Genomic DNA, 72,089 nt, shown 5'->3' with positions numbered 1-72,089 from the left:
TGTCAATAGTACGCTTTAAAAAAATCACAATCAAATATTAACAGACACAAATGTTAATCAGGTAAAGCAAGGACAAATAACAAAAATTAAGAAAAATGAAAGAAAAGAAATCAAGGTGGGACAAGGGGATGAAAATAAAAAAAATAAGATATACGCAAAGAAAAGCAAAATGTGATATCAGTGTAAATAGAGAAAAGTAATTGCAATTTAAAAGGTATGAGTACAAAAAGCAAAAAAGGCCATTTAAAAGGTTACATGCGCGAAGCAAGAAAAGAATATGGACAATTAAGGGGATATAATCTGTGCTAAAGAAAACAGAGCAGTTGAAAGGAAAAATGATTTTTAAAAAAAGCTATAGGATTATATAGATTTTCAATAGAAAACATTAAAAATACTAATAAATGATAACAGAAAACAACCTTTACTATTGATTGGATTTTAGCGTTCAAAAATGGTAGATAATTGCCAGATTTAGATTTGAATTCACTGCGCTTACTTTTATTCGGCGTTTACATAAAGAATGATTTAAAGAGAAATCGGCCAATGTAAGGCGTGAGGCTACATGAAGCAGGGATATACAATACGATTTTAAATTAATATATATACATACATATATACATATACATATATATATATAATTTATGCACACACACATGTATATATATATATATCTCTGTGTGTGTAGTAAGTTATATATACGAAATATTCTGTCTAGCTTAATTGCCATATATATTTTATAACTTACTACCTAGCTCTACCTACGTATTGAGCACTGTTGAAGAAAATACTTAAAGTTTACGCATAAATTTATACTTTCGTATATTAACTATTGTGATTAAATGAAGTAGTCATATATATATATATATATATATATATATATATATACATACATATGTATGTATATATATACATATGTATGTATATATATGTATATATATATATATATATATATTAAGGTCAGAAATAATGTCGTTTTTTGACGTTCAACTTCATATCAAAGAACTACATTATTTTTTGCAGAAACCTAATATCTATACGAGGTGCATTCAATAAGTTTCGAGACTTTTATTGATCGTACACACATAAAACTCTAGTCATGTTCGAAGTAATCTCTTTCGGCTGCAATGTACTCTCCAACATATACAAATATATGCTTATCAAAACGTATAGACACTCTTTCGAAAGAAAAACACAACTGAATTCAAAGACGTTATTTCATGGCACCATATTTGATTTTTCAGATTTTAGCAAAGTTTAAATTTTGTTAATTTAAATTAACACTAAATAGAAGAAAATATTAACTAAATTAATTAAATAGGATATACTATTCTCAAAATAATGATACTTAAAACAACGGTAAATGTATATTCCTTGTTTTGATGGGATTATTGTTTGCATCTTGATAGTTATTTGTGCAATGTTTCAGTCGGTTTGGCCTTCGACCGTCCTCAGCCATGTTTGTTGTTGTATTTGACAAGAAAAGAGAAAAGTTACCGACTTTAGATATTTTCGTATTGTTGGTATTGGGCTTGGTTATATGACTGCAGGTTCGTATGAGTGACACAAAATTGGTGAGAAAAGGAGCGGAAACTCTAATCAAAGTCGACAGGGGATTACCGTCCTTCCATCGTCAAAAACTTTTAAGGATGTACACTTTTGTTTTTTCTTTAATTAGAGGCTCCCAAATGCTATCAATTTCTAAGCTTAATTTTTCTTTTTTTAGCATATGTGCTGCTTTTGTTTTACTTTTCATCTTTCATCCCAGTCAAATAACACTCAAGATGAGAGCAACAGTCTGGTCTAAACAAGTAATATAAGCAATGAGTACCCATCTAAAAACTTCAAAACGGTATTACCTTAAATTTTATTAGAATATTAATAAATTCAAAGTTTTTAACTTAATTTACGAAACTAATTTACCCATAAAATATACCCAACTGACAAAAAATACAGTATTATTCAGCTCATAAATAAATGTTCCCATTTTATTGATGTACTCTTATAAATTACTGTCCTTTTAATATTATTAAAGTACTAATTATTCAATTGCTTACCACAAAAGAAAAGTACTGTTAATTTACTATTTACTAGCAGGGCGCTCGATATTGCCCAGTTGTAAAATACGCTTTAATATGATATTTTGATTAATGCGGATTTAGTGTATATTATTATACTAGTGGGGCCTATGGAAATTCCACAGACATTCATACGTAAGATATTTATGTTGGCATTCTGTATATGTTCAGCGTAAATCGAGACGTTCTGATATTATTGTAGCTCTTTTGTTAAAACTGAAAAGCCTGTTGTAAAGTACGCTTAAATATGCTATTATAATTCTTGCGGATTTCGTATCTCTCTCTCTCTCATCTACTTCATATATTCCGGTGTTTGGTTGCACAACTAAAAACAGCCTAACCACCAACTTATATTATCTATTAAATCTTAAAACCTAATATTGAAATTCCGCCCGTTCTCTGCTTACCCCTCCCTTTATCTCCCTCACTTTACCTCCTCCCTATATACCTATATTTCTATCTGCGCCTAGCTGAATTTCCTCTCCCGCCCCGCACACACAACAATCTAATGTTCTTTAAACCTCAAAACTTAACTCCGCCCCATTATTATATTTCCCCCTTTTTCTCCTCGTACTTCCTCTAAAGGCGTTCTTCCAAATAATAATGAACATTTCTGTAAGGTCTGACAAGGTTGCTAGATCGTAGATATGGTTCGGCAACCGAAACATGTATAACTAAACAGATAAAACGGCAATAAAAATACAATATATATATATATATATATATATATATATATATATATATATATATATATATATATATATATAGAGAGAGAGAGAGAGAGAGAGATGTCTCGTACATTCAACCATCAATTTTGCATGAATACTAATTCTACGTTTGCCCGTTTTTAACGGGTTAAACATCTAGTGTATATATACATTTATATAGTCAATTGAAAAGCTGTTATACAGGGAATGTGTTTATCCCCGTATATATATATATATATATATATATATATATATATATATATATATATATATATATATATATATATATATATATGGTGTCTTCTTAAAAATTCTATTTTTTATTGTGAGCACATCGCGTTGAAATAAAATAATTCGGTCACTTGAGCTCAGGTGCGTAAATCGTGATATTAAAACAATATAATCACTCTGACCTCCTTGAATGAATTTTACGATTTACAAATGTTAATTTCAACTGTATTTGCGCCACTGTTAATATTTGCCAGTATCTCCCTTGCTAATGTAGTCAGAGATTGATACGTGACCGGATTCGAATCTCCATACCTGCAATCATCTTCACTCACTCCACTAAGTAAGCCGCCCGGCATTGACCGGTCGTAAAATACACTTAAATATGATATTTTGATTAATGCATACTTTGTATCTATTATTATATTATATGGGGCCCAACCACATCTGGGAAGAAGCTTCTAGAAGCCGCTTATCCTGCCTTGAAAGAGTTCAAAATAGACTTCGTAGCTTAGTGGGGATGCCTTTCTCTCTTCCCTGCAACCTCTTTCCCACAAAAGATACCTTGCAAACCTGTCTCTTCTTTATAGTTATTTTTATGGCAAGTGGTCATGTAAGCTTCAATCTATGGTCCCCACTCGACAAACTTTCACGAAAAACACTCGTCTAGCCCAAACCACTATCAATAATTTCCCACACTCTTTATATGTGCCTTAACCTTAATGTAGATTCCATGAACAAAGCTTCTTTCTTATAACTGCACGCATGTGGAAATCTCTTCCGTTTGCCTGCTTTCCAGCTGACTACACTATGATTTTCTTCAAGTCCAATGTAAACAAGTTCTTGATGAACCGTCCCGCTAAGTAATACAATTAAAAAAAACACTACTTATGCTTACTATGCTATACTCACATTGACAAACGTATACCCATTAACCTTTATCCTCGAGTGGTGATTCCGTTGTAAAAAAAATATATATGTACTAATGATTTAAAAAGTTTTAAAAAAAAAATATTATTCATGTGCCACCACAAAGATTCGAAACCATTTAATTTTTCCTTTGACGTTATTAAGTAGAAATCATGCAGAATACATACATGAATATAATTCCACGTAATTGTAAACTAAAGATGGTCATTCCATGAGAAACCCGAGAAAAACTTTTCGGGAATTAAGTAAAATGAATGTTTTAAAACAATATGTAAATTAGCTTCATATTTTACTAGTGAACGTAATTCCACGCCCCAAATATAACAAAGTTGTATCTTCTTTTGAAATAAATAGAAAAAGGGGGTTTTATATGATGATTAATGCACAATAATGTCAAATTCATAGGAGCATGTATATATATATATATATATATATATATATATATATATATATATATATATATATATATATATATATATATATATATATATATATACTAGACTAGACTACACGTCACCCTTTGGGTCAGTACACCAATTAGCTATGGAATTAATGTATGAGCGTGACACTTGTGACGTAAAGGAAATAGTTTTTTGTGACATAACAGAACCATTTCTATGAAAGTATATTAAAATCAAAAAAAGAATATAGATTTCTATGAGTCGTTCTGTTTATAATTGTTTAAAACTAACAGCCCTTGAATTGTAAGAGATTTACCATACTTATAGGAAAATGTGCACTGAACAGATACCATAATACTTAAAGTTTAATTCACAATTTGATATATCTTTTAATCTAAACGCGAAAAAAGCAACAATTGGGACGCTGAAAACGTACACAGTAAAGCAATACGTTTTATTGTCGCGTTGATTATTTATTTGTAACGCTAATAAAAAAACATATTTTCGGGGTCATTTATTTATGTTGGTAGTGTAGACGAAAATGTATGAATGTTTTTTTTTAAATAAAGGTGGTGGGTAAATGTGTTAAAGTAGATTTATTTGTAAGAAAATTGCGTGAAAATAACTTAAACGTAATACGGAAATTAACGATTGAAAAAAAATGCAAAAAGTTGTAACAATTGTTTATTTTGATAATTTAAACGGAGGAAAAAGAATTGGGACGCTGAAAACGTACGCAGTAAAATAATACGCTTTATTGTTTATGTATGTATTCGCAACCGGAAGTCGTAAACCGGTACAAGGTATGTATGTATGTATGTATGTATGTATTCGCAACCGGAAGTCGTACACCCGGTCGAATTTTATAATTATTTATATGTATATATATATATATATATATATATATATATATATATATATATATATATATATATATATAGGGTTACTTTAAAAACGGGTCCCAACTTTAATTAGGCCCGTTTCTTAGTGTTTTGTCCGAATTAAATGAAACTTTCGTCATAACTAGTTTATTATAGTCGAAACATCACATGAAATCACTAGTGTCTTTGGCCTTTGTAAAATGCTCAGAAAAACAATTGAATGTCCTCTGTGTTTTTTTTTGGGGGGGGGCACCCTGTATATATATATATATATATATATATATATATATATATATATATATATATATATATATATATATATATATATTGTTAGTTTTCTATTTCGGCATCAAAACCACGCTCATATTATTTTATTCATATGATAATATTGCACGTTTTGACGTGTTTAGTTGATTAGAGCAACACATTAATTTTTTTTGTTTTTACTTTTCAGATCTCTATAATATAGTTGGTAGAATATCACAATCAAAAAAGAGTATTGGCTCTGTAACAATAATTACGAAATATGTCTGAATTAAACTACCATATTTCAGCATACTTTATGACCGGACTCGCCAGAGGTGCAAAACGGTATATATTTTGGGCACAATATAATAATTAAAAGAGAAGTAGCTTCACAACAATAATAAATGCGAAATCTGCAAATTTAATATATTTATTTTTAAATGTATTTTACGACCGGGCAACGCTGGCACACTGCTAGTATATATATATATATATATATATATATATATATATATATATATATTATATGCGTGTGTGTGAAAATAACATTCAGTACACAGACGCGCCCAAACACAAATTATTGACCAGCAAATAAAAACATAAATAAAGCTAGAAAAATGTCTTAACGAGTAAGTCTTCTAAGCTAAAGCCCTATATTTTTCTTCCCTTACTTACTTCTTTTTAATACAAAATGACCCTTAATAAGAATGATGTGCGCAAGCCTGAAGCCGTTTAACTCCAACTGCAAAACAGCTCTACAGTCAAAGGACTCTACAGAATCCAGTGCTTATGCGAAAAGATTGCCCTGAAACCAGAGTTTAAAACAAAGAAAAAAAACGTAGGAACATTCCATCTTTTAGGTATTTTCGTTTTCCGTTTTGTCCTCCGTATTTTTGCGCCCTTGAATTGTATCTGAATCACATGCATTTATCGCCAATACAGACATTTTTTTTTTATTTCTAGAGGTGTTGTACTTCATGGTGTTGTAAGGTAGCAGTTTAAATTCCTTTGAATTATTAATAAAGCTATAAAATGTATATACATACGTACATATATGCACATTTGTATAAATACAATTATATACATGCGCATATGTATTAATATAAAAGGTGTACTATACGCAAACGTATACCCCCCTCACATTATATATATATATATATATATATATATATATATATATATATATATATATATATATATATACGTATTTGTTTACTGTTTTTTGGGGGAAATAATACCAACAAAATGCTCGATTACAAATAAAAAACTTTTTCCATATAAGAGCTTAATATTTATTTATTTATATATTTATTTATTTTATTTAAAATTGTACAGAGAATCAGAAAAGCAGTCATACCGTCGGTTTCAAGCCTAATATTCGGGGGGCCAGTTAATGGTAAATCGTAAATAATGTTAGGCTCTCGTCAGCATTAACTGGCCCTCCTTTTGATAGGGTTGAAACCGAAGGTACCAATTTTTCTGACCTTCTGTATAACTTATATATATATATATATATATATATATATATATATATATATATATATATATATATATATATATATATATATATATATAAGAGAATCAAAAATGTAATTGACTAGTTTAGATGCTTGAAAATACCATAAGGTTGAAATAAATTATTGCATCGACAATTATGTAATTTCCGTGTTATATTTTTATGTTATAGCTCTGTTTACCACATTTAGCTCTCATACCCGAATTTTCCCCTGGAATTATTCCATTATAACACTAAATATATATATATATATATATATATATATATATATATATATATATATATATATATATATATATAGGTGTAGCATAATCACGATGGCACACCGGTTCTCATAAAAGAAGTTAAGCAACGTTAAGCCTGTTCTACCATATATATATATATATATATATATATACATTGAATATATATATATATATATATATACATTGAATATATATATATATATATATATATATATATATACATTGAATATATATATATATATATATATACATTGAATAAAAGGACACAACTCCCCTCTTCGAAAAATCCTCGTTGGCAACACTAAAATTATACAACAAACAATCTTACCATATTAAAAATTTTTGAAGCGTCATACATTATAACTCATCACCCTACTATAAATAATGCTGCATTCGAGAAAAGCAGCAATGTGTTAAAATGTCATGCATAGCGCGTAATGGACGGGCTTTGCCAATAGTGCCCACGAACTTGCTGATTTTAATACTCGAATTTTTTAATCGACCTATATTTTTATTGACTTCTCATCAACTTTATATATTTTAACTTACCATCACCTAACGCGGTTTAATGTATATTTTATTTTTCACTTTTTAGTTTATATTTTCGATCCTTCTCACTTTTACTTCCTCAGCACCTGAAGATGATTCGTAAACGGATCAAAAACTCGTGACAGTAACAATTATGGAATCTTCATTAATATTTTCGATTTCGATATGAATAATAAAAAAAGAATCATCCGTTTTATTTAATAATGTTTGCTTGAATATATATATATATATATATATATATATATATATATATATATATATATATATAACCAGATGTTTAGTATAAGTAAAACCTCAATGATAAACATCGGCATTTCTATGAAAGTATATTAAAATGAAAAAAGAATATAGATAGATTTCTATGAGTCGTTCTGTTTATAATTGTTTATTTTTGAAAAAGAAACTTACAGTCATTGAATTATAAGTGGTTTGTCATATTATAGGTAATGTGCACTGAACAGATATTATAATACTTAAAGTTAAATTCAAATTTTTGTATATCTTTTAATTTTAACGCGAAAAAAAAAAACAATTGGGACGCTGAAAACGTACACAGTAAAACAATACGTTTAGTTAAGATGTTTAGTGTAAGTGAAATCTCACTTAGCAAAGATCAAGATTAAAAAAGACAAAACTGGTTTCATTCAATAATTACAAGTAACCTTCTCTACCACCTATAGCAATGCCCAACGACTCTTTATCTGAGAGTACGTCTCTCAAGCTCCTTGGCCTAACGTTCACAGGAAACATGAGTTGGAACAATTACATCGAGGGCATTGCCAGGGCCGCTGCAAGGAAGGTGGGCTCTCTCTACAGTGCTAGAAAACTTTTAACACCCGAAAGTATCCTGTACCTCTATTAGGCCACTATTCGCCCATGTATGGAGTATTGCTGTCATATTTGGGCCGGTGCATCGGCTACTAGTCTCTCGCTCCTTGACAGGGTTCAAAAGAGAGTCGCAAATCTGATAGGCCCTAAACTGGCATCTAAACTTCAGCCCCTGTCCCATCGTCGAAACGTTGCATCCCTCTGCCTGTTCTACAAGTATTATAATGGGGAATGCTCTGAGGAACTGCAATCACTTGTGCCCCCACGACGTGAACACCCTCGACAGACCCGACAAGCTGCAAAATCCCACCCCCACACTGTACAGATCCCTAGATGTAAAAGATCTTTCTACTCCAGTAGTTTCTTCCCCAGAACTGCTAGACTTTGGAATTCCATTCCGGGTCACTGCTTCCCCAACTGTACTGACATGCATAAGTGCAAGTGCAACGTGAACCAACATCTCGCTGCCCTAATCCCTACATAGTACCCCAGTAGATGTTTCCCCTAATAGTAGCCCCCTACACCAAAGTGGCAATGTGCCTTGTTTGGGGTGAAAATGTAATTTAAAAAAAAAATGCATTATGATGTTGTTGCAGTTGGAAGTTTCATTCACCAGAGTACTCAACAAACTAAGCGGCCATAGTTTAGTCATTCATATACGATCGTTGATTATTTCGTTGCATCATATGTCTTCGGTTTGTCCAGAAAATCCAATACTATTTTCTAATAGAGATCTTGCGTGGAAGTATTTAACATTTGACAGTTTCTAAAATCTTATATGTTGTAACCCGCAGTAATACGTATTGATATTTTGAGATTAATTGTAATACGAGATGACTTCAATAAGTTTGAATAATATTTTCTCTGCGCACTTTTATCGTTTGTTCACCCATGAAAATTAGTTCCATTGGGACTAATCTCCTCCGGTTGCAATGAACTTGTTGTACCGTTCCACCAACTTATGGAAGGCCATATACAAGTCCTCTTGTGTTAGCGTGTTACTCACCCTCGTCGCAGCCTTTTACATCTCCCCAATTGTCTCATAATGACTAACGTTTTCGTTGAGCTTGTAAAATAACCAAAACTTACTGAGAGCTAGGCCTGATCACGAGGAAAACTCGCGAACTGTCTTAATGCCTATTTTACTTTGATGACAACGTATTACTTTCTGATTTTATCTGAGCATCTTGAGGCAAACTTTGCGCAAATCTTCAGCATCTTTAGTTCCTCGGAAATAACATTGTGTACAGTTTTCACACTAACATCCAACTATGCACGTATTGTCCTTATAGATACAATTGCTCCTTTCCATGGAATTGCTTAGTTGGTCAATCAACTCTGGTTTTCTGACTTTCTTATTCTACTTACACCTTCTCATACCTCATAGACTCCATGTCGTCCTTGACTCTGTTATGCCACTCACAATCAGATGCTCGATTCATGAACGAAACTCGAAAAGCCGTTTTAAGCATTCCATTCGTTTCTGTGATATTTTATTCAAGTGTAAAACATAATTTTATTGTATATCGTACTTCTAAAGTGTCCTTACGTCCAGATTGCATTGATAAAATTCACCATCTGTAACAATCAGGATTTAGTACGGTGAATTCCAAAATGGTTGCAGCCGTTCCTATTTACAATGCCTTCCCACGGGACAGAGTTTGACACCGGGGTAATTTTTTAACGTGGTCGTGAAGGAGTTCTCATCCACTAACAGAGAACAAGAAATTGAAGTGCAGCATCTGAAGAACATATACTACACTTTAAGGTATGTATTTGCTCCCCCACTGAGCAAATTAGGCACAAGGCCGATTTTTAAAGTGAGGAGTTAAGGGGAAATGGGGACAAACTCCCCTGGGAGTAGGGGAGCTGGATAGTGACAATTGGTATGAAGGGTTGCCCCTAGATTGACCAAGGTCTTATATGTGAGATTGCTCCCACATATGGTCTTTGCTTGCAGTATCTGCCGGAAAAGATACTACACTTTGAAGTATTTATTTGCTTCCCCACTGAGCAAATTAGGCACAAGGCCGTTTTTTAATGTAGAGAGAGAGAGAGGGAGGGGGAGGAAAAAAGGGACCAGCTCCCGAAGGGTGGGAAATAGGAGCTGGATAGTAACAATTGGCATGAAGGATTGCCCCTACATTGACCAAGGTCCTATATGTGGGGTCGCCCCCACATATGGTCTTTGCTTGCAGTATCTGCTGGAACAGATGTTACACTTTGAGGTATTTATTTGCTCCCCCACTGAGCAAATTGGGCACAAGGCCGATTTTTAAAGTGAGGAGTGAAGGGAAATGGAGGACCAACTCCCCGGGGAGTAGGGGAGCTGGATAATGACAATTGATATGAAGGGTTGCCCCTACATTGATCAAGGTCTTATATGTGGGGTTTCCGCCACGTATGGTCTTTGCTTGTAGTATCTGCCTGAACAAATACTACACTTTGATCTTGTCCCGGGACAGGCCAAGTCAGCTGTTTATTTGAATGTGAAATTATGAAAATTGATAAGTCATCTCATAAAATGTATAGCAATTAGTCTACGCCAATATTAAATGCCTGTACAAAAAGAAATCTGGAAACTTATTTAAAACACTTTGGTTTGTATGTCATGGGTTTTGATCAATATTTGAATTATGGGTTTTTATAATTATCTCTTGATTTTGATTTTGGTAAGTGAATATACAATTTATGCAAAACTATTTTGTTCGTATAATTATTTTTTCTTATCCATGCGACGGATATTCTACTAGTATTGTAGAGTACACCTAATTACCAATGGAATTCCTTACTTTTTATTTTCTTATTGCTTCTCTTTTTTCTTTTCTTTTCCTTCTCTTACTTCTTCGTACTTGATTTGCCTGGCTTTATCTATATTTTTCGTATTAAATAATTTTTTCAGAAGTTTTATTGTTAATTTTAAGAATGTTTTTGATGTTGTGGAAATTTTTCTAGTTTTTTTTTGCAGAATGTTTGTAAACATTTTTATGTTTTTTAAATTCTTAAATATTTTTATAAATTAAAATATGTTATTGCCAATATTTCATTTTCATATACATTGTTTTGTATATTATTTTTTGCATTTTCCTTTTCTGTAAATTTTTCTCATTTATACACATCATACCGTCTCCTTCCTCCATAATATTTGTTGCCATTTCCACTCTCATTTTCTTTACCATTTCTAATCTGAATGTTTTCGGAGCGGGTATTGTGATCTTACCTTCACTTTTGTATAATGTCTACCTTTTCGTTTATTTTCGAAATGTAATTTCCTAAAGAGATTTCCCCCCCCCATTCCTTTTTCTGTAATCTTTATTGATTTGATAATGCAATAAAGTTACTATGTAACTTTACTCTTTATCTTGTTAAATTATTCTCTCTCTCCTTATATATATATATATATATATATATATATATAGGATCTCTCTCGCTATATATACTCTCCCTCTCTCTCCCTGTATATATTGATATATATATATATACATATATATATATGCATATATATCTCTTTATAGGTGTATATATCTCTCTCACTATATATATATATATATATATATATGTATATATATATATATATATATATCGATATGAGCTCGATAGACATGAATATAATAGATTATAGTGCAATTTATACCACCTTTCGAACTGCAATAACTTCGGTCTCTCTGGCGCCAAAGTGTCTGTATTCATCGACATTACCGCAAAGCATTTCATGCACTTAATTACTAGATTTCATATTGGATCAACGCCTAACTTCATTTTCACAACCAACTCAGCATTGGATTTTTTTTTATTCTTTCATCCACTCTGCGTCTTATTTCCAATGGTCACTGATGGAACGCTGCTAAAGGCTAGCGGCCACGTTATAATTAAAGATTAGACGATTAAAATGAAAGAGTCGAACATGATAGCTTGTCGTCGGTGATTGGTCATCGGGTCAGATTGTAATCTGTACGCGTCTTCATCCAGACAGTTTATTACGTCAAGTTGTGTATTAAATACAATATAACTTTTTTTTTCTAGTTCATGTTTTACCATCGGTATTGGATGGCTTTTCTTTCTACTATTATAAATATATATCCGTATTAATAACACCCAGACTGGAAGAGAACAAAATTAGACACAACGTAGCAGACTAAATTATTGTATTTCTAATAGTGTAACATTAAAAGCGAACCAACACGTCGAAATATCAGTCGCAAAGGAGACAAATCATAGCAAAGAAATTTAACTCGCTTTTTTCTTTGCGACAACATTACTTTTCTCATTCCTTCTGAACCGCTGTGGCGTCTCTCATGTGATCGTCTTCTCGAACGTCATTCACACCTCTCACGGGATCTCGTAGTTCTCCTTGTCTCTTACGTGATCTCTTTTTTTAAGTTTTAATTTTTCCCCATCGGAGACGTCATTTCGCCTACAATTAGTATGACACTATCGAAAAAAAAATTGATTATTAAAAAAAAAATTAACATAGGTATCACCACTTATCAAGGCCTTGAGGCCACTCGAATATAACGGTTATTGAGTGTACAGTAGTCAACGGAATAATATCGTAGTAATCGTTAGTAATGGAAGTTTGGTAAAGTGGATTCTTAAGGGGGCGGTAAATCAAGAATTTGTTAACGTTGGACTTGAAGACTACCAAATTGTAGTCAGCTGAAAAACAGGCAAACAGAAGAGAGTTCCACGTGCGTGCAGTTCTAAGAAATAAGCTTTGTTCATGGGATCTATGCTTAGGTTAAGGCACAGACACAGACTAGTGTTTATTACTGGCAGTGGTTTCAGACAGTCGAGTATTTTCCGTAAAAGTTGGCGATGGGGACAATAGATTGGATCTCAGACGAGCACTTGCCATGAAAATAACAATAAAGCAGAGACAGACTCGCAACATCTCTTCTGTGGGAAAGTGGCTCCAGGGAAGAGTAAATGGCATCCTCCATTAGACTAGGAAGTCTATTTTGCACTCTGTCAAGGCAGGATAAAATCTTTCTAGCAGTTCATTGCAAGATGTGCCAACAGTACTCTATCCACAACTTTATATATATATATATATATATATATATATATATATATATATACTTGGTTATTTAAAATGAAAGTTTGATTAACCACCTAATATGCTATTTATACTTGACCTTTACAATCCATCTGACTTCAATTTACATATTACCAGTAAGCTGCCTGGCGTTGCTTGTCGTAATATACGATTAAATATGAAAGTTTCACTTATGCACATTTCGTATTCTCTATTGATTATTATATTGTACCCAATATATAACGATCTGCTAAGATTTTTTAAAATATGATGTATGTGACATCAGCTAGAATCGAAACCAAAACTCTCCAGCAGTATTAGCAAACATCTGACCTACATATGTATATTAAAACTTCATAAATTAACGCAATTAAAAGTAAAGTGTATATTATTGCGTGCGTAGATGATAGAGATTGAGTCGACTTATACGTTCCAATTTCCAATTTTTATTTGCCCTCTTAACAGCTATTTGTATCGGCTATAAACCAAATCGAATTTGTTTTAATAATCCGAGTTCCAAATTTAAAAGTCTGTAAACCTTAAATTGGCAGAATTGTTTGACAGAATATGTTCCCCATACACAGAAACAATGTAAATTTATATTTGTGCTAACATGCTCTCCGGCGTTGCCCGGTCGTAAATTACGCATAAATATTATATTTTAATTAATATTGAAACTAAAGCATAATCATGCCTGTTTAGTGTTGTCACAGTTTGAGGCGAGTAATATATCGTCAACCCAAAAAAACAAAATCAAAAATTTATTACCTACATTTTTGGTATACATGCACGCGACTACGGGACCTTGCTTGAATTCATGTTCTAATAAATACTTTTGGAGTGTTAGATTCAATTGTGAACACTTTGTCTCAGTCCATATAACGATTTATTCAGTTTCCACACAAACATTTTATTTTTCATTTTAAATCCCTCTAGAGGGTAAATATAGATTTTACAGTAAATCGGAGCATTTAAATAAGCATTTTTAACATCCATTTGATGTATTTTTAAATTTTATTGAACGGCAAGTTGTAATAAAATTCTAATTGTCGTTAAATTTGTCGTTGGTGTAAATTTTGCAAAATATTCCGCTCCAGAAATTAGTGAAAAACCTTTTGCAACAAATTTTGTTGTAAAAGCTTCACTGCCAGAAGCTAGGATTCTTTGGAAAAAAAAAACAAAAAAACGCGTGAATAATTTATATTTTTATTTGTTGATTTTGCCACTATTTTGTATTATTATTTTCAGATAAAGCTTTCAATTCGGTTATCAAAGCTTGTTTCCATTCTTGGTGATTTTCTGAATTAATCGCCTCATTATAACTTTCCGGTGCGCTTTTCACCGAGTAACAGCGTAGTATTATATCTTTTCAATTTTTAAGAAGTCTGCCCTTTTTCGGTCCCTTATCGGGTATCGACCTGTTTGGTTAATATTTTCGTCAGTAGTTCTACTGTAATTGTCGTCGTTATTAATATTTTCATTGCGGTCGATTAAGATGCTAGGTAATATTTCTTCACGTTTTTTTATCCACTGGATCGCCATTTTTTAAAAATTTAATGTATCATTAGATTTTACACATTTAAATATGCTGGACTATTTTCGTCGTAACCTACGAAAATACCTTTTTCGCTTTTAGTATTTAGTTTACTGGTATTTTTTATAAACGCAAAACAATGTAAGCCAAATATATTCGCTAATTTCGATTCGATAAGTAGACATCTTGTCATCTCAAAAAGGGTTCGCCATCCCCTTTCAGCGGTGCCATTTTGGAAGGGGAATACGGCGCAAATTTCTCGTGTTTAATTCGGTGATCAATTAATAGAATTTCAAAGTCTTTACTAGTGCATTCACTCCCATTGTCTGAGTGAATACAATTTACCGAGCCGTACGGGGCAATATCAGTTAAATATTTGTTAGTGGCGAGGATAGCGTCGGATTTGTTTTTTAGAAAATAAACTATAAGTTAACCGGAAAAATCATCAATAAAGTTCAAAAAGAACCTTAGATCATTTCTCCCCATCGTGCTGATCGAACCTACTAAATCACAGTGCATAAGTTAGAGAATTTTCGTTTCCTTTTGTCTGGTGTTCTGCTTATATATTTTGTCATTTTCCCGTGTGCACACACATCGCAATTTGGGAGATCGTCTGAAGGTTTTATTTTCATGCCTTCGACTACATTTGATAATTTTTTTAATACCAACAGTATTGCAGTGTCCTAGAATTTTATGCCAGGTTTCCAAGTCGTGACAGGTAGTTTTTGAGGGGACCATATTTTTAAATAATATAGTCGGCTACTTTATTTAATGTCAAATAGAGCTCCATTGGGGTATATCAATTTAGACTTTTTGTTGGGCTATATCAATATTGTTTTTTGTTGTTCTAAACGGTTCATTTCTAGTTAGTAAAAAAAAAAGAAATACTACGGTTGAGATCGAAACTAAAACCTAATGACAATGAGTCGAGAACGATAAATATTAGGTCAGCTTAACACGATCTTTACAAAGTGTTTTCAAACCTACTTTTTTGGATATAATGAATCTGTAATATGAAGTATTCACGCATGCGCATTCGTGGAACAGTTAGAAAAACAGATAAAATAGTACGACACCACGTACGAATGTTCAATGTTGACTCCTTAACACACCGTTCACCCTGTTGAAAACCGATTAAAAAGTTGTCCACGTATTTGAATTCGCTAGATATCAAATTTCAAGTCTGTAGATTGTAAATTCGTTGAGTATATAGATTGAGAAGTGTATTCACACACATATTCTAATTTTTATAGATATGTAGATATAGATATTATTTTTTACTCACTAGTAGTCACGCAAGTAATTATCAAAGATTGCTACTGTGCTGTTCCAGTACTCTCTACCTATTTCGATAACGTTTGCAAAAGAATTGGTGTTATCGCAACAGCCGTTTACCATTGATTTCTCGTGGAAAGCGACCGATGGTCTTCACTGGAATTTAAATGGCAATAATCCTCTCCAAGGTCCCAGTACGCTTGGCACTCAGCCAGCGGAGGTCTAGTTACCGCTTTCTCTCCTAGGTCTTTCCATCCATCTTTCTTTTGTGTGGTGCCAGTTTATAGTGATACACACACAAAATGGAGGGAGGTATCTTTCAGTCGTCCGTTTGATTCTGTGTCGTTTACTACTGTACCCGTTTCTGTGTGTCCAGTTGGTGTCTGTACTTCACGTGTAGTGTAAATTTCCACATTCAAGGGTTTTTCTTAATATTTCCGTAGTTATCATTATTGTTATTTTTGTATCTTCTCTGCCATCCGTCTGATTGCTATCCTTCCCATTGCTTTTTCAAAGTTTTTCAGTATTGTTCCTAGTGTTCCTATTAGTAATGGTTCTATCTTACCTTTCTTTTCCAAACTCCTTTGGGCGAACTCTCCGATCAGTTGCGTGTATTTGCTACGCTTCTCCGTGTCCTTAATCTACACTGTGGTCTGCTGATACAGCAAAATCTACAATCTGACAGAACTTTTCCTTCTTGTTATCTATTATCATATCAGGTCTTCTTGCTTGGATGTGTTATCCGTTGGTAGATTCATGTTCCATAGTATCTTGTGAATCGATTTTCCAGTACTGCTGCCGGTTTGTGTTTGTGCCATTTGTCTGGGTGTTACAGATGCTATCATCTGCATAATTGCTAGTCTACTGCCTCTTCCACTTGATCGTGTCTATTTTTATATTGCGGGGGGTAGCTTGCTGCATTCAGTTATTATGTTGTTTATTTCTTCGTCTCTTTGTCCGGAGAGTCTGCATTTGTTCGTGCCTTGGATCCTGTCGATACTTGCTTTGGTATGGTTGGTTCAATCGCGTTATATTGTTCAACTGTTATTAGGGTTTCAGTTTCCCTGTTTAAGTTTCCTCGGTTGTAATCATTCTTAAGTGTTTTTGTTAGTCTGATAATTGTTTCTCTTCCCATTTGTCTTTCCTCGTTTTATTCCTCGTCTCTTTGTCTATTTTGTTTGTTTCTTTTCGGTCGCTTGCTGCATTAATTATGCTTTCGGTATTCTGAATAAAGTATTTTCCTATTCGTTTTTTTTTGTTATTTATACAGTCTTATATACAAACCAGCAGTCTTACGACTTTCCTTACCGCATATAGCAAACATAAATCACTTCGTATTAAACCGTTTAATATTTTATATGCAGCTGGCAGTGAAAAGGTGCATACAATAAGAATGAAATTTATTCTGAAGGTGATGTCTCATAATTTTTAAATTCTACCTAGATGGATCAGAAGTAATTGCAAATTTCATTTTCTGCCAACTGAATGTGTCATTTCCCCGTTAAAGATATTGACGGTGTCAGATTCTAAGAAAGAAGGACCTGCTATGGGCGTGCGTCAGAAGCAGTGATGCGACATTGAAATCCTGTTAAAAGTGCATTGTGAATTATAATGGCTACGTAGAAAAAAAAATATGAGACAAAAAATCGCTCGTTTGTATTATATTATTCCCCTCTTCGTAGATATTTTGAGTTTAAGAAGGAAGCATTTATTTGGGAACGCCTCTCCTATGAAAAAGAGCTTTCCAGGCGCCCATGCACAGCCATGATTCATCGCTGGTAAAATTTTATTGAAAAAGTTGGTGACTATGTAAAAAAAAAAAAATCTAGATTATGAAATGTCGCTCGTTTTAATGATATCGTTTGTCTTCTTTCCTCTTCAATTTACTGAATTAAAAAAATAGGGTGTTTAATTTATGAAACTGTCCCCGTATCAAAAATTTCGGAAATTAATTTGCAACATAAAACCCTCGTCGCTGTGTTGAGACCAATTTGTGTTTCTTATATGCAGTCTAGCATACAACTTATAAAAACATTCTATTTTGTAATATCAATTTGCTTTGTGAAAATGTAACGAGTTTTTTTTTACATAGGCATCACCACTTATCAAGGCCAATAGGTCACTCAAGGATAAGGGTTAAAGAGTGTACAGTAGACATTGGACAATATAGTAATCATTAGTAATGAAAATTTGGTAAATTTGATAACTTATATAGAACGGCTCCTCAAGAACTTATTTACGTTAGACTTGAACACAACCATATTGTGGTCAGCCGGAAAGCAGGAAAACGGAAGATAATTCCACAGGCGTGCAGTTCTAAGAAAGAAGCTTTGTTCATGGAACCTACGTTTAGGTTTAGGCACAGATAAAGAGAGGGGGGAATTATTGATAGTGTTTACAGCTAGACGAGTGTTTCTTGTGAAAGTTTGGCGAGGGGGGACCATAGATTGAAGCTCAGTCGAACACTTTCCATGAAAATAACGATACATCAGAGACAAACTCGCAACATCTCTTCTGTGAGATAGATGTTGCAATGAAGAGAAAAGGATATCTCCTACGAGGCTACGAAGTCTATTTTGAACTCTATCAAGGCAGGGCAAGTCCTTTCTAGCAGCTCCTGCCCAGATGTGGCAAGAATATTCCATCCTTAGACGTACCTGGCTCTTATATAGATAGAGAATAGCATCAGCAGTGAGATATTTACCGGAAAGAGTTACAATATGACTTATACTATTATAATTTACAAATAACTTTACCATATTTAAGTTTATTAAATACTGACAGGACGACCCAACGTTTCGCTGGATTTAATAAGAATAAGTGAACGTTTCAAACTTCAAATACTTTCATTATCATCGAAATCTGTTAAATTGAATGTTTTCCTGTGATATCGATGGAGTGCCTACTCTAACCAGGAACCCACTGCGATGTACCGAGAGAAAGCTTCACATGATTGCCTGCAATAATTTAGTTCACAATATATTGTAGTCTACATTGCACTGTAAAGAAACATACTAGTGATTTTATAAAAATTAAAAAGAATAGATAATTGTTTGAATTAATATTTACAAGACAAAAGACAAGCGTCATTTTTCAATTGTTCTCTAAGCGAAAACATTTAATTCGAATGACTCTTATTAAAGAAACTACTGTTTATTATATACGCCGAACCCTTCTAGCTGTATGGTGATATACTTCTCAAATACACTTATATTATGAGGGTGTATAAGAGTGCAAAATTTAGTAAAAATCAGACTGCGCTTTAATTGATATTTTTGATTATCGATTATTATCGAAAGCATTATGATAGAAAAACAATCTAAAAACACTCCCAGACAGATAAAGTGTGATTTCGAAATTAAAAGAACGCAATTAGATTCCAGCCGCTTTGGAGCCCATAGGGAACGATCTCAAATACACAAATACAGAGAGACAGAGACACACACAAAGTGATTTTATATATAAGTAAAAATTTCCTTTTTTCTAATGTATCTTGTTAGATGTTGTCAGAAAATCGAAAAAAAAAATCAGAAAAATGACATATAAATAAAGCAGTAAACAAAACATAAGACTTCTGTTTTATTTTTCCTGTTTTGGAATTATTTTATAACTAGCAGGCTGAGCGGCGTTGCCCGGACGTAAAATACGCATCAATATTATATTTTAATTTATGCAGGATTTTTTTTTTTATTATAAGCAGATATACCGTAGGCATTAAATGTAACATTAAATTCTTTTTAAAATAATGAAGTAAGAACACGGAAAAATCTTAGACATGTGCATGTGAGTATTTTTTTTTTCGAAACAGCTCACTTGTGAGTAAAAATTTAAATACTCCAGCTGAGATCGAAACCAACACCTAACAGTCGTGAGTTAAGTGCAATTACCATTACACCATCTTGACGCAAGTGTTTAGGGGTGTTCTATAACTAAGTCATGCTTAACAAAAGGAAGCCGTCATGCTTCACGACCGCGCCTGCGCAGTCGTGAAAGAGTTGAAACAGATAAAACTCCGGTGATCTCTCACGTAACAATGTTTCAATTTTGATCTCAGCAGCCCTTTTGTTCCGGATGTAAAGAGATTGAACATTTTCTAGACATCTGGATACTATATATACAAAATTTCAACTTTCAAATGCACACATTCTCACATTTATAGATATATAGATTATTTTTTAGTTATTAATAACGCTATTATTGGTTGAAAAAATCCGTGTAGTAGTATCTTTTTGATTAATATACTGATACTATTAGAAATTATCTACGCAATTTATACATTATTTTGCGAAACGGTTTCATTAGTAATGTTTATTCTTTGCTTGAATGAGGCATCGTATGTATTCATAGACTTTGTTCTCTTTACAGCCTTTTCGATCGATCGCTACCTCCGTTCAATCTCAGGAGACAACGGGCACGGTTTTAAGGGCGTTGTGCAAGCCTTAACTAAATCAAACTGAATCGGCGCTTCTTAGTCGCAGTGGCAAGGAGAGGTCTAAGACTTACTGGAAACAATGCCGAGATTATCGGAAAGCAGAGGCCTTTAATTTCCAAACGGTTATCTGTTTTGTACTGAGGAGGTCCAACTCCGCTGACTAATCTTTTAAACAACAATTTAAAACACAATAAAATAACTTATTAATACTGTCATTTTAGCAACATCTCTCAGAGTTCGTGGTGCTATTGATTTATTTTTCTTTGTAGATTGACAAAAATATCTTCAGGCCTGCGTTGGCGGGATGTTAACCGACTAAAAGGGGGAGGGGGCGTTTCTGCAACTCAACTGGTTAAACCAGAGCTCGACGTAGAAGGAAAAAAACAAATGAAACCCTTACCTTACGTGGTGAACCCTTCACACCTTTTCTTGATCAACAGGAGTTGCAACTTTCTAGGGCAATTGCTCTTGACATATCTAAGGCCTTTGATAGGGTATGGCATAAAGTTTACTTCATAAGATCTCTAGCTATGGTATTGCTGGAAATATCTTCTCAATTATTAAATCATTTCTTTCTGATAGGTTCATCAGAGTAGTAGTTGAGGGGCAAAAATCAAAAACTCACAGTATTAATGCCGGTGTCCCTCAGTGATCCATCCTGGGCCCAACTCTTTTCCTGATCTATATTAATGATCTTCCAAATCACATCCTTACATCATTTGTAGACATCTATGCTGACGACACTACCATTTATGGTAGCACATCTAAGACAGTAAACGACCAAGTTCTCTCCAATTCTCTCTCCTCTGATCTTGAGCACGTAGTACAATGGGGTAAGGAGTGGCTGGTTACTTTTAATGCATCTAAAACCAACATTCTGATCCACATCTGCCATCAATTGAAATGAATGGCTCTCGTCTTCAGGAGGCCTCAAGTTTTGACAAGCTTGTTGGCTTGACCATTACTCCTGATCTTAAATGGAACACGTACATCAAATCTGTTGCCAAGGCCGCTGGAAAAATGGTGGGATCTTTCTATCGATCCGGTAGATATATCACTGATGATGCTATTCTCTATCTATATAAGAGCCAGGTACGTCCAAGGATGGAATACTGTTACCACATCTGGGCAGGGGCCGCTAGAAAGGACTTGGCCAGCCTTGATAGAGTTCAAAATAGACTTCGTAGCCTCGTAGGAGATGTCCTTTTCTCTTCCTTGCAACCTCTATCTCACAGAAGAGATGTTGCGAGTTTGTCTCTGATGTATCGTTATTTTCATGGAAAGTGTTCGACTGAGCTTCAATCTATGATCCCCCCTCGCCAAACTTTCACAAGAAACACTCGTCTAGCTGTAAACACTATCAATAATTCCCCCCACTCTTTATCTGTGCCTAAACCTAAACGTAGGTTCCATGAACAAAGCTTCTTTCTTAGAACTGCACGCCTGTGGAATTGTCTTCCGTTTTCCTGCTTTCCGGCTGACTACAATATGGTTGTGTTCAAGTCTAACGTAAATAAGTTCTTGATGAGCCGTTCCATTTAAGTTATCAAATTTACCAAATTTTCATTACTAATGATTACTATATTGTCCAATGTCTACTGTACACTCTTTAACCTCTATCCTTGAGTGGCCTCTTGGCCTTGATAATGTGGTGATGCCTATGTAAAAAAAAAACTAATTGCCTCGTTGCTTACAACGACAGATCGTCTTTGTAACAGTAACTATGAAACGGGCAGCTGGACTAAAATAAAAAGACCAACCAACAATATCACCGATAGAGGGTGTTTTTATACCCACTAGTCGATTCTATGCAAATGTTAAGTCCCATCCACGTGAGTGGATAAAAAACAAACACTATTATAAAAGCAGTCGATCAAGCACTTTCAAACCTTTTGCTTGAACGACTGCCACACAGAATTCCATTGCTTCACCCCTCCACATCGATTCCCGGTAAGTAAAAATTATCACATATTGCTTTTAATTATAATAAGAATATGCATAATTCTAGAATGCAAGAGATAACAGTAAAAATAGTTATATGTGGTTACGCCATGGGGTCGAATAATCTTAATTCCTGTCGATGCATGCTCATAAAAAAATAAAAACTTCACAGGAAATTTAATAGTAGGAATAAGCACACAACAAATGTTAAAAAACACATAGTTCGGTCGTGTCACCAAATCTTCTATTATATAAAAGACAAAATATGGGTTTGCGATGCTAAGTCTCGCAAAAATATCCGATAGACGCGTCGGGACCTGACAAACTTGGTATCGTTTTAAAACTCGGTCTGCCCGACGATGAATATCGAAACATTGGCCCAAAACATTACATCTTACACCTTCAAGCGGGCAGAATTTTTAATAAGGAGAGGTCGTTTTTTTTCGTCAACATTTTCGCAAGTTATCGTATCGGTTGGATTCATTACCGTTAATTCGGACGCTCGCGACTTCCAGTTCACGATAGACACAGCAGCTAAGAAGTTAGTTTTTTTCAACTTCTTTTCCTTCTTTGCGTTACGGGTTCGAGCCTGCCTGTCTACTACCACTTTTAAACACCTCTCTCCACCCGCGCTGCTTACTATTGCTTTGATCCCCCCCCGCTAATAACAGTTTTTTAAACGTCACTCTTAACCCTTGGGGTTCTTAACATCATCATCTCTCCACAGCTGGGTAACGCCGGGTACCCCAGCTAGTTTAATCTTAAGTGCAATGTTACAGAAATGTAAGTGTAGTATTAATTTATCGATTCGTTTACCTGTGAGTCACCACTTTTCATTACCAGAAGGCCATTCGAGGATAAGGTTTAATGAGTTTAAGCCGGTTGTGTAGTACAAACTAATGGTGTAAATTGGGTTAAATTTGATTATTTATAGGGATGGCTTAACAAGAACTAGTTTGGTTCTGAAGGCTACCACGTTGTATTCAACCGGGAAGCAGGCTAAGGGAGCAGTGTTTCAAAGGCAATCAGTTAATAGTAAATAGGCTTTGTTCAGGGAATCTGCGTTTAGATTTAGGCAAAGATAGAGAATCTGAAAATCATATATAATGGTGGTGGCTAGTTGAGTGGTAAACTATTCATTAAGCTAAACATTCTACACATACATAGAAGCGCAGCAAATCTTCAAATTTAATGCATTTATTATGACGACGTCATAGCGAACTGAAACATTAAGCTCACTTGCCATATATATTTGCATTTTGTAAGTAATACTTGCTGGCGTAAATACTGACATATATATATAATATATATATATATATAGTAATTTATAAAATATATATGGCGATTAAGCTACACTGAATATTCTGCGTTTCACCCAGCTATAGGATTCGTCAGGCTTATGCGCGAATTCTGTCGTTGCTTCTTGTTTTTATACATGTTGGGGATTACTAGTTGGCCAATCAGCTTTCTAGTATCCACCGCGCCCCTTCCTATCAGCCAATGGGCATGCATTTTATCAAACAAAGGATCTGTTTTAGATCTAGGTTAGTGGTTTTAGGTGGCCGTTCTACTTCTTTTTTTATATACATATAAATATACCTATGTGTACACAATAATGCACATATATATACATATATATATATATATATATATATATATATATATATATATATATATATATGTATATATATACATATATGCGTGTGATCGTTTATGTATATTCATATTTATTTAATTTATTTATTTGTTTGTTTTCTATTGTTATTGTTAGTTTTAAAGCTATTTTGTATCGTTATCCTAGAGTAAGTTTTATTTTGTGAACACAGTTGTTTGCTATTTCCCGCCTACAGTTTAATAGATTTTGAGGTTCTTTAAAGTACAGGATAGAAAATTTTTCATGGGGGCATAATTTACATGGGTAGTCTAAATGTCTGCACGTTGTAGCTTGTCTTATTATTTTCCATTCGACTACCGGCGAATGTCCGCTTTCTTTGAGTTCCCAGTATTTACTCGCTAGTGTTGTTTTTATACGGTGTTTTTTTATTTTTGAATGTGCTTTTGTGGTCATAGTATCGGGTTTTGAAATCTAAGGAAGTCATGCCTATGTAATATTTTTTGTTATTTGGGTTTTCTTTTGCAAATATTGTTGCTTGATAGACTACGCTTTTTGTTAGACATTTGTTTTGGACTGGGCAAAGTGTGCGGTGTCTACAATTGTATTTATCTTGTTCGTTATTAGTATTTTTATTTATGGTATGGTTGTACTTGTCCGGGGTTGGTTTGTTATTATTATTATTATTATTATTATTATTATTATTATTATTATTATTGTTATTATTATTATTATTATTATTATTATTATTATTATTTCTGCTAGTGTTGTTTTTATTTCTGTCCTGGTGTCTACTTTTTTATTGTTTATTTTGTTGTTGTTTATATTGTTTTCATTTAGTATTTTGTTATTATGTGCCTTAATTATCATCTCTAAATTTTCGCAACAACTGTAAGATAACTTCAAGGTATTTTTATTGAAGATTTTGTGTAGGGGGTTGGTTGCGGGAAAGTGTTTTTCAATAAGATCTAGAAATTTCTTGCCAAGTTTTGTTTTTAACATTTGATTGTATGGGGCCGTATACCAAATTATAGTTCTTTTTCTTCTGTTTTTAATTTTATTATAGTTGTTGGTGTTTTGTTGTTTATATTTGATATCTATATTTTTGTATCCACTGTTTTTGGGGCTGTTTTCGTAAATATTGGATGACCTGTTAAATGCATTTTCATCGCTTGAGTTATTACTGAGTCTACTAACGATCGCGTTAGGAATATGTTTTATAATTGATGGTGGGTGGTTGGACTTAGGGTTTACGTAAATTGGAGTAGCGTTATCTTTTAAGTATGGTTCATATGTGTTTTTATCTAAGTTTAACGTGACGTCCAGGAAGTTTGTTATTTTTATGTTAGCTGATATGTCCGCTTTTAGGCCTAATTTTTTCATTTCTTTGTGTATGATTTTTCTTAAAGTTTTCTCCCTTGACTTTGTTGGAGTTTTTTATTATAGCTAGTCCGTCATCTCTATATAGGCCGATATCCGTAGTATCGAATATGCTTGTGAGGGTATATAGAATGAATAATCCCACAAGATCTGATGCCTCTGCAGAGTCTCTGGCACCCATCGCCAAATCGAATGAATTTTTCATTTTATTTTTTATCCATTGGATATTGTTATTTATTAGAACTGATTTTCTACATTTTTTAATTATGTTGATTTCTTCTGAGGATATATCAGTGTATACCTCGGCAAATTCTAGAGCAATGTTAAAAAGTTCTTCGGATATCGAGGGATAAAAGTCTATGATGTCAAACTGTATGAACGTACATTTATCTTTGTTTTCTATATTTTTAAACCAGGTGATTGCTTCGGTAGTATTTGCCCACTGGTTTAGTTCTAGGTCCTGTTTGATTTGTTTGTTTACTCTAGAAAGTATAGTTTTGCTAATTCTACTTATTTCTGGTTTAGTTGGGTTTATCAGGCGGGTGCTGGGATTATTATTAAAGTCCCGTTTGTGGTCTTTAAGCAGAATGTATGACTCTCTAGGTTTCAATTTGCCAACTTTATCGCTAATTTTTAGTTTATCGGTAATTTGTTTACTTTCAGTATTTATTATATCTATGTAATCGCATTTGTTTGTGTCTAGTTTTTTGTAGTTTTTTGTAATGTTTTCTGTGATTAGTTTGTTATATTCTTGCTTATCTATTTTATAAAAGTTTCTTGTTTTATCTGCTTTTTACTACCTAGCTCTTGTTTTATCTGCTTTTTACTAACTAGCTCTACCTACGTATTGAGCACTTTTGAAGTAAATACTTAAAGTGTACGCATAGATCTATACTTTCGTATAGTAAATTTATGTGAATAAATGAAATAGTTATATATATATATATATATATATATATATATATATATATATGCTTTTTTATGTGTGTGCGTATGCTTGTTCGTCCGTTGTAATGTCTATTTGCCCTGTTATGTATCTCCGTACATAAAATATTGAAACAAAATTAATTTAAACCGCTCCCTTTCTTAGTTCAAATATAACGTGGGCAGATATTCAATTAGAACCTCATTCTGCCAGCAGCGATTGAGTCAACAAATACGATTAAATCATATTTTACTCATATTTCAAATTGTAAAGCCCGGAGTAATGTTGCAGAATTGTTGCATTTAATCAATCCACTTTGTTCCAATCTGGGATCTTTTCCACCCTTAAATTCATTGGGTTTTTTGGGTTTTTTTAAAAAAATCTTTTTAGACTTTTAATTATCTTTCTTTTCCTCTACTGGGAGTTTCCTTTTCCCCGTTAAAAAAAAACAAAAAACAAAAAGATAATCGAACATTCCCCCTTGATAATATAATTAAAGAAAACGGAGTATATATATATATATATATATATATATATATATATATATATATATATATATATATATGTATTTGTATGTATAATATGTAGTTTTATGCAGAAGTGGGTAACTCAATTATTTGAACCCTTATGGTGTTGATATATTAGTAGTATGCGGTGCTATATATGAACCATATTTTAGCATATACGAAACATATATATATATATGTATATATATATACATATATATATATATATATCGCTGATTCAGCCACTCTGATGAGTTGTAGACGACGAAACACGTGTCAGTGGATAATTATATTTCACAAAGAATATGTATGTCGCTTCCCATGGTGGGGTACGAAATTGGTTAAAGGGCAAATTATTCCCAACCCGCATTGAGGTAAAAATGCACTGTCGTAAATAATTGAATTCATTCAAGACATATCGCGGAAACAAAAACAAATAACATCTCTCTCTCTCTGTCTGTGTGTGTCTCTCTCTCTATCTATCTATCTCTATCTCTCTCTCTCTCTATATATATATATATATATATATATATATATAGTATTATTATTATTAATTATTTGAGCGCAGACAGTTACATATAGTCGCTCTAAATAGCAATATGTTTTAGTCAATGACACTTCCTCAGGCGACCCGGAAGCCCTCGACGTCACAAAGAATATATATACCACTCAAACACGGTAGTGTTTGAATATATGGATAAGTGCCAGTTTTAGTCATTTAGAACTGCTTTACAGCTTCACCGCTCAATCATTTTTGGACCAAATTTCAAACAAATATTACAGTTTATAGATCACCTTCTCAGCTCTATTGTGAAGAAAACTTTTCAATTTTGGTTCAGTAAAACAAAAGTTATGATGATTTTACTGGCGTTCAAAATAGTAAAAATAAATTTACGAGGTGAGAGTTTTCATGACTTATTGTCATACCAATCTATATCGCTTCAACGACTACTGTTGCTACCAATTAACCGCTCTCGCGAAAAAAGAAGTAACAAGTGAAACAGACAGAATGAAAGACTGGAAAAGAGTTAGTTAGAGGGGATTTTATTGAAAGCAGACTAGTGCGGTACATTGTTATTATATATTGTCTACACCTATATATATATATATACTAGCATGCGTACCCGGCGTTGCCTGGGTTGATATGAAGTTCCGTTTGAAAGACGCCTGCTATGCTAATCATTTTCATCGTGGGTAACGTGGATACACCCACAACAATTTCAAAAATAAAAGAACGGATAAAAACATGTAAATGTAATCACCCCCAAAAAATAAATATCTGATACCCTCTCTACCAGATATTTCGGCCGAAGGGATCACTGTGCTAAGGAAACTCATGATTTTGTGAACCTAAAAAAAAAAAGGTTTATAAAAATTAATGCGTGCATTTATTTTTTATTCTTGTAAATGTGTCGTTTAGCGGCGTAAATTATTTGCCAGACAAAAAATATATAAAAACTATTTTTATATAAAACATATTGTTAGACCCAAAAGCTGAAATAAAACCAAAAAAAAATTATTTTTATTATTTTTTTATCATTCATATTTATTATTCGAGGCCGCTATATTGCTTTTAAAATTTGGCCTCTCTAAGGTTTGGCAGATTGGCCTTTTTAAACTCTTTCATAAGCTATGTTTTTGGTCGCCATTTTTTTTAATGAAAGAGCCTAAAAAGGCCAAATTTTGCCTTAAACAAGCCAATCTTACAAACCAAAAAGAGGCCAAATTTTAAACGTGTAAGACTGCGAATAACTATATACGGGATATGACGTTTAAAATTGTAACAAAATACGGTACAGTATACAAATAAAACAAATTATAAAAAATCACATAAAAATGATTTTTTTTTTGTTTGTTTTATTTCAGCCTTTGGGTCTAATAATGTTTTATATAAAAAAATAGTTTTCATATTTTTTTTTTGTCTGTCAAATAATTTACGTCGCTAAACTACACATTTACCTTTATTTTTTGTAAGGGCACTTTTTTTACTGGCTTTTTTGTATTTTGTAAATAAAGGAAATTTTCCATTTGCTTTTTTTAGGGGAGGGGCTTTTCGATTTGCTTTTTATTTGCCGTTTTATGTTTCTAATGTAATCCCCCTAAAAAATCGAATTTGTCATATTTGGGGCTTTGTTTTGTTTATTGAATTGTTAGGTGAAAGTAGAGAATGGTCTCAGATAAAATAAATTTATCGTTATTTTATGTTTCCAATGTTATCCCACCTCCAGTTTTTTTTCTTTTTAAATTTATTAAATAACAATTTTAAATAGAATACTTAAAATAATTATCTCGCTAAAAACATTACCGAAGATACCGCTATTAAGTAAAATGAATTTTTCTTAATGTCATATGTCAATAAAGTGATATCTTAATTGTATATTTTTCCAAGTATCATACTATATATACAAATAAATGAGAGAGTAAAGTTAGAGATGTTTTGTATATATTAATGCAATTGTGAATAAACAAACAAACAAACAAACAGACAGGAATACGAATTTATATATATATATATATATATATATATATATATATATATATATTAAGTAATGTGATTGATAATTTAAAATTTAAAAATCGAATTATAATTAAATTAAAAATCCGTTTCATAAGAAGGAACAACAACAAAATCAATTATCAGTACGATCGTTTCGGAAAACAATCGTACAGATAATTGATTTTGTTGTTGTTCCTTCTTATGAAACGGATTTTTAATTTAATTATAATTTTATTTTTAAATTTTAAATTATCAATCACATTACTTAATATTGAATTAGCTCTAGGATATTTACCTATCGAGCTTATTATATATCTAAATTAGAACGAGCACTTTCTCTTTCCTGTATTTTAATTAAACTAGTAATTTCACTGTTACATTGGAATACATTCAGCTCTTTATTCTATTGTTCTAATCTCCTTTAATATATATATATATATATATATGTGTGTTTGTGTGTGTGTGTATATATATACATATATATTAATATATGATTCTATATCTAATACAATTTCGAGTCAATTATTTCTTAAACGAAGCAAATCTAATCAAAAACTAACGATCACCTATTATTTCATAGTTGACAATATTTTTTTTTACTATTACATATTTATATACTGCCCTTCCTATTTAGTCTCATATATGGACTTACTTTTAATATTCTCTAATTATTTGTCAGAATATCCTCCTATCCATTCATTCTCAATTCATATATAAAGAGGGGAGAAAGTAGTAATTCCATATGAGAAAATGCGTGGTTGGTCTTATCAATAAGGAGCAACCACAAATTTTGTTATATGAGATCACTGCCTCCTCCCCTGGACCAATATTCCGCCTACTTGTAAATTACACCGGAGGACATTATACTCCTTCCGATAATGGACTTCTCAGGTTGTATGAAATTCCCTCTTTCAATAATTATTTTCATACAAACAATTATTCACCAGCAAAAAATTATTTTCAATATTTGTACTGAAAAGCAAATAAGTGCCTTTTCACAGCTGAACATTTTGCTAACCGCATTTCATTTCCCCTGATGACGATATTTTTCCATTGAGTACTGTACATTTATTAACCCTTATCCTCGCGTGGCCCCTAAGCCTTGATAAGTGGTGACTCTTTTGAAAAAAAAATTGTCATCATTAGAATATCGCAGGATCTATCCACAAGTTGTAAAGACTGCGAATAACTATATACGGGATATGACGTTTAAAATTGTAACAAAATACGGTACAGTATACAATATGCATGGATATACTTAAATGGCATTATAAATAACACCGTAAGGCTGGGTAAATACCGTAACCATGGGTCAGAAAAACATAACATTCCACATCGTAACCTGAAGAAACACGTATCCCAGGGCCAACGTATCGTGCGGATCTACTGTGTATATAAATTTAGATATATATTCTTTGTACATTATTAACTATTTACACCTCGAATTCTAGATTTTTTCTTTTCATCTTAGGGATTGACTAACTATTAATTTTCTTGGCATATATTAATTAATAATTTGTGCAGAAAGTGGGACTTGCGTTTACTCTTGGTAGCCTCGTAAGATTCGCTTCGCTTTTCTTAGTTATTAAGTCTTCATGTTTTATGGTGAATCATTTTGAAAATAGAAGTATCAATTGCTTGTTTCTACGTCGAAATCTATAAACCTAATACTTATCATTGGCTTGTTCTTGACATAGATTTTTCTACATTGTAAAATCCTTACATTAAATGGCTTCATATGTTATCTTTAGCGAATTCAATAAAATAATTGATATTTTACTTTAACTCTTTTATTTCTATTTAATTCTATTGGATTTGCGTGAAGTTCAGAATGATTTTATTTATCTTAATATTTAGGCAAACCAGTGATGAAATGTTTACGTCTGATGAGAAAAAAACTTTATCTTTAGAAAAGTATGGGCAAAGGATGTTCCTTTATTGTAATTCTTTGTTTGCATGTTTGATGAAGTGAGAAATATTGTTGTCAATTCACATTTTTTAAATATATTTTTTTATGATTTTAATTGATTTATTTAAAGTATTGAAATTTCTCTGATATTGATAGATTCAAATATAAAGGGTATATTGATACTTGCAATTGGAGTGTGTCATCCATTCACACACACATACACACACATCTATATATATATATATATTTATATATATATATATATATATGTATATATATACATGTTTTGTGATATGTTTTCTTCTACATCAAACTGTTATATTTATCATGCTTTGAGTGACATTATTTCTACTTGAAATACATTGAACTTTTAAAATGTTAACAGCTTAGTAACCAGTCAAAATGCAGATTAAAAAACATATTTATCATATTATGTTATATTTTCAATAGAAGGTATGCGCAAGTGAAACGTAACCAAGTTCTTGTTGAACCGAATTATACCAAATTTAACTACCAATGATTACTATCGTATTATCCCAATGGCTACCGCATATACATTAATTTCAATCCTCGACTGCCCACCGGTCCTTGATAACTGGTGATGCTTTTTAAAAAAAAATATATTGTAGGGCTTATTTGGGTGAAGTGTTTTGTAGCAATATGCTCAAGAAACAATTTTAATCTGTGCACATTGGTTTTAGCGACGAATCAAGCGATTAAAAACATACGTTGCTCGGAAGAAGGCTATATCTAAATAGAAACTCTCCTGTCCTCTAAAAAACTCTGGTTTAAAAAAATGAGACTTAGCAGCTAGTTCAATGGCTAGGAGATAATTTTTCATGAGTGCAAGTGCAGTAATTCAATTGGAACATAAGATACACCTAGGAAATTATTATGAAATAAGCATACATATGCAGTTCTAAAGCTATGAGGTAGTGCGTGATATTAGTCAAATAGCGGGTGACGCATTAAATAGTCGATTCTTTAAAAAAATTTGTTCAAATGGCAGATGCTGGTGATTGGTGCAAAATTCCAGTTGGAGCAGCAGTACTACACCTAGTCGCTACAAAACTACACGTAGAGGCAACAATACTACACCTAGGGACACATGTGTGGCTCTTGCTATATTGACTTAACTCAAATAAGACATCACGCAGTAAATCCTGCGTGTAATAAATAAACCTACTCTTTAGCAAGAGTAGCTTCAGACATTAACAAGGACTTCTTATAGGGGATACGATGCTGCCAATAAGCCAGTGCATTTATGTAGTAAAATACCCAGCCTCAAATTACGCCACAATGCCTTTATTAGATTCAACTTCCCCACCCCCATCAGCATAAAATTATGTTTATAATATGTACCAAACTATTGTTTAAATCGAGGATTTATTTCATCCACAATTTTGGCAAATAGCAAGCGAACTTCAACATAATTTTATTTTCAAATTTCCTTTAAAGTACGCATTATAAATTATATGTTATGAATAGTTTAGATGATTATTATAATGAATGTATTTCCTGTAATAAGCAAATGTTTTCCAAAATTTATGAGGTATTTATAAACTTTGTTAAACGAAATATGTTGTTTATACTGTTTACTTTAAAAATTAATTCGGAGGCAAATGTGTGGCTCTTGCTATATTGACTGAACTCAAATAAGACGTCACGCAGTAAATTCCGGGTTTTATAAATAAACTTATTCTTAAGCAAGATGGGTCTTGATGCATCAACATAGAAAACCTATATGAAGTATGCTTTATATTGCTTCGATATTATTACATAGAATTTAACGCCGGAAAATAAATCTGTATATTTATAAAAGTGAAAATGTCTGTCTGTCTGTGCACATTTCCCAACCATCCCGTCATTTTTTCGGTCTACAGACTAAAAATTTGACATAAGTGGTACTGAGATTTTGGAAAATCGTTTCAATCAGTTTTCGGACAGACATTTGGCTGTCAAGGGGTCAAAATTCAACGGTTTGACCTTTGAAAACTCTACAAAACGCATCCGTCAATTATTGGTCTAAACATTTGAAATTTTACAAAAAAGTATATTCACACATAGGGTAAGTTATGAACAGTGCAAACAGCTCTATCAACGCCGGGCAGAAATGCAAGTAGTAAATGAGTTTGGTTTTGAGAGTAATAGTAAATTAATAGGAAATAATTTTGAGATTAATAGTAAATTAATAGGAAATAATTTTGAGAGAAATAGTAAATTAATAGGAAATAATTTTGAGATTAATAGTGAATTAAGATTAAGTAAGTTAATACTTTGGAGTAATAGTAAATGGGTAGCAAATAATTTTGGAGTTGAGAAAATAGTAAATTAGTAGCAAATAATTTTGGGTCTGGTATTAATAGTGAATTACTAGTAAGTAAGTTTGGGGTTGAAAAAATAGTAAATTAATAGCAAATAATCTGAGGTTTGAGATTAACAGTAAATTAATAGTAAATAATTTTGGAGTTGAGAAAATAGTAAATTAATAGTAAATAATTTGGGGTTTGAGATTAAGTGTGAAGTGATCTATCTATCTATCTCTGAAAATGTCCGTGTGTGTGTCTGTGTACATTTCCCTTGCAAATTACTCTGTTAATTTTCAGTCTAGAGATTCGAGATTTGACATATGGGGTATTGAGATTAAGGAAACACTTTTTACTCGGTTTTCAGCCAGAAATTTGGCGGTTGAGGGGTCAAAGTTCCAAGATTTGACCTTGTAACCCTCTTCCAAACTCCTCCGTCAATTTTTGGTCAAAACACTTGAAATTTTAAATGAAAGTTACTTGGGCATCAATCTACTTTTTAAATTTGATTTCAGCCCCAATAATAAATATTAAGGGATCAAAATTTAGGTCAAGTTAAAAAAATTGACGTCTGCGGTCTCCACCAAATTCCTCGGCTAATTTCTGGTCTAAACATTTCAAATTTAACAGGAAGTGTAATCAGACATCCGCTCAGCTTTTTAATCGGTTTGTGTCGAAAATTTTAGATGCCAAGGGGTCAAAGTTCAAAAGATTTTACCTTGCGGTGTCCAGCAAACTACTAGGCTAATTTTGTGTCTAAACATTTGAAATTTATACATAACAAGACATGTGACAAGAATTTAGTAAGTTTTGGGGCGAAAATTTCACTACCAAAATTCAAAGTTTAAAGAATTGGCCTTTCCAGATTCTACCAAATTCTTCTGCTAATTTTGTGTCTAAGGACTTGAGATTTTTTATGTAGGTAATGTGGATATGGGTAAAACTGGGTATTTGGATTTGAGACCAAAATAATAAATGTAAATGTGACCAAAATTGGTGTCAAAGTTAAAAAGAAAATTGACTCCTGCAGTCTCAACGAAATTACTCAGACAAATTTTGGTCTAAACATTTGAAATTTTACATAAAATTTATTCACAAGCAGGGAAACTAAGGGGTCAATCAAAGCCGGGCACAAATGCAAGTAGTAAATAAGCTTGGTGTTGAGAATAATACTAAATTAATGGGAAATAATTTTGCATTTGAGATTAATAGTGAATGAAGAGTAATTAAGTTTATATTTTAGAGTTTTAGTAAATTAATAGCAAATTATTCTGAGTCTGAGATTAATACTGACTTAATAGTAAATGAGTTTTGTAGTTGAGAACAATAGTAAATTAGTAGCAAATAATTTTGGGTTTGAGATTAATAGTACATTAAAAGTAAATATGTTTTGAGTTGAGAATAATAGTAAATTTATAGCAAATAATTTTGGGTTTGAGATCAGTAGTTAATTAATAGGAATGTAAAAGTAATAGTACATGTGTATCTAATAATGTTGGGTTTAGGATTAATAGTGAATTAAGAGTAAATATTTGGGTTGAGAACAATATTAGATTAATAGCAAACATTTTTTGTGTTTGAGATTAATAGTACATTACTAGTCAATAAGTGTAGAGTTTAGAACAATAGTAAATAAATAGCAAATAATTTTGGGTTTGAGATTAACAGTGAATTAATTATAAAATGTTTGGCGTTGAGAAAATTGTAAATTATTAGGAAATAATGGTGTGTTTGAGATTAATAGTGAATTAATAGTAAATAGGTTTGGGGTTGAGAGTAATAGTCAATTAATTGCACATAATTTTGGGTTGAGATTATAAGTGAATTAATAGTAAATAAGTTTGAATTAAAATTTAATAGTGAAATAGTAGCAAATAATTGTGTGTTTAAGATTATTAGTGAATAACTCTATCTATTATATCAATTTCAGTAATATTGTCTGTGTGTATGTGTACATTTCCCTAGCATATTAATCCGTCAACTTTTAGTCTATAGACTCAAGATTTGACAAAAGCGTTATTGAGCTCTGGGAAAATGTTTTTAATCGGTTTATGGCCAGAAATGTGGCTGTCCATGTGTCAAAGTTTGCGATTTTAGATTTGAAAACTGTATCAAAATCTTCCGCCAATTTTTGGTCTAAACACCAGAAATTTAAAATATAAATTTCAAGCACTTGAGAAGAAACTAACAATACATTTTGAAATAGAAAACAAAATAGTTATCAGATGTGTAGTAATAAAATCGTTTACTGTGACTGAAAATATTCCTAAAAGTTAGAGTCCCAACGTAGAGAATAAGAATGTACAATATACGTTCCTAATTTCAGGATCGTTTTGAGATAGATATATTGCGTACACATCTTTCAACAGTTATGTATGTTAATCATTTAATATTCTCTAATGTAATGCCATCTAACGAATTTTGTGAAAAATAAATAGCATATATTTTCGCGAAATGAAACCCAATCCTAAACTTAAAGTAAAAGGGATTTGAATTCAATTTAATACAAGACCAATAAATTTGCATTTTCATATAAAATATTGTGCCTATACGATTTTTTCTTTAAAATAAATTAAATTAAATATAATCCAACTGTTAAAAATTTAGGTCTACACATACTGTTTAAAATTTTCTAATAGTCGGTTAATCAAGAAGTGAATCCTGTACATGTAAATGCATGTCACATAAGTAGCATATATATATATATATATATATATATATATATATATATATATATATATATATATATATATGTATTATTTATTTTATGTTATTATATATATATATATATATGTATTATTTATTTTATGTTATTATATATATATGTATATATATATATATGTATGCATACCTCTACCTATATAGGTATACCTATATATATATATATAACTATATATACATGCATACATATATATATATATAACTATATATATATATAGATATATCTATATATATATGCATGCCTATGTATATGTACACCTATATATACATATATATATACATATATATACACCTACATATATACATATATATATACCCATATATGCATACACCTATACATATATATATATAGGTATACCTATATATATATATATAACTATATATACATGCATACATATATATATATATAACTATATATATATATAGATATATCTATATATATATATGCATGCCTATGTATATGTACACCTATATATACATATATATATATATACATATATATACGCCTACATATATACATATATATATACCCATATATGCATACACCTATATATATATATATATATATATATATATATACACCGATATATATATATATGCATATATATATAAGTATATATATATACACACACATTTTGTATATCTTCTTTACATGTTTATAATGTTTTTAAAAATTTGATTAATTTTCAATAATGATAATAAAAAAATAATAATAATAAGTATATATATATATATATATATATATATATATATATATATATATATATATATATATATATATATATATATATATATATAGACTTCAGTGTTGAAATTTTCAGCGATAAATTAATCAACTAATATAACGAGGTCTGGACAGGAGTGCTCAATACCAAATTGGGGCAAGATATACTGTTTATTAGTTTTAAATAAGCGTTTCGATGTTGATTAACATTCACGAACATGTTTCCTTAGCCAATTAAAAGTAGTTAGGGACTTATTTAGGGGATGCTGCTATTACTTTTGTAAACTTGTATCTGGCTGCCCGAAACATTCTAATCATAATGTGAATGGGTAGTGACATATAAATGCTTGTGCTCAATAAATGATTACTTTCTCCCCCCCCCTCTCTCTCTCTACATATATATATATATATATATATATATATATATATATATATATATATATATATATGTATATGTGTGTGTGTATAAATCACTCCTACCAACCCACCTCCCATATATATATATATATATATATATATATATATATATATATATATATATATATATATATATATATATAGACTTCAATAAGAATTTTTATTGTCTAAAGCCTATGTTGCTGATTCAAGCAATCCGCTCTAGCGATCTTCATTTTCAGTTTAGCAGATTTGGCTAGCGAACGTAGCGAGCGAAACACCATCTTTATTTCCTTGCGTAAAGATCTTTTGAACACTGGACAATGTGACCCGCACTAACGAATTTCCGTCGCAGGCAGCAAAATCAGTATTAACGCATGCGCAATGCAGATTAACCGGAAATGGGAGAAACCGCACAACACCAAGTTGACCGTGATATCGCGCTCTGGGAGCCAATCAAGTCTCACTTTATAAAGAAGGAAAAATATGCTGGAAAGCGATGAATAAAAGTTTGAAAGTCTACTTTAGACGAAGCCTTATATGATGAATGCCCTAATCATTCTGACCAACTAGCTTGCATAAAAAATGTCAAAAAGCAACGCAAGTCTTAAATTGAAACGAATTAATTAGTTTAGGAAAAGAAGTACAAAAAAAAAAGAAACAGCTCTGGATATTCTTAGTAGACGAACATTTGATCCGAACGCATAGCGAAGAAATGTCATTTTCATACAAAATTTTAATAAACGAACCGATATTTCGTGTTCGTGAAAAGCCAAAGAATATGAACTGCGTTAGATACTAAGAGACATGTTATCTCGTACTTAAGCGGATAAAACGCAGAGCAGTACCCATTGTGTCCAAACATCTGTTATGCTTGTGGCTTAAGTAACAAAGTGTCAGTCTAGAAGCTGCTCACCTGACAGAGTTCTGGTGAATATGAAAGATAGAGAACGTCGAAATCATTCTTTAGTCGTTTCTGTTTCTAATTGGGCCAGCCGCAAAACCTACACGAAGAGAGCGTTTTTATTGACGCAATCTATCTGTGTGTTCAGGCCAGAACGCGTCTCATCTTCGTGCGCAGTTGTTTTGTCTCCTTGCCCTTTATGTCCTAAGTCTGAACCTGCAGTCATACAGATTGACAAATAGTTGTGACTATGATATAGGGTACAACATATATAGGGATATATAAGATTGGGCCAGGGATGAGTTTGGAAACAATGGGATTTCGTAGCATTATTATAAGGGGGTGGCGTCAGTTATAGTGTAGCTGAAGGATGGTTAATGGTGTATATGCATGTCTATACGCATAAATAATCATAAATGCGTATACAAATGCACACGCACACAAATGTATACGTATGTACCCGATAGACAACCAAATTAATAGTAACCTAGAAAGGGTATGGAGAAGTAATTATATAATGAAAGAGGTGTTAGGCTCAAGTATGTTATTGATATATGTATATATATATGTGTGTGTGTGTGTGTATATATATATATACACGTACATGTATATGACTACATATATATACGCATATATATGTATATAACTACTTCATTTAATCACATAAATTAATATATGAAAATATAATTTTATGTGTAAATTTTTAGTATTCCCTTCAACCGTATTCAATACATAGGTGAAGCTATGTAGTAAGTTATAAAAAGGAATATGTTAATAATATGCTCATGCTTAGTTGCCATATATATTTTTATAATTTATTATATATATATATATATATACCTACACACACATATATATATATACCTACATATATATATACCTACATATATATATACCTACATATATATATAAATCTATATATATATGTATATACCTACATATATATATATATATACCTACATATATATATATATATATATATATATACCTACATATATACATATATATATATATATATATATATATATATATATATATATATGCGGTGGTAAAAGTGCAGGCAACATTTGTTTCTTTTATTATACATTTGCATATTTTAAGATTTTATGTATATCTCTTTTTCTTATTAATTTTTGGATAGGAGTTTCCACAATGCAGGTACTTATGCAGAGAAAGGACTGTGCAATTTTTATTACTATTATTATTAAATTCAATTTTTAAGCTACCTTTTTTATTTATTTGATAGGTTAAACTACGCATTAGTTTAAAAAAATACCCTCCCATGTTCAAATGGATTTGAAAATAATGTTATTATTGCACCCTGCCCTTTCTTTTCATGAGTACTATTTTTTTATGTAAATAAACATCACAATTTCTCTCATTCCTTTTTTTTTCTTTGTCTTCACACAACCATATATTTGTAAGTATCAACCTGCAATCATACAGATTGACAAATAGTTGTGACTATGCACGCAGACAAAATAATTTTGTTTCCTCCATGCAACAATTCTAATCACTTAAAGTAACAACAACAGTGATTGGGTTAACGCTAAAAAAAAAAAATAAAAAAAAATAAAACCATATCCAAAGCGAAAGGATCTGCAACTCCAGAATGAATATTTCAAATTGCACCACTTTGTGCCCCCCTCAAACACGACTCACAGGTGTATAACATAGATCCAGTCTTTGGATTTGAACTGAATACTTATTGAAATGGAATCAAAACTAAGAGTTACTAAAATTAATTGTAAGGTGTCATTTTCACAAAAAAAGAATCCTAAAGTAATAATATTTGAAATTATTTTTAGAGGGGCATACATCTTTGTTATTTTGCAACTATTTCTATGTGAAAAATATTCCTTTTTTATCGGCAGATTGGTCACTTTAGCGACGACTAATAAATATAAACTCTCTTACTTTTGGAATGGAAACAAGTGAAGCATGTATGGTCCCCAGTAAGGGAACAGTGAACGAGACGTAAAAAAAATGACTAGATTCAGCATTGGCCCCCCCACCGGATTTAGCCGCAAAACTCCCCAGTGGACGTCAATCCTGGTGAAAATGAACAAACGGTTCAGATTTAGGCCTTAACATATATAAATTTAGGTTCTACCCCATGCCAAAAAAAAAAAAAAACTTATAATCTGAGCATATATCTGGAGTTTGAACTGACGCATACATACACAATCACATAATTCCGTCTTTTATTTACGACACCAAAATGCTATAGGTCTATAATTCAGCCTTTAAAGTAAGCATCTAATACATTCCAAACGAACTTTCTATATTTCTTCTTTTTTTTTACATTCTCGTATCCTTTATGAACGACTTTTCTCCATTCTTTTTATGTTCAGTGGTATCTCGAGTAAAACCTGTTTAAGGGCAGCGCTTGTTTTGATTGCTCGTCTGAGCTTTTTTTTAAAGTATGATATCCAGCATGGTTTTCTGGTAAATGCCTCTGACAGAATTATCTTAAAGTCTGTTTCTTTATATCTTTTTTTAAATATTTTCTTGTTTGCTTTGTTATGGTTGGCGAGCTTGTTTCATCATATATCGTCACTGCAGCACCACCAACGTTTTATTTGTTTGTTTTTTTCCATAATCGTTTTCTTTGGTCAAAAGAATTTAAGTTTTTGATTTTCATAGAAAAGACTGGATTCAAGTTCTCTTGCTGTGAGTATGATTCTATGTTTTCTATTATGGTATATATCAACCCGGGTTGCACAATTCATCCGCTTTGTCAGCACTATATATATATATATATATATATATATATATATATATATATATATATATATATATATATATGATGTATATTTATAAATATTATGTATATTTATATATATATATATATATATATATTCAGGTTTGAGATGTTCAAAAGTATGGAGTAATGAATACAACACAGTTGTTAGATAGTGCTCGAGAGCAAGAGCAAAATATATTTTATTATTTAGTTGAGGGTAAAAAGATACATTTGGTCGCTATAAACAGCTTTTTTTTCAGTCAATGAGACTTCTACAGGCGATCCTGCACAATTTGACGCAATAGACAAAAAAGAAGCTTTAACTGAAACAGATTGCTGTTTGTAACTGTTTACTCTCGAATACTCTCGAATAAATAATAATAATAATAATAATAATAATAATAATAATAATAATAATAATAATAATAATAATAATAATAATTAGCGGGACCTGTGGAAATTCCACAGCAGTATTTTTCATATGTAATATATGTTGTTGCTGGGCATGCTGTGAGCGTTCTGTCCAGCATAGATAAAGGCACAATCATATTATTCTTGTTTTTTATTAAAACTGTACTGCCCCCTTATTAAAATAATAACTTTGACATATATACTGTCTGATTATTTCATTGCAAACATTTAACTCACATTTTATAATTTTTCATAATTATTGAATATGTTACTATGTTCGACAAATTTTTTTATAATTCTAACCCACATTATCGCCCTTCTAGGTGTGTCAGAAACTTCGTGAAAAATATTGAATAATTCCACCCCGTATGTCCAAACTTATAACTCATCGAAAAATGTAATTCAGGCCCTAATTTTTTTTCAATTAAAGGAGCAAGGACCAAGTTTTTATTAAAACAAAAACCAAAAAAACAAATAACGTGTTTTTTTTTAAAAGGTTTTAAACTTCGGACTTTAACGGTAAATTTCTTAAAAAACACTACTTTTTATTGTTTTACATTTGAATATATTATTTATTGATCTTTTATCTTCAATTTGTGATATATAAAACTTTGGTGAGTAAATTAATTGTTTACTTTTTAATAGACATTTGAAAATGGGAGGCGTAAATTAATTCGACGCCCTGCTTTTCCAAGTTTATAACTACTCGAAAATGTAATTCAAGCCCTAATTTTTTTTCAATTAATGGAGCAAGGACCAAGGTTTCATTACAAAAAAACTAAAGAAAATACAAACGACGTGTTTAAAACAAAACAATTTTAAACTTCGGATTTACAAGTAAATTTCTAAAAAAAACACTACTTTTTTGTTTTAAATTTGGATATATTATTTATTGATCTTTTATCTTAAATTTGTGATATATAAAACTTCGGTGAGTAAATTAATTATTTCCCTTTTCATAAACACTTGAAAATGGGGGGCGTGAATTTAAAATAACGTTTGTTTAAAAAATTATATTATGTTTATTGCAAGGAGCATAAAATTTCACATTGACCCTGAAAATATTGTAAAAATTGAATTAATAGAAAAATTTTGATAGATTTTTAAATTTTAAAAATTGAAAAATACTGAGCTCGTAAAATTCAATTAATTTCATTACTGTATTTAAAAAAAAACACATTTCTACTACTTTTGAAACAACTTTAACAGTTTATGTTGGAAGTATAATCCATAAAGAAAATCAACAACCCACTTTTAAATGAGAAATTACGATTTTTTTATTATATTTTATTTGCAGTTTCGTGTTAGGGGTGTCAAAAATTCCTACAAAAATTCTGATGCACCTATCGCCCCTCTCTTTACTAAAATATTAGATTTAATATATTGCATTGGCTGATTATTTTATTAGAAAAACACACAAATATCAATTAACTCACATTTAATAATTTTTAATAATTCTTGGATATGATACTAATTTGGTAATGATTTTTCATCATTTAAACTCACCATATAGCACACCTTACTAATACAATACCTTTGATATATTGTCTAGGCTGATTATTTCATTACAAACACACACATCAATCAACTACATTTCATCATTTTTCGTAATTCTTGATTATGTTACTAATTTCGACAATATTTTTTTAAATTTAAACCAACGTTGTCGCCCAACCTTACTAAAATAATAACTTTGATACATTTGATGGCTGATTATTTCATTATAAACACACTAATTAATTAACCTCCATTTCATCACTTTTTTATAATTCTTGGGTATGTTCCTAATTTCGACAATTATTTTTCATAATTTATACCCATATTATCGCCCCCTCCTTAATAAAATAATAACTTTGAAATATTGTCTGGGCTTATTATTTTATTACAAACACACTAATGCATGAAATCACATTAAACCATTTTTCATAATTCTTGGATGTGTTACGAATTTCGACAATCATTTTTCATAATTTTAACCCACATTTTCGCCATTCCTTCTTTACTAAAACGTAACTTTGATATATTGTCAACGCTGATTATTTCCTTACAAACACACCAATCAATTAACTAATATTTCATCATGGTTTCGTATTTCTAGGATATGTTACTAATTTCGACAATCATTTTTCTTAATTTAAGCCTTCCTTATCTCCTTCCCCTTTACTTATATAATAACTTTGATATATTGTCTAGGCTGATCATTTTATTATAAACACACCAATCAATTAAATCACATTTCGTCATTTTCGTATTTCTTGAATTTTTTTCCTAATTTCGACAATATTTTTTTTATAATTTAAACAATCCTCGTCGTCCTCTCTTAATAAAAATTACTTTGATATATGTCTGGGCTTATTATTTCATTAAAAAACACAACTATACATTAACTCACACTTCATCATTTTTCTTAATTCTTGGATTGCGAAAATTATTTTTAATATTTTTAACCCACATTATAAACCCCCAACTACTAAAATAATAACTTTGATATATTATCTGGGATGATTATTTCATTTCAAACACACCAATCAATTAAATAACATTTCGTCATTTTTCATAATTCTTGGATATGTTACTAATGTCGACAATCATTTTTCATCATTTAAACCATCCTTATCGCCCTCTCTTACTAACATACTTACTTTGATATATTTCCTGGGCGGGTTATTTTATTATAAACACACTCTCCCTCCTACTTATATAATATATTTGATATATTGTCTGGGCGTATTATATCATTACAAACACACCAATCAAGTAACTCTCATTTCATCATTTTTCATAATTCTTGGATATGTTACTAATTTCGACGATAATTTTCATAACTTTAACCCACTATCACGCTCCCCCTTACTTAAATAATAACTTTGATATATTGTTTGGGCTGATTATTTCATTACAAACAAATCAATCAATTCTGGATATTCTCATGTATATATGTTTCACCTATCTTATACACTCACGGGTGACGCCGACTATTCTGCTAATATATATCGTTCACCTATCTCATTCGATCCTGGGTATTTTGATACTATATGTTTTCCAACTATTTCATTCAATACTAGGCGACGCTTTCTGATAGTATATATTTGCACATTTCATCCAATCCCGGGACTGATTCATGTCCGCCTCCCTACTGTTGAAAATATACATTAAATAAAGTAATATTTTAATCGTAAACTGTTTCAGCCATTTCCGGGACTAACTTTATATCCCCAACCCACTGCTAAAATATACATGAAATAATGTAATGTCTAAGTAGTAAACTGTTTCAGCCATTTCCGGGACCGACTTTATATCCCAAACCCACTGTTAAAAATATACATGAAATAATGTAATGTCTAAATAGTAAACTGTTTCAGCCATTTCTGGAACTAACTTATAAATCACTGTTGAAAATATACATAGAATAAAGTAATGTATAAATCCTAAACTTTTTCAGCCATTTTTGGGACCGACTCCTTATCTCCCATCCTACTGTTAAAAATATACATTAAATAAAGTAATGCCCAAAGCGTAAATGGTTGCAGTCATTTCCGGGACCGATTTCATATTTCTCACCCCAATATTAAAAATATGCATTAAATAAAGTAATGCGTAATGCGTAAAAGGGTTCACGCATTTTCGGGACGGATTAATTATCCCCCACCCCACTGTTAAAAATATACATGATATAAAGTAATGTTTAAATCGTAAACGGTTTGATTAATTTCCGGGACTGACTTAATATCCCGTAAACCACTGCTAAAATATTGTTGAAATAAAGTAATGTTTAAATCATAAACTGTTTCAGCAGCTTTACGAAAGTAATACATAAAAAACATTAACACGGTTAGTGATTAGGCAACCGTTGCTTCAACATGAATTTCTGAGTGTAGTATCAGTTTCAGCATTCCACTGATTTACATCCCCCTTTTTTGGTGTTGGTTAATGGAGGAGAAATCCTTCATTACTGATACAATTTTTATTTTTGTTATTGACGAGAGTGCCCCTTTTGGGGAGCTGGTTTCCCCCTTAATTTTTAACCGACCTTATCTCCAATACCCCCTTGTGGGAAGGCAAGTAAACAAAATAAATAATCAGAACGGACATTTTCCAGGGCATTTTATAATTAATCAGAAGTGACATTTCCAGGGCATTTTGTAATTAAATCAGAAATAACTTTTTCCAGTTACTTTTTAATATTAAAACTTTGTTACATTGAACATAGTACCTATTCACAATGTTTCCCCACTGGAGAGATTTAGACACCAGGGTCGTTTTTTAACGTGGAGAAAAAAATTGTCTTAGTCGTAAAGGATTTCTCTTCTATTGAGAGAGAAGAAATTGAAATGTAGCACGTGAAGAAAGATACTACACTTTGATCTTAGCCAAAAGGCCGAGAAAGACATTTTTATTAGCTTTGCCTCAACAGAGACACCAATTTTTTTAAAAAGATTTTAATTTTTCCTTTTCAAGGTTGATAAAGATTTATTTTGAATATTCCACTTTCCTCTTTTACAGCATGATAACGGACGGAGCGATAAGCGTAATAATAATAATAATAATAATAATAATAATAATAATAATAATAATAATAATAATAATAATATACATATTTCAAGTAAATCTACTCTTTGTATGGTTTATTTATTATTTTTTTAAATTTATTTTTTAATATTATTGGTATTTTACGACAGGCCCCAGCGTAGTATAAACCCCTCCAACCTCCGCATGATAAATTAAAAAAAAGAGAAAATGTCAATGTTCTAATCTACCAATGGTGTAAATATATAGAAATGTTAAATAAATACGTAATGATCTTGATAAAATTATTCTTGCTGACAAAATTATGAATATCATAAGGTACAATACTTATCAGAAAATTAATTTCACATTAACTGGAGCAGGACTACATCATTGCAAATCCAAAAACTTTATTTGATATTTATTCGTCAGTATTGAACATATATTCGAAAATAAGTATGCATGACAATATTGAAGTTTACAGTATATAGTGTCCAGGCTTGGGCTAAAAATTCCTAAGAAAGTATTTAATAACAAGTCTAGCATTAAACTAACTTTTCCTACGTATCTCTGATTAACGAAAATATTGTTAGATAGCATCCCACTTAATCTCTTTCGTCCTCAATGAACTTTACGCTAGATGCCCCATATTACCCATACAACCTATCACCTTCTCTACTCTTCTGATGAGAAGCATTAGGCTTCGAAATGCTCTGGCATGAGGAGTCCCTTCTATCCCCCAAATTTTGTCTGTATTCCATTATTAAATAAATGATCCATTCCATATCTACCAATATATAGTTTTGTGCCTTCATTTAATACTATTGTTGTCCTACTATATATATATATATATATATATATATATATATAATTTAAAGGAGATTAGAACAATAGTCTAAAGAGCTGAGTGTATTTCAATGTAACAGTGAAATTACTAGTTTAATTAAAATACAGGAAAGAGAAAATGCTCGTTGTAATTTAGATATATAATAAGCTCGATAGGTAAATATCCTAGAGCTAATTCAATATTAAGTAGCGTGATTGATAATTTAAAATTAGAAAATCAAAGTATAATTAAATTAAAAATCCGTTTCATAAGAAGGAACAACAACAAAATCAATTATCTGTACGATCGTTTCGGAAAACAATGCTTTTTATTGTGGTAGACATCAAGTTACGTACAATAATTACATATAGTTTTTTATAAGCAATGTCTCCTCGTCAGCAAATTTTGAAGGGTTTTTCCTAAATTTAAAAGACATCATAAATAAACCTAGCATTAAAAGTAAGGCAGATATATCTGAAAAAATTGAAATAAAAGGTCTGGATTTAAAATTTATACGAAAATTAATATGGGTTAGAGATAGAAAAGAAATAGAGTGAAATATAGATTTAAATTTAAATTATAAGTTTGCTTTAAGTACCACATTTCAAATATATATATGCATATATATGAAAAAATATATACACACACACACACACACACACACACATATATATATATATATATATATATATATATACATAGGTATACAGGTATATATATAAAAATATAGAGAGAAAGTTACCTTTTAATTTTTCGCTTTTTTGAAATCAGGAACTATGGTTAAAATACTCATTTAGATGTTAGCTATAGCTTTTTACCTTATTGAATGATGAAATTTAAACGGGGGGGACGCTCGTGCAATAAATTATTTTCGTTAGCGTACTTTTTATTTAAAGACGCTACGGTTTATATTTCGAATGTTGTTTATATAATCACATGTTGTAAGGGGAGATAATTCCATATTTTCTTTACTTTTTTATTTAAGTGGTGTAAGGGGGATAATTGGACTAACTTAATTGATTAAAAAAAATTGTAATCTATTTTTACTAATAAGTAATTTTTAATGATTTAAGGTGGTTTATATTTATTAAATTTAAACCAACGTTTATGACTGCATGTAAATATTAGCTCCTGTCTTGAATTTAATAGTGTGGTTGTATTTTTTATATCTTTATATTTTAAAATTTTTAGGGTCTCTTTTGTACATAGTGCACAAAATTTATCTCCTGGTTTATATGATTTGCAAGTCCCAATTATTCTCCATTTTAAGTTGAAAGAAATATTGCTATTTTTTAGTTGCCAAATATAGTTGGATAGAGTTGTTTGGTTTGACAGAGAGTTATTTTTAAAAGAATGTTTGTGTATATATAAAAACTATATGTAATTATTGTACGTAACTTGATGTCTACCACAATAAAAAGCATTGTTTTCCGAAACGATCGTACAGATAATTGATTTTGTTGTTGTTCCTTCTTATGAAAAGGATTTTTAATTTAACTATGATTTTATTTTCAAATTTTTAATTATCAATCACATTACTTAATATATATATGTGTGTGTGTGTGTGTGTGTGTGTGTGTATGCACTGAAGATTCCCGAAAGGATGAAACACTAGTGTCTGTAGGTATTTAATTATTATAGTAAAAAGTAATTATGACAGCCCGTTTAAGAAATTCGTTTCTTATCGTTGAGCACTTTCAGTTGAATTAAAGTCGGTCAATTTAGCTCTTATGCATACATCATCGTATAACGATTAGATCACTCTCTGACTGAACATTTAAAATTAAAATGTTTAAATTCGACGTTATTTCATGCGGTTAATGGTAGCCGAATAGATTAGGTCTTCGCTAATCGAGCCAGAGAGATCTCGTGATGCGGGATTCGAATCGTTCGACTAGTATTGATTGTGACACCCTGCACTGAAGATTCCCGAAAGGATTAAACACTATTGTCTGTAGGTATTTAATTATTATAGTAAAAAATAATTATCACAGCCCCTTTAAGACATTCGTTTCTTATTGTTGAGCACTTTCAGTTGAATTAAAGTCGGTCAATTTAGCTCTTATGTATAGATCATCGTGTGTGTGGGTGGATGTGTGTGTGTGTTTGTGTATCTCATGTTTATTTGGGCATTCTAAGTATCAAAATAGAGCATATGGAAACATGTGTCTATATGCGTTTAAGGTGAGGATTGCACCAGTAGTTTTAGAATATAAACACTGCTCATGCAATATCCGGCTAATTTTAATAAGACACGGAAAACTATCATTGACATCGTCTGTTGCTAGACCAGTTTCCGTTATTATTTTTGCAGAGGGAATCTCAAATCTGAACGGAATTAGACACGTAGTAAATGGTGGATGGGTTTTCCTTTTCAGCCCAGATGTTTAGTTGAGAGAAAAAAAAACAAATATACCAAATATCCTTGTAACATTTTAAAAAAAAATTATTAGTTTTTAATTGCAGTTGTAATTTTGTTTAAAGCGTAATTCCTTCTATCGCCTTACTGATACAGACCACAAGATTGACACCACGAACGTTTTCAAAATGGAGAACAACAGACGGATGGTTATAATCATTTAGCATATAACGTGTTAGCAATCTAACAATTATGTATTACTAATCTTCAACAAAAATCTGCTGGGAGATATAAGTGGTATTCACTAAAATCATATCAATAATTACAGGTCACTCATTTGTCAAAAACGATGTTTGCTCCGGCTCTAGAGAAATAAAAACAGAAAGCCTCGGTAGGTCTAGGATGATAGATCTGACTTCCATCAACACCAGCGGGTAGGCAAAGAACCAATTCAACTATTTCAAATGGGGGTATTCGCAACGCATAATGTCGAATTTCTCATCGGCGATGAAGAGCATACCATAAGAGGGTCGTGCGTTAGTGCGCAATTGCGGAAACGACCATAGTGAAAGATTAGTTAAGCAGAAAATTGAATGGAACATTCTGATTTTCGAGATGTAATTTCATGCTAAACAAGAGGAAGACGTGTAACTTTTGTTTAATTAAACCTGCGTGTATATATATATATATATATATATATATATATATATATATATATATATATATATATATATATATATATATATATATTTCATCAGTGGTGAAAAAACGGTCTAGAGTGCTCAATGCGTAGCCAGGGCAGTATATAGGAAATTTGTTGCTGTGAGTCCAGACCGGAAATTGGCAGAATCAGCAAAATAATTTTTGAAAGAATTAATAAACAAATTAAAAATAAATTCAACCTTACCCAGTGGATTAACACCGAGGACACTATTAATTGGTTCAAAATGATCCCTAAAAAGAATAGGCTGCATTTATCCAATTTGACATAATTAATTACTACCCGTCTATTTCCAAAAGCCTTTTTGACATTGTCATGGATTTTGCTTCTACCTTCTCCGATATTCAACCATTCGAAACCGACATCATTATGAAACGCCGTAAAACTGTCCTACTTAGCCAAGACTCTCAATGGACTTAAAAAAGACCAACCCACCTCCTCGACCTTGCGATGGGTTCACTTGATTCATCGAGGGCACCGACTTAGTAGGCCTTTTCATCCTATACAATCTCACAAAGTTTATCCCCAACAACAACGTTAGACTTTACAGAGATGATGGCCTCATCATTGTTGAAAACTCAAACGGCCAAATGTGCGAAGGCATTAAAAAGAAAATCATCTGGGAATTGAAGAATATGAACCTAAAGATCGAAGTGACTTCCTACTAAAAAACAGTAAATTTTCTAGATGTTACCTTCACCTCCCTAATAATACCTACGAACCATACACCAAAAATAATACATACCCCCTATATATACACCCTATGTCCAACCGCCCCAAACACATTATTAAACATATCCCTAAATCAATAGAAAAAGGCTTAGCACAAAATCATCTAATCCCAGCATTTTTCACCTACACAAACTCTTTTTGAAAATGCTTTAAAGGAATCTGGATATCCCAACACTAATATCACATGATTGGACCCTAATAAACCCAATAATACAAATAGGAATAACAGATCCCGCAAACTCCTCTGGTTTAATCCTCCCTATAATAATATGATAGAAACTAAATTAGGTAAAAAATTCTTCATGCTTCTTAACCATACCTTCCCCCTAGCAATATCCTGCATAAAATTATTAATAAGAACACTATTAAGCTTAGCTACAGTTGCGTAACTAATCTAGAAAATAAAAAACACAACAATAAAATACTAAATAACTACAACTATAATAACAATAGTCAAAATAATTGTAACTGCCTTAACAAAGCCCAATGCCCGCTCCAACAAAAGTGTCTCTCAACTAATGTGGTTTACAAAGCAACTACTGCCCCTGCTGAAGACCCACAAAACAAAAAAATATATATAAGCCTCTCAAGCACTGCGTTCAAAGACAGATTTAGAGTGCACAAATGCTCCCTAAATAATCCCACCTACCCCAATAGTACTTCATTAACTAACCACTATCTACTACTTACCCGTAACAACCTCACCCCAATTATTAGCTGGGAAAATCTGAATAGATCGAGTACCTGTAAATCACTAAATTCCCCATGTTACTTATGCTTAACTGAGAAATTACTGATTACTAATTTTAGAGATGGAGACAAACTTTTAAATTTAAAAAAAACGAAACCTCACTTTATTGCAAACATTATAAATCGCACCACTTTAGTAACTTCTCGCCATTCTAACAATACCTATAACCCACCCCTAAAATATAATACTATACCGTTTGTATACCAATAACGTAATTGCCCAATTATAGGAAACGCACAACTCACTTGATCCTTTATTACACACACCCTACTTACAACCGGAACTGTGTATACCCCCATTTATTCTGAAAGAACCCCCACCTATTTAACCCCACCTCTCTTTAACTGTATCTTATCTTGTCTGACTTACTCCTGTACCTTTCTGTACCTAACTCACTCCTCATTTCATTATTTAAAACCTAAATCCCAACCCTTATTAAGTCTTAACCCCCCTTCCCCCACATAACACCACACAAGCACTGGCGTTGATTAACACACCGCAGTTTACACCTCACTTCTCTATAAATCGGCTTCCACTTTTTCTTCCCTACACCGCCTCCTTCTCACACTTTGCCTACACCCCCACAATACCTTCCAAACCCCTCCTAACTTTACCCCCTAAGCCCCTTAAGTATCAGTCCCTTAATATGAACACTATACACTCATAAATGACCCCGTAGCCATATCTACCACACATTTACAACCAATAAATTTCAGTAATATGTTTATCCTTATAATCTGCCAGTTACTCGGAGTTATCGCCTCTTAGTTACTTATTAGCTAATTTGATTGTTTGGTCTTGATTTCTAATGATTTAGTTACGTCTTTATCACAATTGATATCCTCTGACTTGCTCTTCTGTCTATTATTTACTTGTAAACAACTAAGTATTTATTTACCATCTACATTATTTAACTAATTATTTCATTTACCATCTACATATATTATATTTTTCTTTTATATTTACCTCTCACTAATTCTCTCTTTAATTATTATCTTTTTGACCCGAAGCTTATATATAAATATATATATATATATATATATATATATATATATATATATATATATATATTTATGCATTTGTGTATGTATATATACTCATGCATGTGCTCTCCCCAACTTAGGTGTGTGCGTATGTTTACATGTGTATGTGTGTGCATGTATTTTTGTGTGTGTGTTATTTATTAGCATAAACATTTCCTTAATTATTTTTATTAATTTATTATTTGATTAACTTACTGATATTCTTACCTATTTTTATATTATGAAAATAAAGCTGTAACGTATAATTTCTTAATTTATCCTCCTATTTCCCTTCTCTCTTTCTTTCTTTCAACTACAACGTCCGACAATTCAAAAAATTAATAAATAAAAAATAAAAAACAAAAATATTATTCAATCCCCCCCGCCTACCACTCTCACTATCATTTTAAACTCCGTATATAACCTGTTTTCCTCCTCCCACTACACCACGCCGGCCAATACTGACTCTGCAACCTGTTGCCATGGTGATCTGTTAAATTAACTGCTAACTGCTACTTAAACTTAAGCCGTTATAAACTACAACAGCATCTATAAACATAAACACATAATTAATATGTAATAATAACCCCCCCTTATTATATACACTCCTACTACTTCAAATTCACATTTCCACTCCCTTTTCTTGTCTAACTCCGCTTCATCTGCTACGATTTTTTCCATTCTTATTGGGTATTATAATGTTATAATATAGGTATTATAACTCAGTCCATCTATGAATTCTGACGAAGCTGGTAAGATATTTCCTCATGTTTTGAGAATATCTTCCTGGCGGAAAGAATATGTAAATTCATTCTGCACTCACAACAATAAATTTCCCATATATATATATATATATATATATATATATATATATATATATATATATATATATATATATATATATATATGTGTGTGTGTGTGTGTGTGTGTGTGTGTGTGTGTGTATAGGTATATATATATATATGTGTGTGTGTGTATAGGTATATATATATATATGTATATATCCGTATATATATATGTATATATATGTATATATATATATGTGTGTGTGTGTATATATGGATATATATGGATATATACATATATGGCTGGTAATTCTCAACTTCGAGAGGAAAAGGGTGGATATGACTTCTTTTGGTCAGGAAAGGCAGAAAATGAACCCCGCCAATCAGGCGTTGGTTTTGCCATTAAGTCCAAGATGACAAAGTCCTTATCGTCTTTGCTTAAAGGCATATCTGATCGTGTGGCAACTCTTTCCCTAGAGTTAGAAGGAAACACCAGGGTGACGCTAGTTAGTTGTTACGCACCAACGTTAGCCAGTTGAGATCAAGAGAAGGATGACTTCTACGATACCCTCCGTGATGTCCTCTCCATAGTTCGACACCATGATAAACTCGTTGTTGCTGGCGATTTCAATGCTCGTGTTGGTAGTGACCATCTGTCGTTGACCGGTGTACTTGGTAAGCATGGCATGGGCAAGGTAAACGCAAATGGTTTACGACTTCTTACAATCTGTAGGGAGTTTTACCTCTGTATTACCAATACCATATTCCAACAACCTGTGCATCGGAAGACGACATGGATGCATCCTCATTCAAAGGACTGGCATCTTATTGAATTCGTCATAACAAAGCGGAAGCACATGAGCGACTTCAAAATCACTCGCTCTTTCCACACTTCTTGCTATCCTTCGGATCACGCCCTTCTCAGAAGAAAACTGTCGTTGCATGTGCGAAGGCACAGAGCTACAAGATCAACAGTCCTCAAACGCATTGATGTGCGGCCTCTTAAATCCAGGGAAAAGAGAACTGAGCTCTCCAATAAGCTTGCTGAAAACCTTGAGGGTGTTGATGTAACTGATGATGTTGAATCTTCTTGGAAAGCATTGCGAGAAGCAACTAAAGCTGTAACAGTAGAAGTCCTTGGCATACCGAAAAAAAAACACCAGGATTGGTTTGACGAAAGTGACGATGAAGTTAAAGCACTGATTAACCAAATGCACTCATCTCACAAGTGTTGCATTGAGGACAAAAACTCAACAGTGAAGCACACGGCCTACAAAGTGTAAATGTGTAAATGTGAGGTACAACGAGCTCTCCGAGCTATGAAAGAACAATGGTGGTACAATAAGGCAATTGCACTGCAGGGAACTGCTGACAGCAAGAACACAAAAGTCTTCTATGATGGTCTGAAAGTGGTATTTGGTCCTCAGAAAAGTGGTGCTTCCCCATTAAGCACAGCCGATGGAGATGCATTGCTGACTGATAAATCAGATATTCTCAATCGTTGGAAGGAGCACTTTGAAACTGTCTTAAACACCTCATCTGTCATTGACGGCGTTGTCGTGTCCTCTATTACTCAGAATCCAGATATTCCAGAATTGTCATTAGAACCTGCTTATCAGGAGGTATGGGAATCCATCAAACAAATTGGTTTTGGCAAGTCCCCATCACCAAAGGATTCAATTCCGCCTGAAGTGTACAAGCATGGTGGGCATGTGCTGGTAAAAAGCTTCATGCTCTCTTTGTAAAGATATGGAAAGCAGGCCGAGTCCCACAGGACTACAAAGATGCCTGCATCAAGCATCTCTACAAAAATAAGGGAGTAAAGAATGTCTGTGACAACCATCGGGGGATATCTCTGTTTTCAATTGCAGGAAAGATTCTTCCTAGGCTCATTCTAAACCGAATCATAAATCGTCTCGTTGATGAGGTGTATCCAGAGTCCCAGTGTGGGTTTCGGTCGGGTCGCGGCACAATTTACATGATATTTTCCTTACGTCAGGTGGCAGAAAAGGTCCGTGAGAAAAAATCAGGAATTGTATATGGTGTGTGTTTACCTGACGAAGGCCTTCGACACTGTGAATCGCGATGCTCTTTGGCAAGTTTTAAGAAGGCTTGGTATTCCAGAAAACATGCTGAACGTGATCATTTTCTTTCACGAGGGGATGAAGACAAATGTTGTCTCAGATGGTATGATGTCTGATCCCTTTGATGTTACGAATGGGACAAAACAGGGATGTGTAATGGCGCCAGTCCTCTTTGCGCTCTTCTTTTCACTAATGCTGAAACATGCATTTGATGATTTGGACACTGGTGTCAAGTTTCAATTTCGGTCATCCGGTGGCTTATTTAACCATCAACAGTTTAAGGCCAAGACTATTCTTCGCACCGAAATTATTTGCCACTTGCTCTTCGCTGACGATGCCGCACTGGTAGCCACATTTTTGAAGAAGCCCAGGTTCTTCTTGATCGATTTTCAGCCGCGTGCAAGGCCTTTGGCCAGACAATTAGCATAAGGAAGACTGTGGTAGTGCATCAGCCACACCCTACTCCAAAACAAGTTGAAGGCGTAAAGCAAAATCCACCAGAGTATAGATTTCCTGCGCAGAAGTCGACGGTCATGATATCAATTATGTCAAGTCCTTTCCTTACCTAGGTTGCAAGGTGAACCAGGACGGTTGTCTTGATGATGAAATTGTCAACAGGATTGCTAAGGCCACTTCTGCCTTTGGAAATCTTCGTCATCGCTTGTGGAAAGAAAGGGGTATTCGACTAGACACAAAAATCCTTGTCTACCGTGCTGTTGTTCTTTCCATTCTTCTTTATGGATCTGAGTCATGAATCCCATACAGACATCACATTAATCAGCTCGACGTTTTCCACAAAAGCTGTCTACGCTCCATATGTGGTCTTAGCCTCCGCGATAAGGTACCAATGCCGAATTATTCATAAAATGCAAAATATCTGGCATTGAATCATTCCTTATTCAATCGCAATTGCGGTGGGCTGGTCATGTATTGAGGATGCCCGATGACAGAATTCCAAAAATTGCGATGTACAGTCAATTTGAGGGTGGTAAAAGAATTGTCGGACGTCCTTGGCTTAGGTACAATGACAAGTTAAAGAGTAACTTATCTGCAGTGAACATGCCATACAGGTGTCTTGAAGATGAGGTGAATGACCGAACAGGATGGTGATCAAGGTGTTTTGAAGGTCTCCAGAGGTTTCAATCTGACAGATTAAGGCAACTCAAAGTAAACAGAGTAAGAGCAAAACGACGAGCAGCCGCACCAATATCTGCAGCGTTAAATCCACATTCATGTTCTATTTTTGGCCTTGTTTGCAAGTCCCTTGCTGGATTAAAAAGTCATCAGAGGCAAAAGCATAGATGAGTTTAAGAAATATGGGTTGTCCGACCGAACCTCATACGTCGAAATCGACGGGAGAGTCAATCATATATATATATATATATATATATATATATATATATATATATATATATATATATATATATATATATATAGGGGCGTGCAATAAGTAATGCCTCTGGCCCACTTCCCATAGCAGTAGAGCAACGAAAATTGTCAGTTATTAGTCTCTACATAGGAAGCCCCCAGAGTTATTCATTTCTCGCATCGTGTGATGCAGTTTTTGAGACCGTTTTTGTAGAACACCCCAGGTTCGTGATCAAACCACGCCGGGACTTCAGAAATCGAGACTGCATCAGCTGGGAAACGCGTCCTTTCCAAAGCAACTTCATTGCTGGGAAGAGCCGAAAGTCAGAGGGCCAAAGGTAGGAGAGTAGGGAGGATGAGAAAGGATTTCATAACCACACGCCCGTGCTTCTGATCTGGCGACAAGCGAGTTGTGGACCGGATCGTTGTCCTGCATGTGGAGGGTACCTTTGCTGATCGTGCCCTGCCTCTTGATTTTAATAGCTTCCCTTAATTTCCTCAAAAGTGAAGCATTGTCGCGGCTTGGCCGCTAACAAACAACAACAACAACAACGACGGCATTACAAACGACCAGCAATTAATAGACTCTACCAAAATCAGCAGTAGCAAGTAAACAACAACAACAACAACGACGGCATTACAAACGACCAGCAATTAATAGACTCTACCAAAATCAGCAGTAGCAAGTAAACAACAACAACAACAACGACGGCATTACAAACGACCAGCAATTAATAGACTCTACCAAAATCAGCAGTAGCAAGTAAACAACAACAACAACAACGACAGCATTACAAACGAACAGCAATTAATAGACTCTACCGAAATCAGCAGTAGCAAGTAAACAACAACAACAACAACAACAACAGCGCGACAGACGACAACCAATTGAGGGCCTTTCGCCAAAATCATCAGCAGCAGCAATGTCGGCGGCTGTCACGTGATTTCAGGGCCCCGTTGTAGAAAAGAAATTTAAAAAAAACATCTTTTCTACAACAATAACAAAAACAACAAACTTTAATTTCCTGGAAAAAAACTTTGAAATACAAACAACGAAATCCTTCAGCATCGACTGCTCGTAAAGAACACATCCGGGAATTAATATTAACTGTTGTTTATAAATAGAAACAATTTCCTGCCCGTCCCCGGTATCTAGCAGCCCTCTGAATATTTTCGGCGATATTTTCGCCGCTCGTTGGCTTGGTTTTTTCGGCAAAGCTCTGCACTTGCTCACGGTTCCCTAACCGTTCGACGCTCGCGCAATCACTGTGACTCCAGTCTCACCACTGTAGCAGTCCAGTCCACCACCACTACAGTGGCTCCGGTCTCCACGCCGTAGAAGTCCACTACCACTACAGTGGCTCCGGTCTCCACGCCGTAGAAGTCCACTACCACTACAGTGGCTCCGGTCTCCACGCCGTAGAAGTCCACTACCACTACAGTGGCTCTGGTCTCCACGCCGTAGAAGTCCACATCATCACCACGACTCTGGCCTCCATGTCGTCTGTACCTTTCATACACTGACTTCTTCCTTCAGTGTCAGTCCGATCCGAGCGTCCGTCCGTACTTGATGAACACTGGACCCTCAGTGTTGCTAATTCGTTCGTCTGTACCTTTCATACACTGACTCTTCCTTCAGTGTCAGTCCGATCCGAGCGTCCGTCCGTACTTGATGAACGCTGAACCCTCAGCGTTGCTAATTCGTTCGTCTGTACCTCTCATACACTGACTTCTTCCTTCAGTGTCAGTCCGATCCGAGCGTCCGTCCGTACTTGATGAACGCTGAACCCTCAGCGTTGCTAATTCGTTCGTCTGTACCTCTCATACACTGACTTCTTCCTTCAGTGTCAGTCCGATCCGAGCGTCCGTCCGTACTTGATGAACACTGAACCCTCAGTGTTTGCTAATTCGTTCGTCTGTACCTCTCATACACTGACTTCTTCCTTCAGTGTCAGTCCGATCCGAGCGCCCGTCCGTACCTAGTGGATGCTGAAAACTCAGTGTTGCCAATTGTCCGTCCGTTCCTCTCATAGCCTGAGGCTAACGTATCAGTAACATCTCAGTCGGACCCAAGTCAAACAATCACCCGCATCAGTTACCACGCCGATTCCTCCGACGTCATTCCAGCTTACGGCGAACCGACAAGCATCCCCCTTACCGAATACACCGGCGACGGATCCCGGACCAGCATCGCCCAGTGAACAAATTTGCATTTGCCACCCTTTCGTTTGTTTAAATAAAAGGCGAATCTTCGTCTTTAAACTAAACCACCAGAGTTTGTCATTTCTTCTTTGTCCTGTTGTTTCATTCCTTGTCCTTGTGTCTGATATATATTTAGTTGCACGGTCAGTTGGCTAACCACCTTCAGGCCTACCCGCAACAAGTGGTGACCCCGACGTGATACTACAGACACAGGCTTGGAAAAATAGACAGGCAGAGAAGATGGCAGAAAGCACAGAGCCGGAGATTAACTTTTCTGCCCCGCTGGTCCAGTTACCGCCTTACAATCCAGTGAACCCCAGGAGTTGGTTCATCCAGCTCGAAGCAATTTTTGCAGCCCGGAGGGTCGTTCGCCAGGACTCGAAATACGCCTCAGTGGTGCAGGCACTACCTCCATCTATGGTAGAAGAAGTAGAGGACATCCTCCTCAACACTCCAGAGCAACTCCCATATACCTGCCTTAAGGAAGCAATCCTCAAGCGAACCGGCCGTTCAGACGAGGATCTCATCAGAGACCTATTTTCGAATGTGACTCTCGGGGACAGAACCCCATCCCAGCTCCTGCGACTGATGAAGAGCCGACTCGGCAACAACAGCATGGCAGAGCCCATTCTCCGCGGTCTTTGGTTGGATCGGCTTCCGCAAAACATTACCCAGGTCCTGGCACTAGTACCCGTAGAGACGCCCCTGGAAATAGTGGCAGACTCGGCCGACAAAGTATACTCACAGGCACACCAACGGATACATCATGTCGAGAGTGACCCCGGGCACCGCTCACGACGATTGGAAGACGAACTTACTCGACTGCGAGCAGAGCTGAGAGAGCTCAAACTCTCCCTACGCCAGAGACAACGTAGCCCAATACCCCACACCCGGAACCGAAGCCGTACCTGCTCCCCAAGCCGAGGACAAAGGAACCTCCCAGGCACATGTTGGTACCACCAATCCTTCGGTGACCGGGCCCAAAAATGCCAACCTCCTTGCAATTACAATAAGGCCCAGGGAAACGAATAAACCGACAGACAGCGACGACTACTCCTGTCGGGACACATCCACACAGTCGTCTTTTCTATGTGTGGGACCGTAATAACAGTCTCAAATTCTTAGTGGACACCGGCGCCGCTATCAGTGTTATACCACCCACCAACAGACTCACCCTGAAACCCACCTCCTTTCAACTTCGAGCAGCAAATGGATCAACCATACAAACCTTCGGCAACAAGGAACTAACCCTCAACCTCAACCTCAGGCGGGATTTCAAATGGTCATTTACATTGGCCGATGTGAAAACACCATTACTCGGTGCCGATTTCCTGGCCTATTACAACCTGTCCGTCCACATGAGGACAAGGACCCTGTCTGACGGCGTGACCTCGATAAAAATCATAGGAACCCCTTCAAGCCTCAACACGACGGGAATCAGCGTGGCAACACAACACGATCCACGGTACGCAACCATCCTGCACCGGTACAAGGACCTAACTCAGCCCATTAAATCTACCGATGCAGGGGAACACCAGACGCAACACCACATTAAGACGACCGGACAACCAGCATTTTCCCGACCCAGAAGACTACCTCCACACAAACTAGCTTACGCCAAGAAAGCATTTGAAGAGATGTTGGCGGACAACACCATCCGCCCATCGGACAGCCCATATGCTTCACCACTGCACCTGGTACCCAAACCGAACGGCGAGTTCCGTATATGCGTGGACTATCGGAAACTAAATTCATCCACGGTCCCCGACCGGTACCCCGTTCCTCACATCCATGACTTCGCCGCCGGCCTACAGGGAGCCAGAATTTTTTCGAAAATAGACCTGACTAAGGCCTACTATCAGGTCCCAGTGGCCTCAGAGGACATCCCAAAGACAGCAGTGACAACTCCCTTTGGACTCTTTGAGTTTACCAAAATGCCTTTCGGATTACGCAACGCAGCCCAAACATTTCAGAGACTCATAGACGAAGTCTTGCGTGGACTACCTTACGTCTATGCTCACATTGACGACATCCTGGTGGCTAGCAGAGATGCTGACCTACACGAGAAACATCTGGATGAAGTGTTCCGCCGCCTAGCACATTACGACCTCCGGATCAACCCAGACAAATGCGAATTCGGAGCACAACACATTGACTTTTTAGGCCATCACACCGACGCTCGTGGAATCACCCCTCTGCCAGAGAAAGTAGAAGCTATCCAGAATTTTCCGGTACCCACATCAATCAAGCAGCTGCGACGTTTCCTGGGAATGATAAATTTTTACCGAAGATTCATCCCAGGATGCTCAAGTCTCCTCACCCCTCTGACGAATATCATACAGAGAAAAAACAAACCCATCTCTCTGGAAGGCGACCAGCTGAAGTCCTTCCACACAGCAAAAGCATCACTGGCTAACTTCACGAAATTAGCACACCTTGACCAGGACGTCCGAACGCGGATATTCCTCACGACAGACGCTTCAGACACTGGAGTCGGGGCCGTGGTAGAACAAGAAATCGATAATCAGCGAAGCCCAATCGCATTCTTCTCAGCTAAATTATCGTCGGCACAGTCGAGGTACAGCACCTTCTCAAAAGAACTCCTGGCAATATACCTTGCCATCAAGCACTTCCGGCACCTATTGGAAGGAAGACATTTCACGGTTCTTACAGATCACAAACCGTTAACAACCTCCCTGTCAAACAACTCTGACAAGTATTCGACACGCGAAATCAGGCATTTGGACTACATTTCGCAGTTCACGTCCGACATCCAATACGTGAAAGGAAGAGACAATGCTGTTGCCGACGCCCTGTCCCGCTCTGACGTCAACTCTATTGAAGACGGCCCACTCAGCCAAGAGATGATAGCGACAGCTCAGGAATCCGACACAACCCTCCCTGAGGCCTTAGAAAACACATCTCTGCAACTAAAGGAATTTCCGGCACCGTTCAGCAGTAAGACCTTGTACTGCGACACAAAGTTGAGCAATCCCAGGCCCTACGTACCACCGGCACTAAGGAAACAAATCTTCAACCACTTTCATGGATTATCACACCCCAGCAAACGGGCAACCGTTAAACTTATCGCTGACCGTTTCGTCTGGCCTAACATGAACTTCGATGTCCGGAACTGGGTAGCGACTTGCCTTGAGTGTCAGAAATGCAAAGTCCAACGACACACGAAATCTCCACCAGGCACATTCAACAACCCTGACGCACGATTTAGCCATATTCATGTCGACATCGTCGGACCCCTCCCGATGTGCCAGGACTTTCAATACCTCCTCACCATAGTCGACCGATTCTCCAGGTGGCCAGTAGCAGTACCCATCAGTGACACCTCTGCTAACACTGTAGCAAAGACAGTACTGCGAGAATGGATAGCCATCTTCGGCGTACCCGGTATCATTACCACAGACCGAGGTGCGCAGTTCCAATCCTCACTTTTCCAAGGATTTACGCAGATGCTCGGCGTTAAACATATAAAAACCACCGCCTATCACCCATGCGCCAACGGTCTCGTCGAACGATTTCATCGAACACTCAAAGTTTCTCTATCTACGAAACACCCCACTAACAACTGGGTGGATGAACTCCCCCTAATACTCCTATCTATCCGGAACTCTCTCAAAGAGGATTTGGAATGTTCACCAGCGGAAATAGTATTTGGCACACCACTCTCCTTGCCCGGTCAATTTTTCGATGATACGAAGCTTGACCTCACTGCTACAAACTCTTTCACCCAAGAACTACGCCATAAAATGGCCCAGTTAAAGTACTCACAGCCAAGGCAACCCACACCAAACACCCACGTTCCACAACAGCTCCGGGATTGCGAATTTATTTTCATCCGTAATGACGCGGTCAAGAAGCCCCTGACACCGACATACCAGGGTCCCTTTAGAGTCCAGAAACGCTCGGACAAGCACCTCACCATCGAGCGAGGAAATCGAACAGACACCGTCTCGATCGATAGAGTAAAACCTGCTCGACTAGAGAAATCCATACACGAGCCTGAACGCAGCTCAATCCATAGAGATCCCCCATCTGCACCAGAAAGCATCCGGGTACAACCTGCTCCACCAGAGCCAGCAGCGGATCATGAAGCACACACCATCCCACCAAGAAAAACCCGTGTAGGAAGGAAAGTCACCTTCCCAGAAAAATACAAATCGTACATTTACTTTAATTGATAACGATCAATTATCCAGGGAGGGGGCCTTGTCGCGGCTTGGCCGCTAACAAACAACAACAACAACAACGACGGCATTACAAACGACCAGCAATTAATAGACTCTACCAAAATCAGCAGTAGCAAGTAAACAACAACAACAACAACGACGGCATTACAAACGACCAGCAATTAATAGACTCTACCAAAATCAGCAGTAGCAAGTAAACAACAACAACAACAACGACGGCATTACAAACGACCAGCAATTAATAGACTCTACCAAAATCAGCAGTAGCAAGTAAACAACAACAACAACAACGACAGCATTACAAACGAACAGCAATTAATAGACTCTACCGAAATCAGCAGTAGCAAGTAAACAACAACAACAACAACAACAACAGCGCGACAGACGACAACCAATTGAGGGCCTTTCGCCAAAATCATCAGCAGCAGCAATGTCGGCGGCTGTCACGTGATTTCAGGGCCCCGTTGTAGAAAAGAAATTTAAAAAAAACATCTTTTCTACAACAATAACAAAAACAACAAACTTTAATTTCCTGGAAAAAAACTTTGAAATACAAACAACGAAATCCTTCAGCATCGACTGCTCGTAAAGAACACATCCGGGAATTAATATTAACTGTTGTTTATAAATAGAAACAATTTCCTGCCCGTCCCCGGTATCTAGCAGCCCTCTGAATATTTTCGGCGATATTTTCGCCGCTCGTTGGCTTGGTTTTTTCGGCCAAAGCTCCTTTAACTGTTCACGTTTTCTATTCCTTTTTCAGATTGTTCAGTGTCTGGAACCGACTTAAGCAGCCGGCAGGACTAGAGGTTACCCACGTACCCTTTTGTGGTGAAGGCCCTCTAGCTTCCAAATCGGCGGGTCGGGGAAGGGCACTGGGCCAACAAATCAAGAGGCAGGCCTCTGCCTCTAACACCATGGGGGACGCCCCTGGTGTTGTGCCGAGAAGGGGGGGTGTCACATCCGGTGACACCCCAGTGCCGAGAAGGGGGGGTGTCACATCCGGTGACACCCCAGCGCCGAGAAGGGGGGGTGTCACACCCGGTGACACCCCAGTGCCGAGAAGGGGGGGTGTCACACCCGGTGACACCCCAGTGCCGAGAAGGGGGGGTGTCACACCCGGTGACACCCCAGTGCCGAGAAGGGGGGGTGTCACACCCGGTGACACCCCAGTGCCGAGAAGGGGGAGCGTCACATTCGGTGACGTTCCAGTGCCGTTGACGGGTAACGTCACAATGCCGTCGAGTGACGTTACAGTGCCGCTGTCGGGGGAGACCACGCCCAATGGAATCCCAGTGCCGTCGAGAGATACCACACCCGGTGGAGTCTCAGTGCCGTCGTCGTTGTCAGGGGATGCCACACCCAGTGAAATCCCACTATCACCTGCAGCGTTCATGGTAGAAATAGAGTCTCTAGCCGCGGGGTATTCACCATCACCTCCTGTATACCTAGTAGAGGGAAAAGACTCTAGGCCCGGGGGCGCTGAACCAAGGGAGGACAGCGACACAGATTTTCTCAACCCATGGGCAGTTGTCGGGGGAAAACCACGGACACGGGAAGAGAAAAGAGCAATCAAGACAGGCTGGGCCATACCTCAAAGGCCCATCAGGAAATCACACCCTTCCGCAGAAGGAACGAACAGAGCGGTCAGGTCGGCGGACAACAGCCCGAAGAAGAGGGAACCAGCATTGAGGAGATGGAACTCTCTTGAGTTGGAGAAACCTACTACATGGCAACCTATGACTCACGAGAAGAAGCAGAATCCGGGGAAAAGCCCAGAAGCAAGACCGGAGAAGACGGGTCACGAGGGATCACAGCAGCAGAGCCCAGGAAAGAGTCCAGAAGCTGGAAGCAGCTGGGGACCAAATCAAACAAGTCCAGAGAAGACCTGGGGCCCGAAGGAGCAACAGAGCCCGGAAGCATACCGAAGACTCTTCCAGGAAAAGTACCGGCACCTCACGGACGGAAATGAAATCAAGCCAGTCCCCGGGAAGCTCGAAAGCCTCAGAAGAAGAATTGTGTCCCTAGTGACTTTCGATGAAAAACAGAAGGGGCTCACCGGATTGAGCAAGGAGAAAATGATAAGCTTGTTGGTGGAAACAAACATCCCAGCAACTTACATAGTGCGTAGAAGTTACGCAATGTGGGATGTCCTGCTACCCACAGAAGAAGACGCCATCAGAACATCAAAAAGCGACACAATATGGAAGGGGATCCGGTGTAAGCCAGAATACCTGGAAAAAAGACGAACAACGGTGACCATTCTGGGAGTCCCATGGTGTTTCGAAGAGGAGCAGGTCGGAGCCATCTTATCACAATATGGGGACGTGGAGGCAGTGACGGCAGCGCGAGGCCCCAAAAATATAATGACCGGAGATTATAAGCTCAAGATGAGGGTCAACAGAGCTGGCTTCAACACAATCCCCGCCCAACTGACATGGGAGAAATGGACAATGTCCATAATCGTCGAAGGCAGAAGGCCACACTGTTGGAGCTGTAGGATGCCGGGCCACATGGCGAAGTTCTGCCCGAAGAGGGATCCAGTGCCCCCACCGACAGCGGTGCCCCCGGTGAAAGTGACGGAGAAAGCAGTCACACCAACAGCGGAGACACCAAGGAGCTGGAGTACTGTGGCCAAGAAGGGAAAGCAGAAGACAGTGGCCCCGGAAAAGCCAAAAGACCAGAAACAAAAGGAAGAGAAGTCGGGAGTGAAACGAAAGTTGGCCCCCGAATCAGAAGAGGAAGAAGAAGAAAAGAAGACGGAAAAAAGAAGCCTGGCAGCCACAAACAAGAAGGTTAAGGAAGACCAGGAAGACGACGACGAAGAAGACCAAGAAAACCCTGCCCAACCGTCAGACCCCATGGATGAGCAGAATACCCCTCCCCCTACCACTACTACTCCTACTACCAACGAGGAGACCTCTGAAGCCCAAACTTCCGAAGACGTAGAAGCCGGGTCCCCAGAGGACATGGAAGCAGAAGAGAACAAAGAGACGATCAGCACCACCACCACCCCGGTAGCCCCGATCCGGACTGAACGAACACGGAAGAGGCCTTTCTTACCCGGGGAGAGGATATGCGAGGTGGACGTGAGCCAGGGACCGGTGGACCTCAGCGCAGGCCAGAAGAAACACGTCCAAAAGCTGGAAAAGCTCACCGAAGTGGACGGGAAGGAAGTGGAGAGGCCAACCAACTTCAGTGAAGCACCGATGCTCATCACGTTCCTAAGAAAGGAGAAGGGGGCCAGAGTAAAAGCATTATGGAGGATGGTTGCCGAAGCGAAACTGGCTTTTCCGGGGCTGAAGATTGTGGATGAGGAGCACCCGTCCTTAATGCAAATAGCAGTCAAGTGCGAAGGGAGGGTCCCCATTTATGTTCACCCATCCCTTTATAGAGCCTTGAAAATAACCTTTCCCTTAGACGTGGGGGGACTGGTCCGAGGAGGTCAGTTCACAACAGAGTTGCTAACTGGCAGCATCGGTCAGTCTTTCGGCGTTCTAACACCCGAGGACTTTAGACCCGTTTTTGAGGGATACTTCTAGTTAGGGAAATTATGGCAAACTTGAACCTAGCTAGTTTAAATGCGAGGGGCATGAGATCTCGAAGCAAGGCTGCTCGCGTGCTGAGGGATCTCATAGCCCTGGAGGTAGATATAGCTACAATTCAGGAGACCCACTTTGTTGGGCCCGGGGATTGCAGTGTGCTGGTGAACGACTTTGACGTTTATTCAGCATACGGCAATTCCTTTAGCCGTGGGGTTTCTGTGTTAGTGAGTCGCACCCTAGGTGCGGCGGTTACTGTAGTTCACGCGTGCGCTCATGGAAGGCTGGTCGTGGTCGATGTTGCCGTTAAAAGCAGTAAGTTCCGGATTTTGGCAGTTTACGCGCCCAATATCGCTGGGGAGAGGGTTTCCTTTTTTCGGCAGGTGGAGGTGTTCCTTTCGGCGGGTCCGGAGCGAGTAGTTTTAATGGGGGACTGGAATGCCATCCTGGACCCCAAGATAGATAAGGTCGGGGGGAATAGAGGGTCGGATCGGTGTGAAAGCAGCCTGTCTGACCTGATGGCCTCGTGCGATCTTGTCGACAGGTTCCGTCTGGATCACCCAGGGAGGGAGATGTGGACGTGGCAAAGTAGCGTGGCCGCCTGTCCAAGTACCTACTTGGACAGGATGTTAATTAGAAGAGGCGACATAGATTTCTTATCGTGTCCCACGTTCCACTGGTTAGGTCATTCGGACCATAAATTAGTAATGGCCCGTTTGAGATTAGGTAATAGGCCTAGGTTGGCTGGCTACTGGAAGTTGAACGCCTCCTTGTTGGAGATGAACGACTTTCGGGAACAGCTGACAACACTAATTCAGCGGGAGTTAGTGGGGGCGGTTACCGGGAGTAGCTGGTGGGTTAGACTTAAGGCTACCATTAGGCTCTTTTGTGTCCAATACAGCCAACGCCTCGCGTTAACTAGGGCACGGACCAAAAGGCAGCTAGAAGATAGATTGACCCGGGCGGTGGCTGGTGGGGATCCCCTAGAGATAAACATAGTTAAGGGGGACCTTCAGCGCTTGGCTAGCGAGCGTTACGAAGGGCAAGTAGTTAGGGCTAGGTTAAAAAGAGTCTCTAACGAAGCCGTGAACGTTGACGCTGTTGAGCGTAAGGCTGCCTTAAGACGTGGTTCGGACGGGTACATTCGGAAGGTGAAAAACCTGGAAGGACATACCCTCGTATCGACTCGGGAGATTTGCAGTGGGTTTCGTCAACATTTGAAGGAACGCTTTACCCAACTACCCAGACTCCGCGGCCAGGAGTTTGGCAGCTATTTAGCCGGCTCGCCCCGCCTTACTGCGGACCGAGCAGCTAGCTGTGATGGGGTGGTTACAGAGCGTGAAGTCATTACTGCGTTGAAGCAGGTTGGCCAGAACAGATCTCCAGGGCTCGATGGTCTGCCCTACGAATTGTATTTGAGGCTGTCGCCCATGTTTGTTCCTCTTCTGACGGGTGTGTTTAACCACTGGTTTTCCCAGGGATCCATCCCTGGGCAGGTAACCAAAGGAGTGGTCACACTACTGAAGAAGAAAGAGCGGCATGGTGGGGAGGACTTAGATGATTACAGGCCCATCACTCTGCTAAACACAGAGTTGAAGATTTTGGCCCGCGTTCTTGCAAACCGACTGCAGGTTGTCATCGGTGATTTGGTCGAACCGGATCAGACTTGTTCTGTGAAGGGGAGAACGATTAAAGACAACTTGCACTTGGTGCGCACGATCATAGAGGGGTTAGAAGACGACACAGGAGCCGCGCTGATCAATTTAGATCAGTCCAAAGCTTTCGATAGGGTCGACCATGGTTTCTTGGAGTCTGTTTTGGAGACCGCCGGTTTTGGTCCGGACTTCCGCAAGTGGATTTCCGTTTTGTATCGTGACCCCACGGTAGCGGTACAAGTAAATGGTAGGTTGTCGGAGTCCTTTGGGGTCTCTCGGTCGGTGCGCCAGGGGTGTCCGCTGTCGCCTCTGCTTTATGTCCTGGCGTTGGAGCCCTTCCTTCGCAAGTTAAGGGACGAGACGACGAGACCAGTCCTACGCGGGATAGCTCTACCTGGCGGCCGATTTGCCAGGGTTTCCGCGTACGCCGATGACGTCACCGTTTATGTAGGGCGAAGGATCGATATTAAAGCGGTGATAGAGGCGGTCGATGAGTATGAACGTGTTACAGGGGCCATAGTCAACCGCAGCAAGTCCGTTGGCCTGCGGTTGGGCACTTGGACCGGGGTAAACTCGCTTCCAGGTGAGTTCGGCTGGACAGATGGCCCGGTAAAGATTCTTGGAATCTGGTTCGGGCCTGGGCTCCAGCTGGACAAAAATTGGTCGGAGGTACAGACAAAGGTCGAATCGTCAGTGGGGACTTGGATTCGCAGGGGTTTGTCCCTGAAGGGTCGTGCGGAGGCGTGCCAAACTTACGTTTTTCCGTTGATCCTTTACCACTTGTCAGTACTTCCTCTGCCTGCGGACCGCTGTAAGGCTTTGGAGCGACTCCTTTTCAGACTCCTCTGGAAAGGGGGAAAGCCGTATGTCCGTAGACAGGTCTGTACACAGAAACTCAACGATGGAGGCTTGGGAATGCCTGACTTGTTAAGTCATAAGCACGCCGAAAGATTGGCGTTCCTAAGTCGGACACTGCTTGAGGAATTGCACTGGGTACCAGTTGTGGAGCACGCTTTCCCACAGCTCGTGCCCTCCCCTGCCGCCGAAGGTCGCAGAAGACCGGCGGGGGAACGGCGGTTCCTCTCCGAATGCCGAGCCGCCCTTAGGGCATTGCCGGGGTCCAGTGACCTTGCACGGCCTAGGAGGAGACTGTATCGGGATTTAGTAGTGGGGACCGCAAAAGATCCGCTGGTTGAGCGGCTGCACATGTCGAGGGAGGAGGTCCTCTCTCAGTGGAATTGGGCGCCAGCCAGTAGCTTTCTAAATAATTCAGAGTTTTCAATCACATGGAGGCTAGTCCGGAATGCGCTGCCACTTTTCGGCGTACTAGCCGGATTCTGCAGAGAGGATGAATACGTTCCTTTCTGCCCCCGCTGCGAGGAAGACGAAGATGAAACGAGGGAGCATGCCTTTTTTCTTTGCAGCAGAGTTCGGAGGCTCTGGGAGTACGTCGGAAGGGTAACGGCTCGCATCGACCCCGAGCGGTTGGTGCCACTTGATTTGGCGTACGTCGTCGACAACATGGATCCGCCGTTTACTGGGGAGAGACGATTGGTGTTTCTAGCGATCCTAGCAGTAGCTAGATTAGTAACGTGGATTTCACGTCTTGAGATTGTCCATGAGGAGCAATCTGTTTCGGATCGGGATCTGGTTGGTCGCTTTAAACATCAACTTAAAGTAAAGATCAGATGCGATTGGAAAAGATTGCACCGCATGGACTTTGATAGGAGATGGGTGCACAACACTAGTTTGTGCATCCGACGAGGCGCTAGGTTTAAGTTTGTTTTCCCACCCTAGTGGTATCTGTCAGGCGGTGCTAAGGTTCTACGGAACCCAGCCCCAAACAAAGTAACAGAGTAGGGATAGTTAGGTCCTAACCACCACGAGTGGAAAATTCTTTATTAGATACTAGACTAGGGCAAGTATGAAAGTTGATCCCGTCCCTGAATTTATTTTTATCGGCAATAGGAGAGCTTCCAAAAGATGCCCAGTCCACCCTTTGTTTTGTCCCCGGTCTGTTTGCCCCTATACGTACATTTATCTTGGAAGACGCCGTCCAGTCCTGATGTTACCCATCCCTATCTAATTTATTTTCAAATATCGTCCCTAGGTCCCCCACTCCCCACTAGGGAACGACCTGCTTGCTTTCGACCTTCGGGACCGAAAGACAGTAGGCGCTCCATATTTAGAAATAGGTTGGGGGGATCCATTACTAACCCGACCCCATAGGCATTTTGTTAATTTGTTTTTTCTTTTCTTTTTGGGTGTATCTTAGTTTGCCCCCCTCCCCATCATCTCATCCCTCATTTTTAGAAAAAATTTTATTTCCAAAATCATATTTTCTTTTTTGTTTGTACATATGATTTTGTTTTGTTGAATAAAAACATTTATTTCTTTCAGTTAAAAACGCCAAAGCCATACGCTGGGGAGATTTTAAGTAGATAAACTCCATGGTAAGAATGATAATATAAAAAATAGTGTCTTAGCATAGGAATTTTAATAAAGTCTTCAAAGACCTAGCATAGTTTAGAATGACCCTCGACCCCCCTTTCCCCCTACTGGCTTCATGCCTAAGTGTCTCTGGACCCCAAATGAGGGCCTGGCAGTAGATAATGCCAGGTCCGGGGCAGAACACTAAATAAATGGCTTGGTTTTTTCGGCAAAGCTCTGCACTTGCTCACGGTTCCCTAACCGTTCGACGCTCGCGCAATCACTGTGACTCCAGTCTCACCACTGTAGCAGTCCAGTCCACCACCACTACAGTGGCTCCGGTCTCCACGCCGTAGAAGTCCACTACCACTACAGTGGCTCCGGTCTCCACGCCGTAGAAGTCCACTACCACTACAGTGGCTCCGGTCTCCACGCCGTAGAAGTCCACTACCACTACAGTGGCTCCGGTCTCCACGCCGTAGAAGTCCACATCATCACCACGACTCTGGCCTCCATGTCGTCTGTACCTTTCATACACTGACTTCTTCCTTCAGTGTCAGTCCGATCCGAGCGTCCGTCCGTACTTGATGAACACTGGACCCTCAGTGTTGCTAATTCGTTCGTCTGTACCTTTCATACACTGACTCTTCCTTCAGTGTCAGTCCGATCCGAGCGTCCGTCCGTACTTGATGAACGCTGAACCCTCAGCGTTGCTAATTCGTTCGTCTGTACCTCTCATACACTGACTTCTTCCTTCAGTGTCAGTCCGATCCGAGCGTCCGTCCGTACTTGATGAACGCTGAACCCTCAGCGTTGCTAATTCGTTCGTCTGTACCTCTCATACACTGACTTCTTCCTTCAGTGTCAGTCCGATCCGAGCGTCCGTCCGTACTTGATGAACACTGAACCCTCAGTGTTTGCTAATTCGTTCGTCTGTACCTCTCATACACTGACTTCTTCCTTCAGTGTCAGTCCGATCCGAGCGCCCGTCCGTACCTAGTGGATGCTGAAAACTCAGTGTTGCCAATTGTCCGTCCGTTC

The 72,089-nt window shown here is 36.1% G+C and overlaps 1 pseudogene; it reads right to left on the bottom strand.

Annotated features, from left to right (window-relative positions):
- Window positions 1–46,097: 46,097 nt before the first annotated feature.
- On the bottom strand, window positions 46,098–46,251 carry LOC145241870 (U2 spliceosomal RNA; annotated as a pseudogene).
- Between the last annotated feature and the right edge of the window lie 25,838 nt (window positions 46,252–72,089).

The sequence above is a fragment of the Euprymna scolopes genome, chromosome 20 (genome assembly GCF_053919585.1).
Source record: "Euprymna scolopes isolate OS-2025 chromosome 20, ASM5391958v1, whole genome shotgun sequence".
NCBI lineage: Eukaryota > Metazoa > Mollusca > Cephalopoda > Sepiida > Sepiolidae > Euprymna > Euprymna scolopes.
The sequence above is the reverse complement of the archived record's forward strand: the minus strand, read 5'-3'. Positions and strand labels throughout refer to the sequence as shown.